The following is a 54,218-nucleotide window of genomic DNA, read 5'->3' as shown; positions in this document are numbered from 1 at the left end:
TATTGCCGTCACCCTTCGTGTACCTAAAGGGTATATCATTTTTTCGATCTCGTTCTAATAATTTCGATTAGCATGCATGCACTTTCGAGAAAATCCAAATGGAACCAAGTCAAGCAAGTTTTGTTTGTTTATATATACATGAATAAGATACAAGGTGTGTGTATATATATATATATATATATAGTCCCTATCCAGAGTGAAGGTTCACTCTGAAGTTTCAGAGTGAAGGTTCACTCTGAAGTTTCAGAGTGAAGTTCCAATTTTGACACACTTTTCGGTCAAATTTTTTCACCATAAGTGATTCAATACTTAGGTATGCTATTCAAGATCATCTCTATAAAGTTTCATCTAATTCGGACATCGTTAAGGTATTGAAATTAGATTAAATCAATGAATGAATTAAAACTGTTCAACGTGAACCGTTCGTGTAAATCTCAATTTTGAAAGCTCAAATCATTGTCAAATTGGATGAAACTTTATAGAGATGATCTTGAATAGCATATCTAAATATTGAATCACTTATAGTGAAAAAATTTGACCGAAAAGTGTGTCAAAATTGGAACTTCACTCTGAAACTTCAGAGTGAACCTTCACTCTGGATATGGACTATATATATATATATATATATATATATATACACGGAGCTTTTCGGGTGCAGAGGTCCGTACCTTAAGTTAAGGTACGGATTTTCATTTGTTATCAATTTTTTGATCGAGTTTTCACATCTCTATCGTCCAATATCTAGATCATCTCCACAAAATTACAGCCGATTTCATGATCGTTAATGTATCAAACTAATCAAAACCAATGGATGTATTGAATTTGCCGAACCTGAACCGTTCATATTTTGAGTAGAAAATCGAAGTTATGAGTACCTTAACGGTGATGGAATCGGGTGAAATTTTGTGGAGATAATCTATACGTTATAGCCTAGATATTGGACGGTGGAGATGTTAAAACTTGATCGAAAAATTGGTTAAAAATGTAAATCCGTACCTTAAGCTAAGATAAGGGCCTCCTTACCTGAAAAGCCCCGTATATATACACACACACACACATATATATATATATATATACGGCTTTTTGGCTAAAAATGTCTGTATTTATTCAATTGGTGCGGATTTCTATTTGTACATCATTTTCAATCGAATTTCCTCATCTTCATTGTCTACTATCTAGATAATATTGTATAGATCATCTTTGCAAAATTGCAGTCAATTTGGTGATTGTTAAGGCCCTCAAAATTGTTTTTTTCTGTTAAAAATATGAACGGTTCATTTTTGACAGAATTCAGTCTGTCAATTTGTTTTTCGATTTTGAGGGTCTTAACGACTACCAAATTGGCTGCAATTTTGCAGAGATAATCTACACAATATTATCTAGATACTAAACGGTGGAGATAAGACAATTCGACCGAAAAACGGTTCGAAAATAGAAATCCACACCAATTGAATATATATGAGTTGTTACTGGTAATTGAGTGGAACTGCTGCTCGAAAATATTATTTTGGAGGGTGTCTTGTCCAGTTAGGAAGAGATTTTTCCACCATGACCCTGGCCTACTTGAAAAGTTTTAAAGCTTCATCGTCGAAAAGTTTCATGTGTAATTCATATTCCGTTAACTGAAAAGTAAATAATTATTCTCAGGTTTTCGAACTTTACCATGGTATTTATTAAAGGCCATCTCGATCTGTGTTAATTTTCTCTAGAGGAAGATGTTATAGATAGTCTCTCTAGTTTATGATGCTCCCATACTCATTCTAACTCAAACTGTTTGACAAAAACTTTGGAAACTTATTATGCTACCGGAAATTTCTGCTCGGCTCATCTTCGTAATTGGTGCAAAAAACCAGAGTAACAAACAGACTCTATTGACATATTTCACGGATCCCTACTTCGTACTTACTCTTGTTCTTTATGCAATGATCTATTAGAAACTAATAAATCTCATGTACATTTTCTTTTGTCACTAAAAAAATATAGGCAAAGGACACATTTGTTTTGTAGTCTTTAGTAGTGTGGTCATTCAAAAAACACTCATACAACTCATGCAAATGTGTTTTCAATTGTCCTAATTTGAAAGGATCAACTTTAATTTAGCATATACATTAGCACAATAATATTATGGGAAGGAAGCTTTGCAGTAGACTTTGTTGTTATAGAAAATTACTTAGCAGTACTAGACAATATTTAAATTAACAAAAAAAAAAACTCGTCTTCTATATTTATTATACAAATTAGGACATAAGCACAAACTTAAAAATAAGTAGACCCAAACCTGATTAATTAATTAATGATAAAATGTCTAAACTACCACTATTTTCGCGAAATTTATAAACCTGCCATTCTCATATCTTTCTCCTCGTTTTTTAGTTTTTTTTCAGGCAATTTTAAGTTTTCTGACCAAACTACTGACAATTTAAAGGTGAGTCAAGATATAAAGTTGTTCTTTACGTCATGGGTTTTCATTTAAGTATCATATTGCATTATTTTTTAGAAACTTTGAAATTTTGAATTTTAGTTATCAAAACCCACAGTAATAGCTAGTTTCCCAATCGACAGTAACAGATAGATTCATAGTCGACAGTAGTAGGTACATTCCCAGCCGACAGTAGCACATTTCAAGTCGGCAGTAGCATATAGTTTCATACTCAACAGTAGCAGGTAGCTTCCAATAGAATAGTATCAGCTAATTTCATAGTCGACAATAGGAGATAGCTTCTTAATCAACAATAGCACATTTTTAGTCGGCAGTAACAGTTAGTTTCTCATTCGGCAGTAGTAGGTATACATGTAGATGTGACATGTGGTAGTGAGAATGAATTTTAAATTCTATTAAGAGGATAAAAAATAAAATATCATATGACATGTGGTACTTTGCCATTATGTTGTCATATGGTAGTGATAATGAATTTTGAATTCTATTTAAGAGGGTAAAAAAGTAAACTACCATATGACATGTGGTAGTTTGTCATTATGTAATCTTTAATTGTAAATTTTAGTCTTCATTTACTCCGCTAAATTAAGAAGTGCATTTTTTGTGAAATAAAATATTATCTGACACTTATTAGTAGTTTGTTATTGTTGTTGCAATTTATTCGTTTTTTTTTTTGTATAGACGCAACAAAACAGCTTTTGGATCAAAATTTTCACGGTGAATCTTTACAAGCATCTACTCTACTTGTATTTCGAGCTTGAGGTGACAAACAAAGGAGTTGTAACCATGCTTCGTCATCGTGGGTTGCAACGACTGTTCTGGCGATCTTCTTCCAAGCTATGATGACAACAACGAAGGAGTAGGGTGTTCAGGATACAGAGTCACATGTCGAGATCAAGGTTGGTGATATCATTCGCCTGAGATGGGATAACCATGAGTGGTTGCCGGCCGATGTCATCAATCCATTGTGGGCGGCGGCCAGTGGGTGTCTTGAAATATAATCGTTAAATATCAACATTATTTAATAAATTAATCTCATAAAAATAATTTTAACAAAATAAAACAAAAAACAAAATCATAACTAATTGTACTTGGGGAGAGTTTTCTAATTAATTAATATTGCACAAGATTCTTTCATAACTTAAAGCATGATTACAGGAATATAAATGGGCAAGATTGGGGCTTTAGGGTTTTTTTTGTGGCTCTTTTTGAATATATAGGGTTTGAAAAAATTGGACTGGACTTGGTCGACTTCATGGCTAAAAAAATGGGTGATCTGGTTTTTAATGGATAGTTGGGATTTCTATATTGTTCTATACTTTTGTAAAATCGGTTCATTTACGTTTTGATGCTGTATAATTAAGACAAGTATTTTTTCTCTTATATTCTATACGGACGTTAAATTGTAGAAGATTATATTCCAACACATGTTTCTTGTATTACTTTTCCTTTTGAGTTTTTGAGCTTTATATCCTGTAGTTGAATCATCCTTAACTTCAGGAATTCATGCCAAAATTTAAGATGAATATCTTACTAGTAATGTCATTTGACCTCTTTAGTAAGATCTACAAATAATTTCATGGTTCATGGCTTTGAAAAAAAAAGTTGTAGTTTTTATAATTGGCTTGAAATTGAAGTTTGGCTGAGAAGTCATGTTATTTTCTTTCCACAGGTGTCTAATCACATGTCATGGACTAAACTTGGAGTTATGACAACTGCCCTTATACTTTCATATCTTTGGGCAATGTGTTGAAAAGTATCCATCTAAAATGATATTGGCTATTGTAGTGTTTACTGTGTGTAGATTGTTGATGTTGAGTATTGATTATTGAAACTTTCATAGGATGAGTTCAAGTATTTACAACTTTACAGTGTTATTTTTATTTATTTTATGTATTAAAAATATATATATAAATATTTTTTATTTTTCGTGTCGGAACCATGTCGAAAGATGAGTTTTTTTTATTTTCCGTGTAGCCGTATCGCGCCGTGTCGTGTCGCCATGTCCATGCAACATAGATCAGCCATCTTCATGGGATGGTCAAGTGGTTTAACTATCTTATACATAAACACGGATGCTGCCAAGTAAGTTAAGAATAATAACAAAACTCTAGCGAGTGCGTCTACAGCCCAAAAATAGAGTCATTACTCGTCCGGCTGGTGCCTGTTTGAAGTGATGGCCATGGCACCAATGGTTGATCGACGAAAACTTGGATTGCGAAAATATGGCAAGATGATGCTAGCAATCCAATCTCTAGGCTTGGGCTTGGAGGTTTTTGGGCCTTGGTATGTACATGGGCTCAACCTTACCATGTTTTTATTTTCACTTTAGTAGTTTTATTTATTTCTTGTTTTCAATAAAAATATGTGAGCATCGTCCCGGTGTAGGCACCTTGCGTGACTTGTTTGTTGTAGGTCAGTTGCGAGCAAAAGGTTGCCGTATATGATTATGTGAGGCAATACAATAGGAAAGTTGCACTAGTATTCATTATGATGCTTGTCCTTCGTAAAATTTGTATTATCAGTACAATTATCTTTTTGTTGTATCACAACAAATAGACTAGTCAATGTCACACTCTTTGCTAATTGGTGCATATTAAAATATACTAAACATTGTTAATGCCATGGTGAGCCGAACTGTAGACTTGTGATATGAAATAGCAACATTCCACTACGTACGGGCAGAATTATGTGCAAGTCCGGCGGGGTCTGGACCGCCTCGAGAATTTAACAAACTATGCTATTTCATGTGTTTTCACATGTACAATTTATATACTATCATTTCATTCTACATAAGAACCCCCCTCAACCAATCCTATTCCACCACCTTATTACTATTTGATAGATGAGAGAGAGAGAGAGAGAGAGAGAGAGAGAGAGAGTAAATTGTTACGACATGAACCTTTTACCCTTCCTTACTGTTTTACTTTTAACTTTTACTCGTAACAAGAGTCGTTCTAAGTGTAGTGACTCATAAAGTTAACTTTTCAATTCATAAGTTTTATTCAAGAAATTTCCTTCACGAAAGTCGTACAGCTCGTCGATACAAGTTCATAGACACGCGGCACACTTAAAACATATTTTATATGAGAGAGTTGTTAACACCCAAAGTTTAGCTTCATAATCAAAAAGTTACTGTTTGAGTAGGGGGATATTTAAAGAGGAAAGTTTCCATTTTTTAGGGAGAAATTTAAAAAAAAAGGGAGAGAGGAGCTGCGCAATTTCTTGAGCCCGACCCCATCACCTTCTTCTCACTTGATATCAGTCGTCTGACCACTCTAGACCGGCTCACCGGTCCCATTTAAAAACTAGCTCTGCCCTTTGCCACTCTGGGTTGGTGGTCAGGCCTGTCTCATCGCCTATAAGCTCCACCTTCTGTAGTGCTTATTCTCGTCAGAACTCCCTCCTTCGGCCGCCATAGCTCGAATTGCGTACAGGGTTTTGCTTGTCTCAAACCAGTTGACAATCCTTCTAAATGAATCAAACCAATTTGAAGTGTAAATACTTGAATTAAGAAATTGAAATTCTAACGTTTGAAATTTGGGGGTTTTCGGATTTGTTGCAATTGGACGATGTAGGCTTAAAATTGATTGTTGTTATTTTTGAGAAAGTTGTTAGGAATGATGTTAAGGTTGTGGTGGTGAAATTTGGTTGTGATCGAAGGGGCGGCTGCTACCGTGATTTAGATGTTTTCGAAGGCATTTTGTGTCGTTCGATGGTTGAGGGGGGTGCTGGAAGTTTTGTAGAATTTTTAGAGTTTTGAGATGGTTTATGTGATTATTCCCCCGTATTAATTGTAAATGAGATGAGATCTCAATCTGTAAATTAGGGAACTCCCGGGATGAACAACCTAGAATATTTTGGAGAGAGTACGGAGATCGTTGGTGAAGTTGGAAATTTTTCGATTGAAGGTAGAATGATTTTGGTTTTTTTGTTTTTTTTACGAATTATAAATATTAATTCTAATTATGTCTTTTACACAGACCGAGAGGACACTCGCCCTGAGGGGAGCTCGGAGCACCAGTAGGCGTAGCCGTACTGTGAATGGACTATTATTCTAAATATATGCATGCATGATTATTTTCATGTTAATCGGCAAATTTCTGTCAATTTCAAAGTGTTCTGGAAATTTGACGATTTTGGCCGCCGTGAACTGGCAATAGAGCTTCGGGAGAGGGGGGAACACGGCTTGCACCATCCGTGCCATTGCTGTGCTTTGCCGGTCACCGGAATCACCGACGTTTGTTCTTGATCAGGCATGTATATAGTCCATATTGAAAGTGAATCTTCACTTTGAAATTACACAGTGAAGTTCGTTATTTGACTCACTTTTTAGTCATATTTCCACATCCCCACCATACAGATCTTAGATTATAATGGATAAATTACTTCTGTAATATTTCATCCGATTTTATAATTTTTAAGGTGTTGAAACATCACTAAATTACTTACTTAACAAACCGAATCTGTCAACTTGAACTATTCGTGTAAATCACAATTACGGAACGTCAAAGAACTATCAAAATGTATGAAACTTTGTAGGAGTAATATATACATTATGTTCTAAGCTATATATGGTGTAGATGTAGAAATGTGACTGAAAAGTGAGTCAAATAACGAATTCACTCTGTAATTTCAAAGTGAAGCTCCACTCTGGATAGGGAATATATATAATGACTAAGGGATTTATAGTTACTTTTTTTAAAAATTAGAACAAGGTATATATCTATAACGCAATTATCCATATTTGAGATTTGTGGACTATTTATTTGAGAATGAGATTCTCGGAAATTGGTATGATATTTTTTTCCTTTGAGTCTTTATTTTAGAAATGGAATTTCCGGAAAATATTGTTTATTATGTTAGTAATCTGGAAATAAGATTTTCGAAAAACTATGATTTAGTAAGAAATTACCGAAAATGGAATTTTCAGGAAAATAGATAAATCTAATTACTTTACTTATTTAATACGGTTGGTTATGGTGGTTTGATATTAAGTCCGGAAATGTTTTAGTTATACATTTTCGATTGAGACTCGAAGTGGTTGTCGGGCTTTGTGTTTGAGACAATATGTGATATATTATGACATTAGAAGATAGCAGATGAACTAGTGGTCTCACAAGAATATGAAGTTAGAAGAGAGGGGATGAAGTAGCAGATTTCTTTTATTTATTTTCGTACGGTTGAGAACCGTACTCGTTTTATGTCATACAATTGGATATCATTGATTATACTAGCATGATATTTACCTTTCCACCTAGAAGGCGATGAGATATAGCCGGCAATATCACGACAGCTTAATACCCTCTCCGTTAATGTTACGTGATAGTGGGAGTATGGGAGTATTTCCTCGCGGAGCACATTGTTATAACTAGAAATGCTAGTCCATTTTCTAGACTAGAAGAGACAGAATGTACCGGCAGTGTTATAGTTGTTGCTGAGTCGCTAGAAGATAGGGAATGTACTAGTGGACCTCAAATATAGATCTAGGGAGAGAGACAATACACTGGCAACATGTAGCGGTGTTGAGGTAGTCTTTATTTTGCTTTTGTGAGTGATGTGATATACATGTGTATGGAGTTTGGTTCGACTATATTTTTTTTTTATCGTTACTATTTTGAGAAACTTTTATTTTAGGGTTTCATTTCCTCTCTTCTCTCTCTCCTCATGCGTGCCTCTTTAGAAACGATTCGTTTGACTTAACTCGAACCATAGCCGACCCAACCCCGACTCTTCCAACCAGCTCCGGCGGTTCCAGGCGACGGGACCAGCACATAAATCTTCCTCTCTTCTTTGTGCGTCTCCCTGTTGTGGTGACTTGAACCAATTCACATCGTGCAACATGAATAGAAGGTCGAAAGACGACCCAATAACCCGGTTCGGATCCGACTTTGTTTTCGGTGATTCCAACTACCATGTTTCAGTCGTTCTCCTCCTTCTAAGTGTTGTAGTGGTGGTCGTTTATGCCACTTTGCTTCATTTTGGCAAACCAAGCTCGATAGTTGGTGACGGCGACTACACGGCAACTCGCCTGCCGGCGCTGTAATCAACCGTAAATGTCCTTCTACTCCTCGCCGACATCTATATCGAGATGGTTGTCCCTGTATTAGCTTGGAAGTCGTAGATTGAGGTAGGTTGTTTTAACTCATGTTGGAAGTTTGAATTTGGTGCAATCAAGATCTGTAATTCATGATGTTTTGACATTCTCTTCCTTCTGGTCATGTCTATAAAATTTTGGAGCTCGGTTTGAAGCTTGGATAATCCAATTATTGAAGTTCCATAAGCAGTGGTGATGTGGGGCATTTATGATCAATTTTGAAGAATTACTCAGGAATAATATTGATTTTCATGCTTAGTTTTCCATGTTTGTGGAGTTAGATTGTTGTGAAGTCGGAAATGGTTAGGGAAGTATGTGAAGGGCAATAGGCAGCCCCTTGTTGTGGCTTGCAATGACGCGTCTGGCCTTATTTGCAGTAATGGGATGCTCTATTATTAAGTTTGGCTTAAGTTAAGTGAGGATTATAGAACCTTAATCGTTCTTGTTTTACTCTAAGTGTTAATGGGTTGTAACTTTGATATGAATTAGGAATGTAATGCTTTGTTTTTGGGTGGTTCCGATGACTTGTGCTTTCCATATTACGAGTAAAAGACGCAGCGGGAGCAAGAGATGAGTAAACCTCACAATGATTATCATGATCGAAGTAGTGTTATAATTCTTGAATTTAGTTGAGTTGTTAACATAATCCTTGCATCACTAGCTTATAAAAGTTGTTTTAAAAATATGTTTTGGTTTAAATTACGTGAACTTGATCATCTACAGTTCATGGTCAAGTAAAATGGTATTTTAATAAAATAATTTAAAAGGTTTTGATGATTATGGACTATGCTGAATGTGAAAATGAAATTAAATTATGCATGAGATATTGTTATGATATAATCAATTTATATATGGATATTAAATGGTAATAATAATATAAGGGAATTTAACAGTGTTATGTTTGTGTTGGTTGTTGAGTTGTTAAATTCCTAAGACATGACTTTTGTCATGTGGTTTCCCTTTTAAGATGGGATATTGTGTTTTAAAAGAAAATAAAGTGAGAGTTATTATCTTGGTTTTCAAGTGAAGGTTCTATATCCGGATGAGTTGATTTTGACCTCACAATTTTGAATAATAATAATAATAATAATAATAATACAAAATATATATATATATATATATATATATATGTGAACAACATCTCATTTGGCCCAAATCTGCAGATTTCTTGAATCATATGATCTTTTTTCTCTCATAATATGCTTAGAATTATGCCTATGACAAATGGACAATCCAATCATGGAAGATAATGAGTAGGTAGATGAAAGTGAATTGCATATGTATAACCAGGAAGATGATAGTGAATTAGGGTTTAGATTTAATCATGGTTTCAGACCTCCTTTATAGAGGATATATGGTGGCCATGATTTACAATGACAACATCAGGTCATCAAGTTTCTTATGGCTTTTGTGAATGGCTAACAGATCGATGGTAGAATTAATACGAATGCAATTGTCTCTGCATATATATAATACACGCTTGTGTAGTTGTGTTGGTTATGGCTATAAATTCTCGTGTTATAGAGCTGCTAATCATTTGACTTGTTCAATTTATTTCATTTTTATTTGGTTGATTTTACTTCTAAGATAATTTTTATATGGGTAATGTGAGAATATTTATAAATGTAGGGTGAAATAAGAAGATGATAGGGTGGCAATAGCCTTACTCTTTACTAATTTGTTAGTACTGTTTTAATGAGACCATCGTTCTTTTATCTAAAAACAATTGTATTGATATTAAGATCCGTCTGTTTCAGGATGAAATAATTGTGTATTATTGAATGATATGGAGGCCTATATATAGGCATTACAAAACCACAATCCCGTAGGATTCGGAGTCCTAATCTATTACGGAGATGCTAATCTATCTCCTAATAGGAAACCTATTAGGCTAAGACACACACAAGGGTAGAATATTAATTCTCCCGGAACACTCCCCCTTGTGTCGCATGCCTAGGTTGCATGGTGCACACATCGTTGCCTCGGTAAAAACCTTGTCAAGCAAAATAAAAACCTCTTGGGTAAAAACAAAAGCTTGATCGAAGGGAAAAAGAGCACAACGCACCGTCTACATTTGATAGCATCATGTGAGCTAGACTTCCCTGAAGTCTACGAAACAACTCCCCCTGATTAGTGCCATAATCATGGAGTACAAAGAACAACGTATACAACGTTCATTACATGCTTCTCAAACGTAGTCTTGGGCTAATGATTAATCATTAATCTAGCCACATATCATTAGATCATACATGCTATACTTAGCCAAACTTAGATCTTAGGAAACAAGATTGCATAACAACTCAAAACAAGAGTTTGCAATGAAAATCAGATTCTCGGATAGAATGACATTCACTCACTTAAACGGCCATAACTTCTTCGTCAAAATAGGTATCAGCGAACCGTAAAATGTTCTGAAAAGTAGACACCCGTGGCTTTTCAGAGACATAAGGTTCACAACCTCATCCGATAGGAGCAGTTCACAATGCTCTGTCGAAGTTGACTGACTTGAAAATTTCCGGACAGAACTGTCCTACTTTTCTAAAACGGCCATAACTCACTCAATATAGCTATGAACGAATGGTTGGTGTCCCTGGAAAGTAGACACATAGACCTTTCCAACGGTACCAATTTCACTATATTTCATCGAGCGAGCTGTCTTGTAGGCCTCGTTGAAGTTGACCTACGAAACTGGACAGATTCTGATTTGTCACATTTAATGTGTCTTTCGCGAAAAGAATGGGGGAATGGACCAATGAATGACTGATTTTGGTCCAAGACGGAACCGTACGCATCCTCTACGCTACCAGTGTCGACTGCTACACCAAGGCGTACGTTGATATTGCTGGAGCTGCTGGCGGCGTTGGTGTGGATAGGATTTGTGTTGGTTCACTAAGTGTAGAACTAAACCCATGTCAAAGAAGCAATGCAAGTCCAATGACAATGCATAGGCACATAGATAATCACGTCATAATGAAAGCAATAGTGTCCCAACAACACTAACATGTATGAATGTATAGCTCATTGAATCTCTTCATCATCTATACTTAGACGGAATAAAGAATCAAGAATTAGCTTCATATGAACACATATGGGTATGAGTTCTTGCAACCGATTGTACTACGTTCTCTCGAACGTCGCAATCTGATTACATAAGCTCTCCGTGGTCTGGAGACATTTAAAGTCCCTCGGGCACTCTCATATCTGCGTCAAGATCCCTTTACAGATATTCTATGATCACTATCATATGCTGCAAATCAGTTTTCATGGACACTACTACTGATCAAGTAGCGGAAAGCAATTATCTCCATAACGAGAGAATATAACGCATCGTAGTCAATACTAGGATAATGAGACAATCTTTGCGCCATAAGTCCTGCATATATCGCATGACTTCATCTTTCTTATTACACTTACGAACAACGACCAACATAACAAGTCTAGTTCAACCTGTATTGATTCTTTCCACTTCGGTCAAGTTGCTCATCGTTGATGTTTTACAACGGAATAAGAGCATAAGCGAATACATCATCAATCATGGGAGATCAATCCATTAAACACATGCGCGCACTGTATACGATCAATTCGTGAGATTTCTATTCTTCTCTAACATCAACAAAAGGAGTCTGTAGCGTCCCACAGAAACTTAGTTGATACACATGTTTAGAGAATATCTCTTGATGATGGGCGAAATACTTGTGCCTACGCACTTCGCTTCTTTCTGGTTTTGATTCCAGAGAATAATGGTCTCCCCCTCATCTAGGCAGGAGCCAAGACCGAAGCTATAGCCCTTAGTAATCCATCTTTGCGTTTGCCGCCCTTGTTTTGTGGTGCAATACCACGGGCGCCGACAACACCACAGCGTACGATGGTGCCATCGCCGGCTTCCTTCCCACTGTCAGGGATGGTGCCAACAGTGCTAGGACCAGGTCATATGAAATTCTCTCATATTCTGAGAGTTCCAACCTTACCGGCGCATCACAGCATTTATGTGCGATCTCGTCACTTTCGCAATATCGGTAAAGTCATTGAGCATCGAATCTTTCACTTTCTGGAGGTAGATAATGCGTTGCACATTTGCTCACTTTGAGTAGTGCGGGATCTTAATGAGACATAGTGCCACAACACGTCAATTCCTGGTGTTAAAACTGGAATGGGAGCATTCCATATCTCCCCCTAACGACGGGAAGTATGTCTCATCAAAGTGACCGTCTGCTAATATCGCAGGATAGAGATCAACGGTTGTAGATTGGAAATAGCGGACAAGTGTTGGTGATTCATAAATGATAACCAACCAGAATACTTAATCGTTTCAAGTAGACCCATTGAGATAACTACAATAGAGGCACATAAACAACTTTAACCAAATAGGCGTTAGTGAAAAGAACGTTGGGACCGTATCCAGTGACCATCTGGTACGCACTAAACGCTTGGCAAGTTGTGGGTCTGAAATGAATAAGTGTCGCTGCATGCAACATCATTACATACCCCCGTGCAAAAATCGGCAGGTTAGTACCCATAACCAAGTCCGAGCTCTGCTAGATCGTGCAGTGAATGAACATGAGGAATAATATGTTCAACGACGATCCCAGTAGACATGTAAAACGAAATCATCAAAGTCGTGGGGGTGAACTCTCTAACGGTATCCATTCAAATAGATTTGAGAGGATAGGAAGGGTGGTGAGCCCTTAGGATGATGATCATAGCTAAAAACTTTAGCGAATGCAGCGTTTCTTATGGAAAGCAAAGCGACGTGTGACCAACGCGTCGATGCTCTTAACCCATACCATAAAATACCGAAAAATGTCCGCATTCGGTTGGATAGGGTCCACTAATGTCACCTTAAATACTTCGTAAGAATGGAATGTTCTCGGTTGGAGCCTTAGCAAATAAGGACTTCCTTGAAATCTAGAAAAAGAACAAGCTTTGCAAAATGAGCGATGGGCATCAGAGATTACCATGGAGGCATTAGAAAACACGGGAGGCATCACAAAGCTCCTGTGAAGGAGGGGATGCCACCACCGATGGCCTTAATGCCATGGAGCCGCCTAAATAGGCAGGCTCGGCCTCACCGTGCATGGCACGGATAGGCTCGGCCTCACCGTGTGGAGCATGGGTGAGGTGGTCCTCCAATCGCTTCGTGAACATGAAAAATAGATGATCATGTGAATTTCAAAGAACTCGAATCATCATATCTTGTTCAAAATGACCAAAAAGAATGATCATGTCAAAACCGAGAAGACAGTAAAACCGAACCCATGATTCAAAGAATCTTGAGTTACATAAAGCTACTGCTGCAGGCAAGCAAAACTATGTCTGCAGGCTAACAAAGCTACTGTCGAAGCTTGCAAAAGATATTGTCAATGAAATCTGACAGTTTTATTCCTCTCCATTCTTAACACAAATATCAAGATGAAAATCCATCATTGGCATGTATGGCCTTTAAAACTTAGCAAGGCACGAAGATATAGAACACAATCTCCGCACGAGATCCGTAAAACAACTACCTGCGCCGTAGGACAGTGTGGATGGTTACGCAATTAGCATGACACTCGATTTCACGGCGAGACATTCTCAAAATGAAGATTAAGAGAGTCAATGAAGCGGTGAACTTCTCTACACAATATGCCGTAGGATATTGTAAGAGAGGGGATTGAAACAAATGGCAATCCCATCGAATGTATCACATGGCAATAGAACTACATTCTTCAACTTAAGAGTTGGAAAAACATGGTATTGGAGAAGTTGAATACCTAACAATTTGGGTGGTAAAGACCATCCAATTGGTGTGGGCGGTCACCAATAATAATAAAATCATTTGAGCTATGGAACGACTTGGAGAAAACCGGAAAATTAACCGGAAAACCATGTCAAAATAACTCAAAACCGGGTGAAATTTGGACTAGGAAAACGTGGCAGTAAAGACTGCTGGAAATAGGCCGGAAAAATGACAAGAAACGACGAAAAAATCGTCAGAAAAACTCGCCGGAAACCGACGGCACTGATTGTTGGAAAACCGGCCGGCGGCGGCCGGAAACTGACCGGTATGGAGGCCGGAACTTCAGGTCCGACAGGGGACGCCGGTAGGAACCGGGTGTCGGTGCCGGAAACGCCGGAGTATGGCCGGAAGGCGGCGAATACGCCGGAAAACGTTCCGAAAACGCCGGATCAGTAACCGGTAAAAACGACGTCAATTTTGACGTTCCGAGGTCCGTTTTCCAAATTTGAAGGTCCAAAATCACAATGTAGTGCTATTGGGGTCCCATGTAACCCAAAAGCGGCCAATTTAAAAACCACGTGAGTTGCAAACGTTGACCATGCATGCTAAGCTAAGGCAAATAAAATTCTCACGAGTCCATCTTGTAAACAAGAAATTTTATTGAATATGCCAATATTTAATACAACACAACTAAACTTCCAATACCAATAGACGACTTAAGCTAAAGTCGAGTAATAATCATGACAATGCCAACGTCATACTTGAAAAATAGTAAGCAGAAGACATAGTCAAAATAGATTGACTAATCGACAGTCTGTAGCAACAAAATCTTGCATATCTGATCGGGCGGAGCCTTAGCCTGAGACTCAAAATGTTTGCTTACTTGAGAATGGAAGAATGTTACTTTTCCATCTCCAAAATTCCCTCAAGAAATAGATAAAGGTGCCAAAAATGGCATGCGTTTCTTGGATGTGCAGTATGCATCAAGGTCAACTCTGATAATACAACGTCATAGACGTTCATTAAATCACTTGAAGTGTGTCCCATATAATTCGTTATTTTTGGGATCTTTTGTCAGCAAATAGTGCTGCTTCAGAGTAATGAATCAACTCAAATAAATGAGTACATAGACCTTGGGATTATCGTTTATAGACATGAGTTTAAGAAAACTCAAACATTCAAATAACAGTCGCGATGGCGACGCATCCATAAGAAACGAGGGTTGTATAGGTTTCGAATAATCGAAACTATTCAAGTATGTAACCGGAATTAGAATGGTTGTGATGTATATGGTCACAAAATAATCGATGCATATCGGCGATTCTCATGATCGCACCCAAAACAACGGTGCACTCAGGCGACCACACAAAATCGATATCTTCTTTTTTAAATAAGAACGTGACTCCCCCAGGACCGTCACACGAAAAACGTCGACCAAAAGGGGAATCATATCCCTCTTTGGTCTCATCGGCGTTATAAGAAAGGCCGGAAAAGAAGACATGAAAAAGGCTAATAGCGCCCAATAATTTATATATATATGTTCAAAAGCAACAACTTTAAGAAAAAAACGAACTTGTTGGTCTGCCAAATAGACCGCATATAAGTAAATTGCTCTACAAATCGATCATCATGCATGAAGTTGCTTGATGAATTCTTTTTCGATCTTCGTCCGATGACATAAAAATCTTGGGAGGATACGATCAAAATCGTATGTAGATGACAAAAGTATCGTCCATCTCGGCATGAATGTCATCACCATAGTACGACGAGTGATCACTTTTCCTATGCAAGCACGTGAAACATAGTTAGAAAACGAAAGCGTGCAAATAAACGATTTAATAAGCAATAGGAAAAGAAAAAGGAAAAAAGAGAAATAGTTTAAAGGCCCAAAAGGCTATCGGGCTCGTCAGGCCATAGGCCCAAAAGGGTAGAGAAGACGGGAGTAGCTTCTCTTGAGCGAAGAGTTTGCTTGTGCAGTTCGCGTTTCTTGCGTAGATATGCAGGAGGAGCAAGTTTGAATCCTCTGATGCGGGGTCTTGTGGGGCAAAAAGATATTTTTGCGGAGCGAATGCGGAAGAGACCCTGCGGGGCTGCAGGGGGGTCGCAGGGGTCGCGAGCGGGGCTGCAAGTGTCGCGAGCGGGGCTACAGGGGTCGCGAGCGGGGCTACAGGGGTCGCGAGCGGGGCTGCAGGTGTCGCGAGCGTGCGTGCAGGACTGCATGAGGCTGCGATGCGGGGGCTGGAGGGGTGCATGCAGGGGTGATGCAGGGGCAGCGTGCAGGGCTGCGTGCGTGCATGCAGGGGCAACGAGCAGGGCCTGCATGGGCTGCGATGCGGGGGCTGTGTGCAGGGCAGCAAGGCAGAAGTTGCAGGGGCAGCAAGGCTGGCTGCGCGCAGGGATGCGAGGCTGCGGGGATAGCAGCGGGGGGGGCTGCAACAACGGCGAACAGGGGCTGCGCCGACGAGGAGATGTCGGGGGCCGGAGACGACGGTGGAGAAGAGAAAAAATTTCTAGGGCTCTAAAAGTTCAGGGTTTTAGGGCAACGTGTTGATAACGTGTTTCAGGATGAAATAATTGTGTATTATTGAATGATATGGGGGCCTATATATAGGCATTACAAAACCACAATCTCGTAGGATTCGGAGTCCTAATCTATTAGGAGATGCTAATCTATCTCCTAACATGAAACCTATTAGGCTAAGACACAGACAATGATAGAATAGTAATTCTCCCGGAACACCATCTTATTTCTAACAAATTTATTGTTAACTTTTATCCAAGTATATTACTTTTGCAAGTTTTCAACTAATAAATTTAAATCTAGTATATTCATATATAATTCGTGACTTGCTATTGAATAAGCTAAACAATTTCGTTCATCCATTAACTTATATCGAAAACACTATTTTCTTCTCGCACTCTCCTTCCACAGACGCCCCACGTCTCTCTGGCAATGACAACATACCCATAATTTTGCGAGGTACGTTGGCTAGAGGCTTTGAGAGATTTTGATTGGAGGATCTTTTGGATCGGCTCAGAGGCATGGAATCTTTACACAGTCATCTAGACTGGTTTTGGTGCTGGGTGTGATTATATCTAATTCCTTATTATTTCCCGACCATGGTGACAGCGTTGAAGCTCCATAGCACTTTGATGGCGGACCTTTTGTTTGTTGTTATCGTGTTGTGGTGTTATTGTGTTGTCATGACAGCAATTTAGGTGGTGTGGTTGCAGGAAAGACTCACGGCAGCGAGTCATGGAAGAAAGTCACAGAGGCCACCTGTGTTCATTCATGCAATAGTGAAGAAACTTGGGCTAGGTCAATTATTTTGGGCCTAGGGTTAGTTTTCCTCTTGGGCTTTGGGTTGTTTTTTATTTTTTAAGTTTTTTCAATAATTCCTTATGGGGATGTATCGGGTTTTTCGCCCTATATCCCTAGCTTGGTTGTGAACGGTTACAATTCTATTAGGATTGATGTACACCATAAGGGTCTTGGGCGGATATTTTGATGGGTTAATAAATTGTAGTTTTCCTAATCAAGGCATAGTCGTTTAGGCTATTATTTTTCTTTAAAGTTGGTAGTGATTTTTTTTTATGGAACTCTCTTGTTTTTTTGTAGTGAAGCCTTGGCTTCTGCTTGACCTAGCATAAGTTGGTCGTATGGCATTATCGTCTCTGGAATACAATCTACAAATTCTAAAAAACAAAAAACTGCGTTCATCCATTGATAGAATTAGTCTATTAATTAGTGCCTGGAATTGTTGACATTATCGAAATTGAGTCCTGCAAACAATACCTTAAACTTGATAGGTGTGTGCATTTTGTGTTTGTAGTTTTGTATTTAAGAGAAAAGCTCCATCTCGTCCCCACAAGTAAGTTAAATAGTTAATAACCAGGTCCGTCCATAATTTTACAATTTCAAAAGAAGAGAAATTTATGCCTTAACATGATGTTCATAGCTTACAACGTTTTACGAAACAAATTATCGATCAGTTGCGATTATAGTTGTTGAGAAAAAAACAACCATAATTGTTGAGCATTTCGAATGACTGAATTATGTTTATTCGGCATGAGAAGGTCCTCCCTTTTGTATCATACCTTGATGGGATCAAAGTACAAAAATTGGTCCAGATCTTTTTTTTCAAACCAAAACGAATCATCGTTAGAGAAAACAAAATATGTTTCTACTATTATGGAGAAAACCCTAGTAGACGCCCCCATTAGGGTTTTGCAAACCCTACCCTTACTTAATCTAGTTCTACTATTGTGCCTCCTTACACATATTCATTCACTTTCATCCTTCACCATGACAAGTCTTGAGGAAGTTACTGCTAGCTTTGCGCAATCCATGGCTCTTGCTAGTGGCGATGTCATTGATGTTTCTTTCATGGATCCTTTGGAGAATCCCCCGATCGTAACCAACACTTTTCTCTTGGCTAAGACCCTGATCACCTATCTGGTGGATGTCAAAGACCTGCATAGCACATTTTGTCGTGTGTGGAAGCTTCGTAGGGGTTTTAGGGTTTAGGAGTGTGGCCCTTCGATATTTGTTTTCAACTTTGATATGGAAAATGATCGCAATACTGTCTTTTGAGGGGGGGGGAGGGGGTCCTTGGTATTATCGGTAGGCTCCTATGCTTGTGGAGGAATATGATGGCCTGAAATCTCCTTCATCTATTCTGATGAACAAGCTATCTTTTTGGGTAAGGTTGTAGGGCTTCCCGCAGGAGCTGGAAAAAGAGAAGCATATCAGGAATGTTGCGTCTGTTGCAAGTTCGTATGTGTGCATGGATGATGACATGTCTACCTATCACCAAAAGGTTAGGGTTAGGGTTTTTCGGAGCTTTAACAAACTTTTATTCAAGAAGAAAACTTTGAAGATTATTCTGGCGGTGATTGAGGAGATTGAGTTTGATTTTGAGCATCCTCATGGTGTTTGTAACCACTGTGATCTCATCTACCATGAAGGCGGTCATTGCTTCAAGTCTAGAAGCCCTAATCCTATCTATGGCTCATATGTGGCGTCGAGTTCAAAAGCAGCGCCTTCCCTACCCAAGCTACCTCAGGTTGGCCTGTCGAACGGCGTGTTTCGCTTTTCAAAGGTGGGAGTATCTCCCCTATGCCTTCAATTGCACTGAATCTTTTTGCTCCTAACCATTCAGCATCGTGTGGAGGGGGAGAATTCCAAGGCTATTGTGCTCGTTGAGCCACAACCTGAGCCTCCTTTGATCTCATTCAAGAGGGCATGACCGGAAGTTGCATCGACATCCCCAAAGAAACCAAAGTTGCTGGTATTGAAAGACAAGGCACACAACTCCCCTAAGCGAGAGAAGGTGCCGAGGATAAAGCTCACGGCTAGAGCGTTCGGTCTTGTGGAAGATGGAAGTGGTTCTTTGGTGCCTCACCAAGTTGGGGAGTCCAGTGATGAAGTCAAGAAGAAGAGGGGCCGGCCGTATGGATCCAAGAATAAACCAAAAGAGAAAAAGGAAGTTGCAACTGGAGAAGGTCCACGTCTCCAAGCTCCATGTCATATTCCAGGCCCTAGTATGAAAGGGCAAAGAGAAGGTTAGATAATTTGTTGCACATTATTATGCTCGTATAAGTTGTAGAATAGACAAGAGTTGGGAATAATTGAGCTCAGTTTTTTAATAATAGTTATATGTCGCATGATTGTTTTGAGTTTTTGCTCATAACCTCTTGCTTGTGTTATATCATAGCGTAGGAGTATATAGTATATTGGTTATTCCGACGACAAAAAATTTATAAAACATTGTTTGCCATAAAATTTAAAAAAAAACTGTTGTGGTTACATTGGTATTTTACATCATTGTTAACTCTCATTGAGTTTATCAACCCCAAAAAATCAGCCTAGTATATTTTCTTGAAGGTGAATGAGCTAAGACGTTACTACTTGATCTGAAATGGAATGGAGATCAAGAAACAGGCATTCTAGAGGTTCGAAGTGGTACTCAGTTTTATGTGCCCCATTTGAAAGTCTACACTGTTGAAATCAGAAACAAATTTATCTCACTTTTACCGCGCTCATTTTATGACCACCTCACAAAGAAATTACAAGTCTTTTATAATTATTATAGTTATAAATTTGTTTAAAAAAATACTTCACATTTTTTTGTAAAAATGTGAAGTGGACATAGGATGGACACGGTAGGAGTAAGCAACAAAATTATTTCCCTTAAAATCATTCATCCAAACAGCAATATGTGGTTTAAATTTAAAGAGTCGTCAACTGGACCTCACTGCCCCATGATTTAGGGAATCAGACAAACGTGTAGTCTTACATTGACACTCGTCTATTTTAGTCTGCAGAACTCAGAAGTAACTGATTAGCAGTAACCACGTTTATATTCAGTTACTGAGATCAAGTTACAAGAGCACTGGGCCGACATTTGAAGTTACAAAAACAACATGATATTCAATAATATCCCCAACGTAATTTGCATATCTTCTCATCACAAAGGCATTTGAAATGTTCATTCATCTAACTCCTACCAATGTGCTACCATTATCCGAATTCAAACCTCACTGCCAAGCTGATGCTAGTGTTGGCATTTCTACTCTTCACGGTAGTCCGGATTCTCTTTTAAAATGACGAACCCTTCCAGGATTGGGGAAAGGGGAATATACCTGTATAAAAGCAATTGTTAGTATTGAGTGGCTCAAGGAAACGAAACATCAAATACGAGTATTTCAAATAAACAAAAGTTACGTACTTTTCAGTCGCCAGCTCCGCCCTATCACCAGCTGCCAAAAGAACTGGTGTCGAATGGGTCTGGAAGCCAGTAATTGTTTTGGGACGACCAGCCTGGCCAACAACATCCACGGCTTGGCCCACCCGAACAGGGACAGACAGCGGCTTTAGGTTCTCGTCCACAGTCAGCAACATTCTCGGCTACAACAAAAAACAGTTTGATAAGGAGAAATTATGAGGTAGAGATCGAGGAAAATACCGTGTAAAACAAAACTTATCAAACACCAACCTGCATTGCCAATATCAGAAAGTAGAGAACATAATGATATTTCCCTAAAATGATGGCTTTCATATCCAGACATGCATGCAGCATAATTATGATTCCACCAAGTGCTGCCCTGTAAGCAGAAAGATAACATACAAAAATTAGACTGAAACAAGCAGACTAGCACCTATGCAACGAACCAACAGTAATTAGAGATCAAAGGATGATGATGTAACTTTAACAAGTTTTATAGCATTTTGGTTACTTACGGTGATAATAAGAAGCGGTCAGAATGATATGGATTTAGAGTCAATAAACCCTTTCCCAAATGAACTAGACCTTGGGCAATTCGGACCTGAAATAATGCCAAAAAAAAATGAATTAATCTCTGAGCACAATTGCAAATGAAAAACACAAGCTAGAAAGCATGAGATGTATTACACAGAAGAGAAGGCTGGCATCCTTGTAGTAATAACTAGAAAGATTACGAAGCATGGCAGCTATTCTGGCGTTGTTGGTCCCTGCCCCTATCACACCTAACGAAATTACTGCCGCCTGGAGCATTCAAATAAAGATATTAGACATAAGGTTCATGTGTGAAGACATAGGATATGAGAGCTTTCTATTTTTTCTTACCATCGCTACTTCTGAATCAGTATCATGGCTCAGCCTGCTTAGTGTGTCCATCACAGTGACCTGTCAAAACACCCAATTAACAAAACCTTCTTGAAAGAGATACCAACAATCATTCCCCTCTTTCATTGTCCGGATATTACCAGAAGCCTAGTTAAAATACAACTCAATGAACCAATATAAACTGAGGGGAAGTCAAGATGCAATTTTTTTCATTTTTTTAAAGCTTCCTGCTTTCTCCAGAATAAGTGGAGAATCACAAACTTGATACATAATAGATGAAATTCTTGAATCAACTTCTACAAACAACCTTAATCACATACATTATAAATGGTGAGCTTGGCCAAACAGATTAATACCTTTGGATTTGAAATGCAGAGCAGACCGAGAGCCAAAGGAACTGCCCGACGGATGTTCTGTTCCCCATACTGTAAAAGGTGTTCTAACGAGCGGATAGCCATCTCAAGTCCCAGCTCTTCAGCCATTGCTATCATTGCAATACCAAGCACAGCAGGGCCCTGATGTGTTTCACCCTTCTCAAGATGTTGTGAACAATGGCCGAGAAGGTTTTGAACCTGCACAGAGTAAAAAATTTGCTACTTCATACTCGTCACGAGGGACCTTAAATGAGCAGTAGGTCTTCAAATATTACCTTAAGAACATTTCCAGTTCCCGCATAAGCACAAGAAAGCAGAGTCATATCACAATGTTTTCTGATTTTTTCATGAAATGTCTTTGAAACTTCAAGAGTAGCCTCAGCACTTTCCTGTGAAGCACAGGTGACAATCATTAGGTTGTTCTCAAGTTGTATACGTTTGAAGGGCTTTCTTTTCGCAGCAACAAATGTTTAATATGAAACCTCTGACTAAATACTCAATGAATTTAATGTTTCATGAAAAGAAAAAGGATAATATTGTAAAAATATATATTGATTGATCCACAGGAAGGGAAGAAAAGGCCCTTCAGAGAAAGTGTACCTGTTTCCCAAGGAAGAGAAGACCTAAGCTGAGGGGTATTAGGCGAGCAAGGGGCTCCCCCAACTCGGCATCACTTCGGTCCATCAGTGCAAAAATGATTGCCTGAGCAACTTCTTCATTGCAAGAACCAACATATATCAACCCCAAGGAGATTGCAGCGAATGTGATAACATCAAGGGGAGCTTTTGCGTCATTGAGTATAGGAGTCAGCTTACTACGTATCTGGCACAATATAAAATTGGCATTAGGAGATGAGCATACTGTACAAATTTAAGAAACTCTAACTAAAGTAGCAAATTTAATAACAAAAACGATCATGATGCCAGGAACAACAATATTAGAAAACAGTGAAGGATCAACTGTAACTGGCTCATGTGATTCTTTTGAAAACTAGGAAAATTGAAACTCAAAAGGCAAGAAGCAAAACACTTTACCAGCTCATTCTCAGCACCAGCATATGCAATCCCTAAACCCATTATTGCACCAATTCGAATAGATGGATCTTCTTTATCAATGTATTCGCCCAAAAGTGCAAGTGCCTGGGAATGAAATTCAGATTAATAATCAGGAAAAAACAATTAAACTTTAGTGATACATATATGAAACAATTCTACATTCAAAACAAGAATCAAAAGGTGAGGTAAGGCACTCACTGGATCACAATCGTTTTTAATACTGCAGTTGACAATTCCAACCCCCAGCAACGCACCGGCAATAACATGGTTGTCATTGCTGTGAAAGTACTTGTCAATTTGAGCAAGCCCGGAATCAACATCCCACAGTAAAATTGTACCCTATCATGAAAAATATCATAAGATAATATAAATAATACTGTACAAAATAAATGGAAAATATCAACGATAAGAAAAAACTGCACACCAGACTTGCTGCAGCACTGGTCTTCCCATGCTCCTTATTCTTGAAAAGCCAGTTTCCAGATGCACCACCACTGGAAGCATCTGATGGGACTGTCATCAACTTATCCTGCAGGAAAATTAACATTACATGTCATAACATCCAAAAGTCATGGACATTTCACTAGAAAATCAATTCTAATGAATTTACCTGACCAAAGCCGGCATTGACAAATGCATTGACAAAAGTAGCGGCTAAGTTCTGTCTGGCTGAATCAACACTAGCACCAGCACTTGCCCGACCATCAAGTAAGTGTGCCTGTAAGAAAAAACCAACAAAAATCATGACGATCAGAGAAGGTATATAGCGAGGGTCTGCACATTTTGATTACTAAATACACAGTACAGACAAAGTTATGCTGAAAGTTAGAAAAGATTCACGAGTACTGTGATGTTCAGCTTAGGGAAAAGGTTAGAAAGTACTCTGAAGTTCAGTTTCAGGATCTATAGCTTAATTAAAAAAACAGTGCCAGCATTTAACAAATTACACACCTAAAATAAAATGATAAACACTTTGGTAAATATATGATGCCAAACATTAATTTGAACCTGACAGAGAGACAGAATATCAGGGAACGTGGATGAATATGAGTGAAAGTTGAATATAGGTCCCTAATCCATGGATTTTGAGTTACTAAAATTAGGGTAGTAAAAGTACACTATATTAGTGTACTCTTTTATATTGATGGAACAAGAACGTGAATTTCTACTCGCTATTTTACTATATATTTTTTATATTGTAAGTACTATAGTAGAGGGGTGTTGTTTGTAAGATCAATAGTGGATTCCTACTCCCTTACTCAATCAAGTCACCTATCAATACAAAAATGACAAGGACATAATTAAAACCAAGACAAAACATTGTGAACAGCTAAGCAAAATGGCTTCACTCAACTTTTAGCACATTAAATGCGGTAAAATCCATCAAGTCTTATAATAGTATAATATACAATGACCACAGTATATATTTGGATATGTAACAATTGTCAGATATGACATGAAATGAAAAGTTCCAAACCTTGTATATATCCTCTGGAGTTTTCGCCTCCATGACCTCAATATCACGAGCAAGGGTAAGATAACCTTCACTGAGTTTAGCATTGTTGATAATGTCCTGCAGTGCTTCTCTTTCTTCATCTTCTGCAACCATCTCATCATTAAGCTCAAAATTACAACCCTGTAAAGGTCAACAAGCAGAGAAGCATCAGAAACAACCTATAAGATATTCATGTACTAATGTGACATTCACACCTTTCAGGCAGGATAATTAATGTGATTCAATGCCTCACACTTCATGAGAGAGATAGAGAGAGAGGAATGAGAAGAAACACTTAAACATAAAATTTAAGACTTACATGCCGGGCAAGGATGTAACAGAATTGTTTTTTACGCAACAGATCGTCACAAGATGTAAACACTTGCTTTACATACTGCAAACACACTTTTAAATTATTAATACAGATTATATCTCTCAATGTTCTTATCTACATAACACAAGATTAAAGGCACAAACCTCCTTATTATCAAGGAAAAGGGCAATCTGCAGCGCATTTGGATATTCTTCAAATTTTAGATATATCATGAAAGCAATATCCAAAACTAACATATCATCTGGTCCAGGAAGGTATCTGCAGTACGATAAGATACAAAGTAAATGTCAGCAGAGGGACTCTTTCACAGTTGACACCCTACAGTTTTAGCAGGTGGTCATATATCAAACAAGTAATAAGCTCGTGAAAAAAATGATACAGAAAATTGTCAGACTAAAATTAAAAAAAAAAAAAAAAAAACTTGGCTCATTATTTCCAGAGAACATGCTAGATTGAGTAAAATATGAATCAAGACCACAGCCTGCTTACCTTGCTGAACTGGTGAGGTAGAGACAAGTCCTCTTAAAATTTGTCTTATCAACATGCTCGACTAACAGATCAAGGTCTTCAACCTGGCATTGGACAAACTATCAGTCTCCAAATAAAGGGCTCGATTGGCAAACAATGAATTTTGGCAATTAAGTTTTACCTCCATTAAAAGGTCGACAGCTTCCGGTTCTGCATTGTGCTGCATTGCATAAACAACAAAAATTTATATTTGCAAACATTTTCCTATGGGAACTAAATTTCAGATTTGGCTTTTCTATTTCCATCTTCCAAATAGGAGATGTACCTTAATTACATCAATTTGAACTTATAAATTGTCTTGAAATGCCTATGGCAGAGTTGAATTTAACTTTAACATATGGACTATTTTGGTATACATTGAAGCAGTGTGACTGATACTGCCCCAATAAGTTTCATCTTAGGAACATCTCAAGTTGAAATGAATTGGCTAAAACAAGTTAAAACACTATTGAACACACAACCAAACCCTAATTTTGTAATCACATCATAATTGCAGAAGCATTTTACTGAAAAAATAGGAGAAATATTTCAAACTTGCTAATGATCTTACCCTCATGTGAAAAGCAACTATTTGTTGTACTAGATCCATTAGATCATCAAAGGGGGTCTCATCACTCTGCAACTGAAACAACAACTTAGCACCAATCTTCAATAATTAAAGTGTTACAGACAAAGGCATGAATTTTAAGTGATACATAATACAAATTGAATTAAGGCAGGATCATATCTCCGAATGTTGTAGGAATCTCATAATTATGTACACAAAAGAATCGAGATTAACTTTATCTTGAAACCTTGCTGAAGGTTTCCAACAAAATAAAGCAAACACAACGGGACCAAAGGATAGAGTTCACACCTGTCGCTTGGCATACTCTTGAGCAATCTCACCTGCCAAGTTCCTGATTACAAGAAAGTCAACAGTAGTGAGGATATATAGTCACATACCCAACTGAAGGCACCTTTAAAACTACACAAGAACTTACAACTAAAATGATGGTGACTCTTATACCAAAACTACATATCAATGATATCATTATGTTAGAAACAGAAGATCCTAACCTGACATATTCGTGCCCCCAAGATCCGATGTCACCATCCGAACCTAGCAGCCTAAATTTCAGGCTTTCCTGAAAGAGATGGACATATAAAGACAAAATTAGACAGCTTTCTAAAACGAGAAGATAGATTGGCTTTGCAATGAACGATAGTATAATGCAGCGACATCAAACGAAAAATAATAGACATACCCGTTCTCCTTCGGCCGACATGGTCAGGGCAAGAACTGATAATATATCTGCAAGATATTTCTGCATGCAATATGGGGTGGATTATTTAAACACGAGCAATTACAACAAAATACTAAAGTGGGGACAAGGCACGAACAGATAAAACACACCTTCAAATCCGAATCAGCCATTGTTTCATAATATGCTTTTAAAGTTCCATAATGAGGCCGTAGATACTTCAATGGCTTTGGGACTGAGGTCATGGAGCTCGTTGATGTACGAATCTCCTGCCTGCAAGTTGAAATTTCATAAATTGTCAAGACACACAACAGTGTCTTATCCATATAAGCAAAGATTAGCAGAGACAAGCTTATTTTCAGTCCAGGTAGCAACAAACAACAGACCAAGCCAGGTGCGGCTGTACAGGTGAAAACTAGGAACAACCAATACTCAAAGCTTCCTTTTTCGAGTGTATCAAGTAGATTATTCTTCTCTAACTCCAATAAATTGGTTCACCAAGTCAAATAAATTGCGAAACCAAAGAGAAATTTAGTACATAAGACGCAACGAACAGGAAGGGAAGCTTATATGCTAGCAAACCCGCTCGAAGGTACAAGTTGTGGACTGTAAATTACTAAGAAAAAGAGAGGTCATAGCAGTATACCTCATACTTTCAAGCGCAACTTTCTGCAATCCAGGATCAGCATCCTGAACTCTCTCAACGTACAGTTCCAGTTGCTGTTTCAGGGCTAAATCCTCGTCCGACTGCAAATATCACAGACAGAGATCAGCTCACATTAACAAACACAACGACAGTAACAATCACTGGTATTCAATTCAAAAATGCTGCTCGATTCCTCAGATACATATATATGAACAAACCGAAAAATTGAAAAGAATACAAATTTCGATAAGGCGAAAACCGAGCATGAACAAACCCATGGTTCAAGGGCGAAACGAAATTCTCAAAACCCTAAAGAGGTGGAACTGCTCACCAAATCTTCGTCCTTCTTGTCGTCTTTCTTTTTGGAACCCTTAGAGGGCGGCGGCTTGGTGGGCTCGGCCTGCTTGCCGCTGCCGCTGGCGGTGTTAGTCGGATCTTGCGCAGCCATGGTCGACGAAGCTCTACTCTCTCTGCTTTCCTCTTGAACAAGAAAAGTGGACTCTCGCTAAATGTTCAGTCCTTGGATACTGCTTTGCAGGCTATATATGGTGAGTTGGGCCGGAAAAAGGACTACTGTGGGCCGACGCCGGCAATACACGTCTTACCCATCCGGCCCAGGTAGTTTTATATCCTCTTTTTTTTCTCTCTCTCTCTCTTTTTTAATGGGGTCTTCTCTTTTACCAGAATATCTTATAAATACACGATATGTCTTGTTTATAAATGATTTTTAATAGTTAATATTTCATCGTGTAATATACATGTCATGTATATAAGGTTTTTTACTCTGTTATTTTATTTTGTTTTATTTTTAAATAGTTCTTTGGGCCCTAATTCTTTTATCTTCTTGTTCCTCTTTTTATTTTAAAGTATTTTCTTTACTTTTCATTAAAAAATAATCTTTACTCTTGCCCAGTAGATTACATAATTAAGTCCCTCCGTCTATGAGATATTTTAGGGTTTGTGTGTAAGCTAAGTTTATGGTATTCCGGACAAGTCTTTATGAAGTCTTTCAACAAGCGGTGCATGATTGCAAGGTGGTTGTAGACTCTTGTGTGTGATGTGGTTATTGGTAGCATTTTAACAAGAATCCTAGTAATTTATATTAGTCTCGAGTAGAAATTGAAAAAAAAAATTAATCATAGTTTGGGTTATGACCCTAGAGTAGTAATACGACATCTCGAATCTCGTATGGTTGCTAATTAAGTATGCTATAATTGCTGCTTTCTTCACTTATTAGTGGATGATGGAACCAAATTGGCCATGTCCAATTCATTATATCTTTTGACTTGGTGTGTGATACTCTTTCCTTGTTATGTTTTAATAAGCACATAGTTTGCTCCTCTAAATAAGTTTTTTTACTAGTTTAAGTACCTATCTGAAGATGAAATCTATCTTTGATCTAAAAAAATCATTTATCGAGGTTTAACTAAAGGTAGTAATATGTATCATACCTTCACATTACTTTCTTGCATAAAATGCTTATGAGTGAGAAATACTACTGCAACCCTAATGTTAATGTACAGTTACGTTCACACGGTCACTAGCTGACCATGAAATTCATGATCAACCACTATTTGATGTAAATTAAAGGGTTGAAAACAAAATAACTCTATTTTAAAAAGATTCTCCGTACATTTGGATTTACATCAAATGGTAGTTGAGCATGAATTTCATAATCAGCTACTGACCGTGTGAACGGGACTATGTGAATCTATACTATAATAAAACAAACTCACTTTAACAACTAAAATGGATGTGAAAAGTCAAAAACTTTATATATCATATATTATTCAAAAATGAGATTATATAATTCAGAGACAAGAACGTAAAAGGTAAAATCAAAAGAAAAAATTATAGAAAAAACTTCTCTACATATAACTTCTCATGTATAAGTGCACACGTTTTATGCATACACATAGTGGGTGGTGATTGCTAGTTTTAATAATTTGATGGAAAAACTGACACAACGGTTTATCCCAAATAGTTTTTTACTCGTGCATTCGCACAGTCGCACATGACTTGTATTTATGTGATTAATCTTGGTTAAAACTTAATTTAACGTGATGACTCGCATTTATGCGATTAATCTTGGTTAAAACTTAATTCAATGTGAACATTTGTCGCAATGCAATTTTAATTTCTTAACACAATTATCCCTATATATATTTTTTCATCTATTTATTTTGCTTATTACCATGATAACCATTGTTTTTATAGGCTGAATTAACTTAGTAGGGTACTATTTTACATTGCTGGTTTTGTAGTAGTAAGGATCTAAATCATGAGAATTTAGCAATGTAAATATTAAAATCATGGAAATAACTGTTAGGTAATACTATAAGCAGCAAAAAGAAATTACAAAGCTACCAGATGACTGTTTAGTTGCTATCACCCTTGCATTTGCATCTAATTGGTAAAGTGAAAAAAAACGAGCAATTGAGGCTGTGGGAGATATCTTGAACAAAATCCAAGAGGAGCAAATAATATGTGTATGTTAACGATACGCCCCGTAGAGGGCTAAACATCGGAATTACTCGCCTTACACAGTCACCGTAGCCCTAAATCGCCACTTTGGGGTCCAATTGACCTAAAAGCCCACTATATGCATTATCAAGCCCACAATGGCAGTTCGGTAATTTCAGTAGTCACATATTATTTGTCTATATAAATATGTATTTCCTCTCTACAATAAGGTAAGTCTCAACCCTCACCTCTTCTCCTACCTACTCTACATGTTCACCCTTGAGCTGACTTAAGCATCGGAGCGTTGAAGACTGGTCGTGTGTTCATGGTTTTAGGTGACAAAGTGCTTTCTCGATTCGTCAAATTTATTCCACCGAAATCTCGTCATAATATTTAGTGCTAGAAGGATGATCCTCAGTGGCACCACCCTCATAGCTCGTCGTGAGAAACTCCACCATTCGGTTGAAATTTCTTTTCTCCCACTGTCAAATCTTTCTCTCTCCTCTCCAGCTTTCCTCTGCTCACACGTGACGAGCTCGAGCCCTCACATATTTTCCCGGACATGAATGTTAAGCTTATAACATCCTGGAACTCCGAGATGCAGCTTCTGGTTTTCTAATTTGCAGAGTTTGAGGAGAGATAAAGTAGATCTAACATCTTTTGTCTCCTCCAAGGCTGATCTATGGCAGCATGAGGCAACTCATGTCCATAGCCAACGTGCTCACCACGCTCCAACAAGCCAACGGCGGCCTCAACGATGTTCGGCGACTGTCAAAAATCTGCTCACTCGTCACTGCACCTTAGCCTAGATTTACTTTGTGCACCAACCCACCCACGTAACATTTCTTCTCTCTGCTCATATTACAGATTTGGCTTTATAAATCGCATTGGGATTAATCTAGCTTGGAAAAATCAATGAGATCTTTGTGCAGTGCCGGCCTAGCATCACAACAACTAGGCTTCTAGGTTCCTCGAAGGAAAAAAAGAATAATTTTCAAAGACAGAGAAAACAAATCTTATCCAGCGGCCCTGCCCCATAAATCTCCTACTCGAAGGCTCACTCAACCGAACAGGCCGTGCCTCAAACCCAACCGCGCCTTAGACCCGGCCGTGCCTCAAATCTGACCGCTCATTGCCTCGGCCATGCCTTCCTGGCCGCACCTTGCCTCGGCACCCTCGCCTAGCCAGCTCCCCTCCTGATCCAGAACTCTCTCATCTGGCCCGTCGCCTCCTAATCCGAAGCTCCTCACCCGGCTCAACGATCCTCCATCACGTGTTGCAGCTCCTCACCCGACTGGCCGCCCCTTCATCCCAAACTCTCTCCTTCGGGTTCTTCTGAATTCTCTCTCTCTCTCTCTCTCTGCCCTTGACACTTAAGAATGTTTGAGCACAGTAACATGAACAAAAAGAAAATAGGCATAAAGCTAGAAAGAGCTTGGTCAACCAAGTCAATGTTGCATATAGCAATCATACATGGGACTCTTACTTTGTAAGCGCACATACACTACTTATATGTGAATTATGCAATTATACGTGGTCTCTTTGATGTGTCTTTACACATATATTACTTGTGTGCGATATCAACTATACATACTCACCAGTTGGCTTAGTGCACGCGCACTTGGCTCCATAATTGTTATTACCTCCATCCTGGTCATTTGATGCTACATCCTCCAGCTCGTAACAAACTAAGTTACTCTCTAGTCAATTATGTATCCCTCCTCGAGGCACTTATATATTTCCTTGGTGAGGTACAACTGCCATCAGGACGCTTTCTCATATGCCCATGTCTACATATATTGATTCATACTTCACCACCCTAGTGCCACCACTTCCATTATTTGGTTCTCTACTATTTCTTGGGCTTATGACTTCTCAGGCACCTAACTATAATCTCGGACACTTATAATTTCCACGGTGAGGTACAACTACCACCAGACACTTTTATATGGACAAATTCATGAGCTTTGTCGGGGCTCAATGGTTGACATGAAGTCTCATACATTAACTCCATTCTTTACATATTATCTACGGCATCATCAAGGGTCTCTGGTACACTTCCCTTTACACTCTTGATTTTTGATTACATTATCGCCATATACGTTTTCCCTTACGTTGTATATGCTACCTCATTCTAGGACATACTTACTATATGTACATGTACTTTGGTAACTCTAAGCGGTAACCCTTCACGGTCACACCACACGGTAACGCCTCCGGGCTAATATCTAAATGGCTACACATAAAAGACTACACCTCATAGCTACCCCCTATGCTTATTTCCTGCAACATATCTCCATGCATACTCTTTATGTCTACTTTCTATCCATAACGGTTTTCGTTTTATTACTTGTGTCGGTCTCCTTAAATGATTATTGATTGCCCTTATTGGTTATTATGCGCTAAACGGTAAAACCTTACGATTACGCCTCATGGCTAACACCTAAATGGCTACACCAACAAGACTATACCATATGGCTGCACACCGTAACATGTGCTACGATATTTTTTTAGCATACTAGCTTGTTATACTTGCATATATTCACATCGGTCACACTAAACGGTAACACCTCAAGGTTACGCCACACGGTAACACCTCATGGCTAACACCTAAAACGGCTACACCTAAAAGGCAACACCATTCAGTTATACACCCATGTGGGTCACTTGCGACTTGTCTCTATGTGTACTCCTCATTACTACATTTTGTACAAAATTATATAATTGTCTTTATTCATATTTTTACATATACTTGTTTGACTCACTCTCTTTTGATGATCACTCTCTCCACGGGTTCTAACACCCACGGTTTATTCTCCATGGGTTCTCGCAACCACATTTTACGCCAGATCCATGGATGCTCTGACTGCTAGTTGACTTTCGGGCCTAGCACTGAGATCCTAGGTCACTCGCCAGATCCATGAATGCTTCGACCGCTAGTTGACCTCTTTGCTTAGCACTGAGATCCTTGATCAGTCGCTAGATTCATGGATGCTCCAACTGCTAGTTGACCTCCGAGCCTAGCACAAAGATCCTATATCACTTGCCAATTTGCACATGCCCCAACTGCTCTAGCAAGCCTCCAAGCCTAGGCACTGGGATCTTGGATACATTACCAATTCTCCACGGGTTCTAACACCCACGTATTCACCAAGGGTTTTGACACCCATGGTTTTCGCCAAACCGGTCTCATTGATGCCCCGACTGCTAGCCAGCCTCCGGGCCTAGCACTGGGACCCTAGGCTAGTCGCCAACAGGCCTCCGGGCCTAGACTTGAGATCCTGGTGACTCACTAGTTTACTCCGGGTCCACACATCATCGCGACCCGGGAGGAAACTTGTTGGCATTTTTAATTCTTAAAATTCCTAGGCCCATCTATTCTTCTCTCCGGGTGAGTACGTACACCCCCGACCCAGTTCGAGCGAGTACTTCCAAACTCCCCGACCCAGCTATTCTCCTACACTCTAGGTGAGTGCGTCCATTCCCGACTCCGCTTCTCCACCCGGGTGAGTACACATGCTCCACGGATCGGCTCCCACTCCTTTGTTTGGGCGAGTACTTACACCCCCAGCTCGGTTTTCACCTTACCACGGGCGGGTGTATTGCACACCATGACCCGGATACCGGGGGACTTATGCATCTCACTTGCCACATGTACCCCTCATGCGTTACATGCATATCCCGCCACTCTAACCGAGGTGAGTCCCTAGCACTTCCCGGCACGACCCAATTTAGCTCCAAGGAACTACGTTTGGTTTGATCCCATGCATGGGTACGTATGCCCTCTCGCACTCACCTAGGGGCAACCACGTGTCACACATCGCCATATGATCTCACGGATCACATCACAACATGATTCCCCGGATCTCGTTGCCACATGATCCCTCGTATCATGATCGCACACATCATATATGCATCCACATGTTCCCTCTGATCATGACATTCGCCTCTAGAGACTTTGATTCTCCCGGGACCATATATATCTCGTCATACGGTCTCTTCGGGACCACACATCATTGGGCACATTTATTTCCACTCGGCTAATCCCTCTCTTGCATGGGGACTTAGAGGACTGGTAGTGTCGCCGTAAGTGCTCCGGCACTTGTTCAGGTCGCACTCCCGATGTTTCCTTATTTGATAAAATCCTCACCCAAGAGAGTCTCTTGACCGAGGAATTTGGAGATTTGTTAACGATATTCCCCGTAAAAGGCCAAACATCGGAATTACTCACCTTACACACAATCACCGTAGTCCTAAAAACCGCCACTTTAGGGTCCAATTAGCCTAAAAGCCCACTACATGCATTATTACGCCCACGAGGGCAGTTCGGTGATTTCAGTAGTCACACTTTTTGTCTCTATAAATAGGTCTCTCCTCTCCATAACAAGGTAAGCCGTCACCCTCACCTCTTCTCCTACATACTCTACATGTTCACCCTTGAGTTGACTTAGGCATCTGAGCGTTGAGGACCGGGCTCGCCGGTCTTCACCCCGTGACGCCATGTGTTCATGGTTTGCAGGTGACGAAGTGCTTTCTTGGTTCGTTGGAATTCCCCCGTCGGAATCTCATCGTAACAGTGTACATATAATTTAAACAAGTTTCTCATTCTAGAAAAAAAAAATCAATGCAATAAAGCCACTTTTTTGGTCCTTGCCCATCAAAACTCACTAATCAAAGCAGAAATTCTTCTCAGTTCTGAAAAATTTGAACTTCTTTTCTACATTGTAAATTTGATCATTTATGGCCATTACTAATAGACTACAAGAAGCTGCATCATCTATTATCCTGAGCCCTGACAGAACTATCAGTTGATATGGTAAGAAACTAATCTCCTCTAGCCTTTGTTACATTTGGACCACTATTATGTTCCCACAGGGTGACCTCGAAAATGTGCATGTTGCAACTGTAATAAAATAACAAAAGTATTAGCTTATTTTATAGCAAATCTACTTCTTCACGTTCTAGTGACGGGGTCAGACTTCCCATGCAACAAGAATTCTCCAAACTCACAAAGGGGCTGGGAAATTTTAGGGGTGGGCACGGGACGGGATGAGGGTCATTCCACGTCCCGTCCCACTCTTTTGAATCGGGACGGGATCGGGACGGGACGAGGGTTTTTAAGAATATATCTCACTCGGGATTAGTCCCGGTTGGGACGGGACGGGATCGGAATGGGACAAATCCCACATTCCTATAAAATTAAATAAAAACCTATATTTTTATAGGAATCATTAACAAAATAACATTTAATAATGAAATTTTAACAAAAAAAAATGCATATTATGTTCAAAATATTATAATTTACCATTATTATTTGAGTTGATATAATTTTGGAGTTATTAAGAACAAAAATTAGTTTCATTTTGATACAAAATATATAAGAATTTTTAAGTTTTCATTAAAGGTGGGACGGGACGGGACGAAGCGGGATAGAAATTATTCGTCCCACGTCCCATCCCACTATTATGAAACGGGACGGGATCGGGACGGGACGAATGTTTTTAGACCTCCGTCCTGTCCCGTTCCTATGAATTTCGGGACGAGATCGGGATTTCCGTTTTTTATGCCCACCCCTAGGAAATTTAGTTTGTTGTAGCCTTTTAGAAGTAACCAATTCCATACCTGATAAAAATCTATACAGCCTCTCTCACAAGACAGGAGAAAGTGCACCACAAGTTGTCAAGACATCAAGAGAGCGATTACTCCTTTCCTGACAGGTACACGAAGAGATGAAGACACGCCTCTAACAATGCTACCTCTGAGTTCCACATCATAACTTTCCACAAGAAGGAACAAAAACTTAAGAAGTGTGTGAGTCACATCAATGTATTTGGGGATAGAGTACACTATCATTAGCATTGCAGGTTGAATATTCATTATTTGTACTATTTAATTGAAGAACAACCAATCATAAAGTAGAGCTAGTTTCACACTGGCTTGTACATAACTCTTTTTGCGATATTTTAGTAGCCAACCTACACCAGCTTATCTGGGAATGATATTTGTTTGAATGATTTCGTTTGGTGGGTGGTCTGCATAACATATAAAACGGACAATGTCAACTATCAAAGTCTCTCTGTTTGGTTCAAATAAAAACTTCTTAGCAAACCATTCCTGGTATCGCTTTTGACTCCCAAACTTTACGCATGTAGAAAACTAAAAACCGCAATTGTGTCTCCAGTTCTGGTGAATCTGAAGTATACCGACTTGAAGTCCTTGTGTTATAGAGCAACGAAATAACAAAATACCCAAGAGTCTTAAAGCTGCCTTGATTCAATGCCAAATCTTTCCAAATAGATCTAATGTTTGGTATATGAACCAAATCTTGTAGGAGCCATACAACATCCCGCCCAATCTTCAAACATACAGAAAATTACTCCCTTAACACTTCAATACATAAATCAACTTCCATTTGCTTTAACACTTCCAATGTTCGATTACTAAGAAATCTATAGTGATCATCTACTAGCCGAAGATATGTATACAGTCTACTGGTCAAAGTCATAGGATCCACTTCCACAAGGGAATCCCATTTGGCTAGAAACATGATGACGATCTCAAAACACAACCATGAATTTCCATCACTATAATCCCCACCAACAATTTTCTTTAAGAAAACAAACCAACAAACCATGGATGCTTATAGCCTAAACATCAATCATCTCCTTAGTAACCCAAAGCAACTGACACTTCACCGGTTCAACAAGTTTCGTATACAATTCATTCACAATCTCATAAATCAAATTAGCAAATAAGCCATACCCATTAATGACCATGGCATGTAAATGCTTAATATGTGTTTTGGCACAATGGGTTTCACATAGAATTCCATACAAAATAACCTTGTTGAGTAGCAAATGTTCATGTGGTGTTAGAATTGTTACTGCCCATGGGGGTCTTAGATTTGGTTCAAGTAGCTCAAAGGTCTTCTTTAGTGAGCAGTCTACTGGGTTCTTAGCTTCATGGGAAACAATCCGAATCAGGTTTGAAGTCATTTAAGATTAATAGGATTCATCATAAGCCACATGAAATTTGAGTGTGAAGTTTGAAGCGTATAGAGTGAAACTAAGAGAGTAGAGATTTTAACTTCAAATATATATCTTTATGATGACTTACAAATAGGGCGGAGAAGCACCTTTTACGGAGTATCTGAGCATTTTCAAAAACCACAATATGTGCATTGGCTAGAAAATTCTATGGCTGATTATTATCTAGTTTAACCACCTGCAAGAGGTCAAAGAAGTAAACATTAAGTCTGCCACAAACTACAACACGATATGATTAGTCAAGTAACGAAGAGGAGCCATGATAACAATAGAGCATGGTGTCATTTAGCATACTAGTATATATGCAGACTATAGATCCATCATAAAATTATGTCAGAACATAAGCAGTTCAAAAGCAATTTAGACCATCAAACAAGTGGTAGATAACACATAACATGTGGTAGTGGGAATAAGAGGTGAGTAAACCTCACTTGTTGCAATTTAATTTGAAATATTAACATAGTTCATGTGGCATCAACTTTTATAAAATTGTTCTAAAAATACTTTTCATTTAAAATTATATGAATTTGATCGTCTATGGTTTATGGGTAAGTAAAATGAATTTTTATTAAAAATGATTTCAAAGGTTGGTGCTTGTGAACTATGATTAATGTAAGTGTGAAATAAAATTATACTTGTTGATATTGATATACTATAGTCTATTTGTACATGTATATTTAATGGTAATCATAATATACATATACATGTAGCTATATTATATTCTTTATTGTTATTGTTGCATATTTATTTGATGTTGGCGGATGAGACCGGAAGAGAAGAAAATGTACATTATGGTAATTTGGATGAATTGTGGTTAATTTTGGTTGTTGTTGGCAGATGGGACCGGAAGGAAAAAATGTACTTTCTGGTAAATTGATTTAATTGTATGACTTGTTCATTTTGTGATGCTGTGAGAGTCACTTGATTTTGTACAATATTAGCATGAGTGGTTTGATTATATCGTATATGTTATTTTAATATTTGAGTCTTGTTAAAATGTTTTCTGGTATTTGGACATGGGTCACAGTTGTGATAAGAGACAAATAAATCGGGAACCAAACTTTGGCAAGGTGATTAGTTACGATCAGTTAGAGCTCTAGTCTATCTGCCGTTGCACGGCGTGAGGGGTAACCTAGTAGGATTATCTAAGTCTCATGAGTGCATGTTTTGAAATAAAACCTCGTTGTTAGTCTTTCTGGTTAGATGTTGTGTTGAAGTTAATTCATCGCATTTGTGATTCTTTAATACATGTGATAACTTATTAAATTGTGTATATTTGCATGGTATGTAATTTGAGTACATGTTTTTATGGTTTACTCATACGGACACCTAGAGCTTACCAGGTTATTTTTTTATAACCCGGTACACCAATTCAATAGTGTAGGGGTTAGACCTGCATGTGAGGACTAACAGGTTGAGAGGACGTGTGTTGGAGTAGTTTTGGTGGCGACGGAGCTTTGTTCTATTCGTAGTTTTTGGTAAGCTCCAAGTGAGCATTACATTTACCATGTAATCACTTGTTGTGTATCTAATGGTAATGTAATTTTCGGTTAGGTTAATTTGTATGTTTCAAACTCAATTTATATTATTCAGGATAATTGTAAGATAAATTCTATTTATCAAGAATTATTTTGGGTTTATCACATCTTGAATTTAAAATTTTATCATTTCAAATTTGGGGTTGTAACATTTTAGTTGCTTGTTGCCAACGAGGACACATAGAATCTTCAACCACATTTTGAGTAAATAAAGCACTAAGGCATGGAAGAGTACCTGAAGAACAACTCCATAAAAAGTGTAGCATCTTAGGAAGCAATTTCAACTTCCATAAATGCCGCCAAATAATCCACTAGAATTGGAGCCGGCCTTAGCAGATGATATACAATGTTAAAAGTAAAATTCATCTTTGCTTGCGCCCCAAGAATCTAATTTTGTAAAAAAGAAAAAGACTTCAGTAAATCATAATCTTGTAAGGATTTTGAGAGATAAAAAAGTTGCATCATCAAAATTTTGTAGTAGTTAATAAGACTGTAACTATTGGACTTGGTTATGATTTCATTTAAGAATAAAGCGAAAGTCTGCTAGAAATTACACAACTTGAGTCTCTTTTTCAGCTTCAACTTCAAAACCAAGTAATAAACTGGAAAGAAAACCTTCAAAACTTCTACTATGTCTATCCAAATAAATACTCAATGCTCACTAGATAACAACACCCTAATCACATTTCAAGTCAAAGTAAGAACGTGACAAGTTACAGTTCTTTTCACAATTCACAGTTACACTTCTTCCTTAGCCATCAATTTTCACCTTAACTAATCACCTCAACCATTTTCGGTCTGGTGATCAGAAGATTAAACACATATACATGAGGGTCATCAGTGTAGTCACATGTACCACAAAACCACCTTAAAGAATCCTCAAGCGGTCCAAGACTATACATTTCAAAATTGGAGCAGTAACTTTTACTCTAATCATTGAAGAAGCTAATTTTGCTCCAGATATTATGGTCACAACTTGCCAAGTAAAAAGAAGTTTAGCTCATTGTACTTGTAAGTCTTATTTGGATAATGTTTGATTATAGGAGACTTCTGCTATCATTCATGATGTTCTCTACGAGGATATGAGTGGTGAATAAAACCGGGCGTGAAAATAAGCTTCCCAATTAGGTCGGGTTCCAAACCATTTTTCAAAAAATAATAAATATGGCTCAACAATAGAGATTATATACTTTAGAGTTTTATTATTTAACATTGTAAAAACTATGGATGCTTTGGTAAAGAGAGTTTTTCAATAAGAAAAAGCGGAAAACTTATGTTATTGCTAGTTCAATCTCCATATATTAAAATTTTCAAAACTGAAAAAGAAAAAAAAAAAGAGTGAAAGAATTTGTGAAAAATAGATTGAAAAAGAGGGTTCTTTTCACAGTTTTGAATGTGGGCCGAACTGGAAAACGAAAGGAGAGAGAGAGGCCCGGTTAGCAATAGCCGACCTCCTCAAATACTCCCAAATTGGAGCTTTAGGGTTAGGGTTTCTCAAATCTCTCTCTCGCAAAGCCAAAGCGCAGGAAAGCTCACTCCCAATGGCAACGGCGACCGCGAACGCTTCCGGGACGGCGACGGTGACGGCAAAGAGGAAGCCGGTGTTCATAAAGGTTGCGGACATTCAGCCAGGCACTAGCGGCCACACTCTGACCGTCAAGGTCGTCAGCTCCAATCCAGTCAAGGTCACCTCCAAGAACGGCGGCGCCCGATCCGCTCTCTCCTCTCGCCCTCTTCAGCCTCCTCGCATCGCTGAGTGCCTCGTCGGCGATGAGACCGGGACCATTGTCTTCACTGCTCGCAATGACCAAGGTACATCTCTATGGTCCTCCTCTGCTCTAGGTTTTTGCAGGGCTTTTAGGTTTCAGCAGCTTCGAATCGGAAATTTGTATCTGGTTGAATTCAATATTTGTTATCTCTGAGGTGATTCAGATCTGTGTTGCTGATATTGGAATAGTCCCTGTGTTTGTGTTTATGGATTTATGATATTAATGCTGTTTTCCGTTCGAGTCGATTAACTGTGCATATGATTGCTGTATGTGTTTATACATCATTGCGATTGTGGGGCATTGGATTGTTATGTTATGGAGTAGTGGTTATTGTTGATGATAGGATAGGATCGTGGAGCATTTAAATATGGAGTTATCGCAGTGTGTGATTATAATGGTGCTATGTGTGGAGTATTTTGGAGTGTATGATATAGATGTGAAGTGAGTGTTGAGCATGACTTTGGTTTGTATATGCAGTTGATATTATGAAGCCTGGCACCACGGTGATCCTGCGCAATGCAAAGATTGACATGTTCAAGGGGACTATGAGGCTTGGGGTTGATAAATGGGGCCGTGTTGAAGTCACAGAACCAGCCAGCTTTGAAGTGAAGGAGGCCAACAATCTTTCTCTCGTCGAGTATGAGTTAGTTAATGTTGCATCGGACCAGAAAAGCTAATTGGATAAAAGACTGAATGATGGGTATATTGTGAGAGTGGATATTAGTGAATTAGTAGCAATCAAAGGTTAGATTGGTGTTCCTAACCGTTACTGTTACTGGGGTACTGCAACTGATATGTGGTTCTTCTCCTGTTTTCCTGAAGATATTTTCACTATTGTTATTTGCTAGTGAGTTTTCGGATGCTAATATTATGACTTGGAAAAAATATTGTGGTCAAGTATATGCCAGAATAATTGTATCTTGTACATTATACCCGCTTAGGTTGCGTCACTTATGCATGAACACAGGCTGCTGCAAAATTTAAATGAATTGCGTCCATGTAACTTGTTTAGTTTTGACAAGCCTCCCTACTTTTACGAAAATGAACTCCATATGATCAGTTACAGGCATCAAGTCCCATCTTATGATCAACTACAGGCATTAACTCGCTGATAGTATCTTGTGAAAACATTTTACTTAATGATATGGTATGCACACATTTCGATCCGAGCAACGAACACCGAAATTGCGCCCACGGGTTTTGTTCTGTAGTTGTGTTCTTCATTTTGTTCATTAAAAAAAAACAGAACAACGTAAAAACGAACATCCTAATTAACTTCAGATCAGTCTAAAAGGACCGAGGACTAACGTCCCCCAAAACTTTCAAGTATAGGCTCTAAACTCCAATCACATTAGATATTCTAGTACCCCTACATAAATTAGCACATAGGAAAGCCCGGAATCATTATTCAAAGAATTCCTAGCACAAAAAACATTAGAATAAAGACTCAGTTTCGGAAAAAAAGAAAAGAAAATAGACTCCAAGCACTAAGAACTACGACTATATGACATTTTGCCAATAAATAACCACTGTTACATGCAGCAGTAGACTGCCATAAACCCGACTATGCTTTGTTAATATGCTCAAACAGAGAAATGCAAGCATTGACAGAACCCCGAATTCGAGAGGAATGCAAGAGATAACTACACAGGAGGGAAACACAATGTATGTGTGATGTGTAGAATGTCTTTGCTGCTCTATTACAAAAGGCGGCCAAAGGAAATGGATGATGTTTGAAGTGAACTCACTATTGGAAGGGTTGGATCTGCGTTCCTCAAGAATCTGCGCATAGATTGAAAAGGAAGAATTAAATGTCAGCTACTGGGGAAATAGGGTTTTGGAAAAACCATAAAGGAAGAGGCAAAATGGGACAGCTTACTCAAAGTATGTCAGCTCATAATCCCTATCAACCTACACACCCTATAACGAACCAAAATCCTGTAAACTGAAACTCTGCTAGGTCATAATACGCACTAAAATGTGAAATGGCTGAAATTTCAGATGAATTTGGCTGGAAGAGCTTTGGCTTGAAGTACAACATGTTACACGTAGGAACCTTTTCTAAATCAAACCCATATCAGAAGCTATGAAATCTCATTGCTACAAATGTAATCACGTTTACTTTGAGAAACATAAGCTGCATACACCAAGATTACAAAATGGCAACATTGCAGGGAAGATAATATATGCGTGGTTACTGTAGTGATCCAAATATCACATCTCAATCCTCATGGTGCTTAGAGTAAATCCAAAAGAAAAAAAGGAGAATAATAAACTAGATACAACAGCAATGCATTGGCTTATTTTCAATCTAGAGTCCTGTATGTATCTCATAAGGCTTCCGAGTCTCTTTCTCTTCATGTGCATGAACTTTGAAGAAAACTTCTACTGGACTCATTGGAAATTGGTCATGCATCATTATTGCAAGCTGATTGAATAAAATTAGCATTAATCTTTGGTCATAGACATCATTGCAAAGATAATTTCATAATGTGATTTACAATGATGACTTATTAAGTCTATAATACATATTGCGCATCTCAAAACAGGATGAAAAAGAAGAAATTTTGTTCATGCCTAGAGAATAGTAACCAAGTCTACTAGTTGATCTAGGTTTGAAAGCTCAGGAAATGCAACTTGTCTCTTCTGCAGCTCACTGAAAACTCCTAAATTACCAGCAGTGTCACTGCCTTAGACTGAAGATAAAGTACATAAAACTTCCTTGAGTCCTTGAAATATTCATCACACATCATCATTGCAAGCTGATTAAATAAAAGTGATCAGTACACTAACTTTATGACCCAGGAGTGAAACAACATTTTCAAATTCGATGTAAACAGATGATAGAGAACATCTTCAATATCAACCTTGATTTGGCATTTTCAAGTCAAATAGACAAAAGAGAGGCTACAGAAGAACAGTAGAGGAGGCAGAAGAACAGTAAAGATGGAAAAAAAGACACCTCTAACGAAGATAATTCTTGATAATCTTAAGATTAAGCACGTTTCTTTAACAGTATTTCATGATTCAATCGCATCCAATACAACCATTAGAAGCTTCAACCATAAAAAACTTGCCACTTGTTTTATTGAAGAACTGAACACATCTGATGAACTACTTAAGCTGTTTTCAAGAAGAAGAATTGCAGATGTAGCAGTAAAAGACTGAAATGTTCTCAAATAACTTAGGATGATAGCACCCCTACAAATTTAAAAGCTTGGACTTTAAAGACCAATGTGACTCCAACTTCACTTCTCGATCCTCATCTAGTCTTGTCCAGGCCTACAACAATAAAAGAGTTCTTTTTGTACCATTTTCTCTTAAGAAAGAGTGGGGAAGTAAGATTCACTTTCTTATTGAGAGAGAAAGTAAACCAGTATTTTCTGGAAAGAAAGGGAATAAATTTCAGCATTCAGCTACCAGTGCCTAACAAATTCATATGGAAGACTACGTACTGGTATGAGCGAAAAAAATGTATTTCAAATGAATAAGTGGCAGTGTTCACAATTCTAAACCCAATAATATCCAATAACTGAATACACACTATCTTACCAGAAAATTAGAAGGAAGAGAACGATATCAAGGGGCCCTACAAATGTTCGCTAGATACCTAATTCAAGAATGAAAATCCATTGGTTAGGTAGCCGACAAACACAACTAAGGTCTTTGATGTACATGATGAAACAAGACTGCTTGACACAAAAATTATGTAAATCTAAGAACATCCTAGCAGGAGGAATTTCAAGGAGAAGATTCAGCATTTGATACAAAGCGGCAATCGCCTAGTCAGATAAGAAGGAGACCTATGTATCTAGTTCTTGGTCATTGTATTAGTTTTATTAAAAAAAAACAATTTAAGTGTTTTCTAAACTATATACATAGTCGAATTTCAAAATTTGGTTCAAGCCCTTGCAAACAAAAACACATATTGGACATGACTCCTCATTCATAACATTGTCTTCACAAAACAAAAGTAAGGAACACTTAGTTTACTTAATTCCAGTGCCAACAAAAAGTCTACTTTGACACTAGAATTGCAACTCATAACAATGCAGCAGCCGCCGGGGAACAACATAAACATAACAATTCACCACACCACAATAACCACGCATTCTAAAATAAATATAAAAGCCACATAAATATAGTAAATGAAATTACCTTCAGGAAGCCAACCGTAGCTGCGGCGAGTGATGGAAAGCATGGAAGTCATCAAAGCCGAGGCAGTGGCAGTGTGGTAGGGCAGCATCGACTCCACACAGAAGCTCAATTCAACAGGACACCTACACAAATCACGTCCATTTTCACAATAGTTTAAATCCCAACACATTACATACTCTAATTTACTTGGTTGCAGCCAATGTCTTAATTCAGCAAATAACTTATAACTCAAAACCCAACCATATACATTAAAGATTGAAACTTTGCAGCCAACCGGATTCAATAATCACAGTTCAACAATTGATAAGCCCAAAACTAATTCTATATCTAGTCTTTGCATACTTCTCATATAGAGCACAATTTCATTGATTAACAACTCAATTCAAAGCAAACCCTTACATTAGATAGATTCAAGCAATGTTCTCACCCCAAAAAAAAATGCAATAAAAAACTGTGTGTACCTGAGAGAAGGAGATGATGATGTGGGCTGCTTGGGTCCTATGCGGAACGGTGAGCGAGCAGCTTTCGATTCAGTGGCGAACCGAGCGGCCGAGGCGCAGCTCCGGCCGGCGCAGGACCGGAAAATGGATCTGGCGGCGGTTGAGGCGGCCATTTTAAGACCTTTTAAGGTTCGAAGTAACCCAAAACAGAAGTAGAGAGAGTTGAAGTGGGTAGACACCCTAAACCTTTGGGATTTAAGAGAGAGCATGTTCGGGTGTGACTGGACCCTGCAATTTATAGTTGGAAGTGACTGGGATCTGGACCGTTGAAAGGTAATCCGAAGGCTAAGCAAGTGCCACATCGTTAATTCGGGTTAATCATTTTTTTTCTCTTACCAAACAAACATAACTTAGACAGAGCCAATTTTGTTGCTGATGTTGTCACCGTTATAGGCTACTCGCTTCATTCTTCTTCAGTTCTGAGTGATTGTGTTCTGCCTCAAGTTAATCTTACCTTAGTTTCTGATTACTTAGTTATTGGGTACCCTAGACGTGCTTCCCTGTAATTTCTCTTTTTTTTTCCTACAAAAAAAATTTCTACCAAAAATGTAGATTATGTTAACCAATACAATTTGTGATAGGATTTAAATCGTGCAATATTGTGCTTTGCCACTGTTTTGATATAAAAGCTCACCCCCTAAATTCAATCAAATAAGTATTTCAATATGATTTATTGATTGATTTTTTTATTAAACTAAAAATTCAAATATTATGGCAAGTCGAATTCGTGAACTCTTACGTATAAATGGAAAATTACTAAGCTCTTCATTAAATAAAACTAAAAATAAAAAATAAATAAATAAAAAGAGTAAAAGCGGGCATCTGTTTCGGGCCTAGAAACGAAGCGGGTATTACCGTATCAGTCAGAGTCGGACCAAAATTGAAACCCCAACCCCTTTTTCATCAGACACTCCTCCACTTCTCCCCTCCGCGTTCCTCTCCCAGGGCCAAACCCTTCCCCTTCACTCCTGGTACTCTTCTCTCCCTCCCTTTCTCTCTTTCTCCGTCTCTCCTCCTCCCTCAACTTCTAGGGTTTATATGCTCCTGCTCCACTGCTTTAGGGTCTAAACCAAGGCGATTTTGTTTCTGCATTTTAGCTAATCTCTCATCTCCCCATTCATAATTTCTTATAGCGAGCTTCAAGTAACACTGTGTCCTGTAATATTGCTTTCATTTTCACGCTGTTAATATTCGTGGGTTTCCTGTTTCTGCTTCAGATTCGTTGAGTTCTGGAGCTTTTTCTTCGAGCTTTGGGTCCAGTGGTTTCTGTAGGAGTCACACTCCGTGATGGCTTCATTGTTCAAGGTGAGATTAATGTTTTCATTGGTGGATTGAACATTCTTGCCACTTGTTGAAGTACTCCAGCTGGTCAAATTATGATTTGAATTTTCTTGCTTACTTTTCAATTATTGTTATGTGAGGAGTAGAGATGATGTTAGAGAGAATTGAATTAGAGATTAGTCGATGGTTTTACAATTTATATGAGAACCAGACTGAAAGTGAATGTCCGTAGTTTAACCGTGCAAACAAGCTGGGTTAAAGTTGTTTTATGATCTAGTGAACAACTTTAACATGGTTTCCATACAAGCTGCAGCTGCACAATTGGTATCTGTTCTTCTGCTTCTCTATTATATCCCCAAACATTTAGTTGCTTGCTTATCATGAGTTAGTAATCGATGTGAAAAGTGAATGATATTATCTCGCAGATGTTAAAAAATTGTATATATTATAAGCATAGGACAAATTATATATATTGTTCTTACGTACCGCATGCTGTTCATGTACCTGAAATCTTGGAGTAGGATTTCTAGTTTTCTACAGAATGTGATGGATTAGAATTCTATATATTTTACTAGAGGAGTGAAATGCAAACAAACAAGATAACTGCTAAGAACTGCCAGATCATTATGTACTTCATCAACTCCTTTATTAGAACCTGAAAGGCTATAGATCTGAACTGCTTATCCTTTTGTATCCCCGCATTTATAATTTTTATAATTACATCACTCTTTTTTTGTTCATTCTTTTGTTTAGGATCAAGCGAAGCTTTCACAATATCGGGATAGAAGATTTCCTGGATCACAAGAGGAATTTGAGCAAGCACTTCTGGCATCAACCACTGTTTATATTGGGAACATGTCTTTCTATACAACAGAAGAGCAAGTGTATGAGCTCTTTGCTCGTGCTGGAGAAATCAAGAAGATTATTATGGGCTTGGATAAGAATACAAAAACCCCTTGTGGGTTTTGTTTTGTCCTGTAAGTTCACATTCTCATTCATATTCTTAATATAGCAAAAGAAACAGTCCAGAGGTTTGTGAGAGTCAAATTTTCACAGAGCAACTTGTGCCTTCATCTCTATGTTAGAGATGTGTCCCTCTATTTATGTTTTATTTGTACTGGCCCAAATTCCTACATGCTGTTTACTGAGAAATTAATGCTAATAAACCACGGTGATCAAAATAAAATAGCAAGATGTTCGGTTAGATGAACCCTTGAATTTTATCTCACCGTGCTTAAAACATTAATATCATGCCTGTTGGTGAGTAGCGGACTGCGTATCTTTGCCTAACTGTTTACACTGCTGTTATTTTTTGGGCCAAAACTTCAGTATGTATTGACTGTAGAAACATTCTATCTAGGTGATCAAAGGTTTCTAGGGGAACTTGTAATCAAGAATTATAAAAGAACTTGATGCATTTATAGAGAGTGACTTTTGTACTAGACAAGGGAAAGATTTACAAGACAAGAATCGTCTGTAAAGTGCCTCTTTAATTGATTATGAATGACGTGCTTATACACATGATTGATTGCCTTAATTAGAAGGTAAATTTAACTATAGGTTTTCTATCATCCAATTGAACTGGTGTAGAAACCCTTTTACTTTCAACCATAAGCTTTGTATGGTTGAAAACTAATTAATTAGTTTAAGGATAATCAGTCTAGATGCTCATGGATCACGAGGTGCTATGCAGATAAGAATATAATTCAAATTTTCAAAAAGCTACTAGGAGTTATTTCCTTTTCTTATGTGGATTTTTGTTTGAGTCCCCATACCCCCATTGTTACTGATTTGGTGTAGCTTAGAAATTTGGATGGTGACTGACTGACTGTTGTATCCTTTTGAAGTAAACACCTGAATTGTTTTTTTTTCTTTCTTTCATGTTTCGTAAATCATAGTTGGTTGATTGTAATTGGTTTCTTTGTTTATCTGTGGTTAGAGTATACATTCACTTTTCCTTCTGAGAATTAGACTTTTTTTTTTTCCATTTTAACAGATTCTATTCTCGAGAAGACACTGAGGATGCTGTAAAATATATAAGCGGGACTATTCTTGATGATCGTCCTATTCGTGTGGATTTTGATTGGGGTTTCCAAGAAGGAAGGCAATGGGGTCGAGGGCGAAGTGGTGGACAGGTGGATGATTTTGTTTAACTAGCCAAAATTATCTTCCAAATTGTTTTAGTGTTAATATTTTCTCTGCTTTACAGGTTCGTGATGAATACCGTACTGATTATGATCCAGATATCCTTTTTTACCGGTTTGAAACGACAGCAATGTTTCTCTACATCATTCTTTAAATTTTATCTATTATTTCCCTGTAATGTGATTTTTTTTCCTTGGATATGAAATTAGTGATGAACATTTTTGGCCTTTAGTTTCCTTAACACGTTACACGTAGAGGTGGATATGGTAAATTAGTTCAAAAGGAGTTGGAAGCTCCGAGAACCCTTGTTGACTATGGTACTGGATCATTGGGTTCTTTCCCTCCAGTCATGCCTCCTCCTCACTGTAAGTCAGTTTAATATTATCATCTCTTTCCCAATTGTTTGTCTGGCTCAAGAAATTGGGCTTATTTGCAGGATTGTTTATGTCGGCATGTATGATTGCTTTACGGTTTTTAGAGTAGGTTGGTTGGTTGCAGTTGTACTGTGTATCGGATTTTGCATCATTTAGCAAAAACAGAACTAGGCAAGGTGCAGTCATCTGACGGAAATTAGTACTAATATGAGTAGGTTCATAAGCTGACATAACATGTATGGCGACGTTTTACCTTGAGGATGGTGTAGGATCTTGGTATGTTATTATGTTGTGACCTCATGGACACAAATAGGATTTTCAAGTTATCTTTCCAACAAGTACTACCTAGCCTGGGCATGTTCACCTTTTGTACAGAATTAGAGCGTAGTTTTTGAGATTATATTTTGTGGTTCTTGTTCGACCTTTTATTCACCTGCTAGTTCTCTTTTACTTCTTTTTGTGTCGTTCAGTGGTAGTTTACAGTAAGAGTCAGTATTGGAAAACACCTCTCATCAAACCTGTCGAGATTCTGCAATGTGACTGTTTTTCATTTAGTCTATTACATACTTAATAGTTCCTTTCACTAACCTTTTGACATTTCATTTGTACAGATGGTAGACAGGGGGGAGGCAATAATCATGGTGGTTCTCATCGGCATGGTAGAGGTATGAGTACCATATCAGACATCTGTATGATATATGGTGCAAATAAATTTCTGCTGCTGTATTAGCAAGTTTTGTTGTTTACCTGTTTCACCAATGTTTGAACTTGATTTGTGACAGGGGATTTTCATCGGAAACGACAGCGTGATGATGACCGCCCGTCATATGAGAATTCAAAGAGAAGCTCAAATTATGAATCACTGAAGAACTCTGATCATGACTCTAGACCGGTAATTTATATTGATTCATATCCTAATTTGCCTTGAATCATAAGAGTTCCATAAGCTGTTTCCATGGGCCAAGTGCGAACAGGTTGCTAATAATATCCTATGTTGAGCAATAATAGCTGTTTAAAGTGTGAGGCCCTTTGATCATTGACTTTTGTCATTGTATTTACTTTCAATGCCATACCAACTCATCTCACTTCTAATTTGTCCCGCAGTAATGTAGGATAATCTTAACCCTTGAAATAAGCTTCTATTTTCTTGATTTGTTAATTTAACATGCATGTTTTTTTTTTCCTCCTTTTTGCTGCAACAGGAGAAAAATCCACGGTTTCGTGAGAGTGGTGACTCTGATGATGAGGAAGAGGATGGCAAAAAGCGGCGACCTTAATCAGTACTGCCAGGGATCAATCAGTGGACCTTTAGAGGCAATTTTGCCTGCTATTGGGATGTCTGAACAAACTTGAAGACATTTTTCCTTTGTTCGTTTTATTTACTGTAAGGCTTAGATTCGAGAAGTGATCAGCTGTGTCTGTTCAAACTGAAGTACCTTTACAAGTCAGTATTAGTTGTATGTAAACCCAGGAGCAGATTTCACACCACCCCCTTTCAAGAAAAGAGGAACCATTGAATGGCGCCTACTAACTCAAGTTACTGGCTGACTTATTGATATCTATTGTTGAAGTTCCTGTCATATCATGTCTTACAAATCATCTCTTCTGAGCTATGGTGTTACTTGTCGAGCTTGTAGTAATGAACATCCATCATCCATACCTCGCATACGAATATGCAAGGGACCCAAATTATGAAGGAAAATATCCGTGGACGATGCCCATTAATAACACGAACGACCTGAATCTGAAAGACAACACTGCAACCTTGGAAGGTCCTAGTTTGCTTGAGTTTCAGAAAAAGGTAAGAGGTGGAGATTTCGAAAGAGGTTCCTTACTAAACCCTAAACACTAAGCATTGCCATGTGATTTTACGGTAGCACTAAAAAAATTCTCTAAGATCTGTCCTCACACAGTTCCAGTCTTACCAAGTCTGTTTCTGGAGCTCCTCAACTGATGGCAGATGCAGAAGCCAAAGATTTTCATCACCCTAGTGCATCAATTTTAGAATGATTAGCACCACTTGCTCATAACACGAATAAATGGCACTCCAGAAGGCACCGTCAAACTAAGGCATGTGTTTCCAAGTGGCTTCTGGTACAAACTCTATACTTTGCAAATCAACACAAAGACAGAAGCTACGATTGTGGAACTTATTGTTGGTTTCACTATCTGTCAATATGAAATAGTCAGATAGACACTGCATCTTCATGGTCTCCATTCCAGGCCTAACTAAGAAAGCTCTATCTAGAGTTCAATCATTTTTCTTTATATATTGAGAAAGTAATTTATAATCCTGTGCAGAGATCTACACATTTGAATATGACTTCTGGCAGAAATCTGGAAATCATTTTTATTTATGATATTTTCACAAAGAGAAGTTTGGAAGGCAGTTTGATTTGTACATATTTTATACACTTTCAGAGACAAAAACATTAGTGTGAGATGTGGTGACTATTGGACTATATATCATTGCTTGCCCACTTCGGCCACTACTAATGCCTGCTCCTGCTGCTCCTCACCTTCTGCTTCTGCCATCACTATGTCCTGCTGCTTCTCCTCCTGTTTTGCTTCTTCATCTTCTTCCCTAACTTGCACCATGTGTTGTCGGCAGTAACGAAGAATTACAATGGATATGAATGCTGCAAAGGAAATAGGTAGAAATCTCACATAAGATCAATAATAGTCACAGTATAAGTGTATAACAGTATCAGTCTTTAAACATAGGCAATGCCTGTTTCTTCTGGAGATACAATAGAAGCCTAACATTAAGTCTTATACCAGATGATTTAAACAAGGGATTGACTTATTGCAATCATTACGAATTAGCAAGCCATTAAAAAGATTTTGAAGCGTCACAAAAACTGAAAATTTTAAATAGTAGCAACTTTCTTTTTTAAACCTACAATTTCCACATTTGTTGTTCCACAGACGAAACTATTCAGCAATATATGAACCTACCAGTGAATATACGGGTTTTAACCGTAGACAGATTCCAGAATGCTGTGATTGCTGATGCTGCTACAATCTTTTTGTGAGAGCATGCTCCCCATGCTTCCAACACCCACCATTTCAAGCATTCAGCTACACATTCAATTTACACTTTAGTCAATGTCACATAAACATAAAGAGAGTCCACAAAAACTCAAGTACATATAGATGTAGTTGGTTACCTCTTTGGTTCATTTGAATGGAGTAGCATGAGTACAGCCTTGGGATTGTGAAGCTGATAAAAAAGGCTACGTAGAATATGATATCAATAGTTAGAACAAAATTATATACACTCGTATAAAAACCCTTCACAATGGACTAAATTAACAAATAATCACATTCACACCAAGCATAGAGAGCCTCCACAATGTTATATGATGCCCATATTCTGCTCCTAGAAGAAAGAATGGAGCTACCTGTATGCAGAAAATTGAATTGCAAATGTCAAACACTCCCTTAAACTCTTAATTGTATGAACAATCAAATATTCAAATTTTGATTTGTGTTTACCTTGAGAGTCATTGATGGCTCTCCTGAGAATAGCTTCCTTGTACTTGCTATTGCAAGATTTACAGCAGGTAGTATCATTTTGGCCACACCAACGATATCATTTTCCTTAAGCAAGTAATTACGCTTCTTTTCATTACTATTTCTGTGCATATAAACAAGAATATCAGTGAACATTACTTCAACACAAATATATTAGCAGCCAAAGTGATACATGACTACATAAGTGAGGTGGAAGTCATTGTACCTTTGGGAGATTGAATTCGAGACAAACGAAGCACCCAAGAACAGAAGTGCTAGTTGGGAAATCGCTGAGAAAACGCTGCAAACAACCATGAATGAAGTTACAGGTTTGGAATTCCAAACAAGAAAACAGTGAGGTAAATGTGGAGGAGTAATTACCTAACGTTGACTCCTTTGGTAAAGCAAGAAGACAAGAAGAAGAGAGAGCCTAAACCAAACCAAAGGGTTGATCTTGCTACATCTCTCCACATAATCAAATCATTCAACAGCAGCCCAATTCGCTCCAGACTACTTCCATCCTCATCATCCACTATCAACACAAAACACATATCATAAAAAAAAAACACACCAAGAAATCGAAAAAGACTTAAAAGACTCAAGAAAAGAAAAACTAACTTGTAGACAAAGTTGGAGAAGGAACACTAAGAACCAAGCTGAGCTTGTCTTTCTTGGACCTTCTCTTCCTCACAGGCTTCACAACCTCTTCACCCAAACCCAAATCCTTATCTTCTCGAATCTCAACCTCCGACCTCCTCCTTGACCTTCTGGTGATCCTGGGCGATGCACAGCCCAGAGAGCCCATCTGGGAGGCTCTGCTCTTGCACCTCCGTCGTGGGCCGGCAGGTTCCGCCGCGGGCTCGTCCGGCATGTCAAACCGGTCGGCGAGACGGGTCTTGGACCTTCTTGGGTTCGGGGAAGGGGAGAGAAGCAGAAGCTCATGAAGAGGGAGAGAAGAAGATTTGCGAGAGGGGGGTGAGGGTGATTGGATTAGACCCAGAGAGAGATGAGGGACCTTCTCGGCTTGGGCCAGCCTTGACGCCGATTTGGTCCGGGAAGGTGGCTCCGAGCGGGAGTGGTGGCGATAGGGAGGAGATGAAGCTGCCGAGTCCATGAGAGAGTTGAGGGTGTTGTGTTGAGTTTCGGTTTTGGGTTAGAGATGGAGAGAGAGGTTGGGTTTTTGGGAAGGTGTGTGTTGTGTTGTGTTGTGTGTCTAAGTAGCCGTTGGGGGAAAGCAAGAAAGGAAATTTGTATTTGAAATATTACGGCGGGGTTAGTGCGGGACCGGAAAAGCCAAGAGCCGCACTAAACTATTTTTCGGACAAAGCAACGGTAACAATTGAGGTGTCACCTGCTCCGGCCGACCGATAATTGTCTACAAAGTGTTGTAAGAGAGCGCACATTCTTCATAGTTTGGAGCTTATTTATATAAAAAAATCACATAATATATTATGGTAAGTAGAAAAGTGACGAGCCTCTTCCTATGAGGATTGGAAACAAGGCACACAAAGGCATACATAGTACTTTCTTATAACAAAAGGCTTAAAGTTAAGGTTGTGGTTGAAATCATTTCTAATTATTAGGGATGGTGCTGCTGTCCTCAAGTTAAGGTCCATGCACGTAACCCAAATGTCTTTCCCCTCCCTAGGTGGTTTCGACCAGATCCGGCAACATAGATTTCTTGTGCCACCTCAATCCGGTGGCCTGAATGCCTAGCCTTGAGGCCATAGTGAAACTAGAAGTGGGACTCGGCACTGCCACTGCCACTACTAGGGAGCTTGAGTTACCGCCGCTGAGGGACATAAGAGTGCGGTTTAGTTTCGAGATGTTGTCTGCTCACCCGCATGCCAACTCGGTCATTGACAGATATAAGATTTAGGATTAAGAGTAGA

At 38.5% G+C, this 54,218-nt stretch overlaps 6 protein-coding genes across 10 annotated transcripts; 2 read left to right on the top strand and 4 right to left on the bottom strand.

The window, feature by feature from the left end:
- Positions 1-20,475: 20,475 nt before the first annotated feature.
- On the bottom strand, positions 20,476-28,107 carry LOC126798458 (26S proteasome non-ATPase regulatory subunit 2 homolog A). Of its 2 annotated transcripts, none has more exons than XM_050525437.1 (25): positions 27,868-28,107; positions 27,537-27,637; positions 27,043-27,163; positions 26,894-26,953; positions 26,706-26,773; positions 26,503-26,545; positions 26,197-26,262; positions 25,768-25,806; positions 25,608-25,690; positions 25,262-25,376; positions 25,104-25,178; positions 24,767-24,925; positions 23,900-24,007; positions 23,714-23,818; positions 23,488-23,628; positions 23,269-23,373; positions 22,835-23,056; positions 22,510-22,623; positions 22,217-22,432; positions 21,861-21,920; positions 21,666-21,779; positions 21,494-21,579; positions 21,249-21,357; positions 20,982-21,160; positions 20,476-20,895 (listed from the first exon to the last, which is right to left on the bottom strand). In XM_050525437.1, exons 1-25 carry the CDS (start codon positions 27,982-27,984, stop codon positions 20,823-20,825), a joined length of 2,679 nt encoding a protein of 892 aa, XP_050381394.1. In that variant the 5' UTR covers positions 27,985-28,107; the 3' UTR covers positions 20,476-20,822. The 2 variants fall into 2 exon arrangements, with proteins under 2 accessions (XP_050381394.1, XP_050381393.1); XM_050525436.1 differs by having other exon boundaries at positions 26,197-26,268; positions 27,868-28,106.
- A 7,571-nt stretch (positions 28,108-35,678) lies between these two features.
- Positions 35,679-36,994, bottom strand: LOC126797003 (uncharacterized). The gene is made up of 5 exons (XM_050523700.1): positions 36,695-36,994; positions 36,466-36,606; positions 36,109-36,354; positions 35,979-36,031; positions 35,679-35,775 (listed from the first exon to the last, which is right to left on the bottom strand). The coding sequence occupies exons 1-5, from the start codon at positions 36,992-36,994 to the stop codon at positions 35,679-35,681; spliced, it is 837 nt and encodes a 278-aa protein (XP_050379657.1).
- Positions 36,995-40,019: 3,025 nt separating this feature from the next.
- On the top strand, positions 40,020-41,314 carry LOC126798687 (uncharacterized protein At4g28440-like). The gene is made up of 2 exons (XM_050525720.1): positions 40,020-40,395; positions 40,830-41,314. The coding sequence occupies exons 1-2, from the start codon at positions 40,125-40,127 to the stop codon at positions 41,027-41,029; spliced, it is 471 nt and encodes a 156-aa protein (XP_050381677.1). The 5' UTR covers positions 40,020-40,124; the 3' UTR covers positions 41,030-41,314.
- A 331-nt stretch (positions 41,315-41,645) lies between these two features.
- Positions 41,646-45,170, bottom strand: LOC126798155 (protein NUCLEAR FUSION DEFECTIVE 6, mitochondrial). Of its 4 annotated transcripts, none has more exons than XM_050525016.1 (3): positions 44,972-45,170; positions 44,511-44,632; positions 41,646-42,134 (listed from the first exon to the last, which is right to left on the bottom strand). In XM_050525016.1, exons 1-3 carry the CDS (start codon positions 45,121-45,123, stop codon positions 42,127-42,129), a joined length of 282 nt encoding a protein of 93 aa, XP_050380973.1. In that variant the 5' UTR covers positions 45,124-45,170; the 3' UTR covers positions 41,646-42,126. The 4 variants fall into 4 exon arrangements, with proteins under 4 accessions (XP_050380973.1, XP_050380969.1, XP_050380971.1 ...); XM_050525012.1 differs by lacking the exon at positions 41,646-42,134 and adding an exon at positions 42,199-42,780; XM_050525014.1 differs by lacking the exon at positions 41,646-42,134 and adding an exon at positions 42,790-43,114.
- Positions 45,171-45,884: 714 nt separating this feature from the next.
- LOC126798824 (nuclear cap-binding protein subunit 2) lies at positions 45,885-50,390 on the top strand. The gene is made up of 9 exons (XM_050525888.1): positions 45,885-45,981; positions 46,228-46,315; positions 47,045-47,268; positions 48,288-48,426; positions 48,501-48,534; positions 48,688-48,801; positions 49,422-49,475; positions 49,593-49,702; positions 50,013-50,390. Exons 2-9 carry the CDS (start codon positions 46,298-46,300, stop codon positions 50,085-50,087), a joined length of 768 nt encoding a protein of 255 aa, XP_050381845.1. The 5' UTR covers positions 45,885-45,981; positions 46,228-46,297; the 3' UTR covers positions 50,088-50,390.
- A 665-nt stretch (positions 50,391-51,055) lies between these two features.
- On the bottom strand, positions 51,056-53,513 carry LOC126799404 (reticulon-like protein B17). The gene is made up of 8 exons (XM_050526604.1): positions 52,945-53,513; positions 52,708-52,858; positions 52,553-52,627; positions 52,309-52,450; positions 52,145-52,214; positions 51,981-52,046; positions 51,769-51,891; positions 51,056-51,449 (listed from the first exon to the last, which is right to left on the bottom strand). The coding sequence occupies exons 1-8, from the start codon at positions 53,438-53,440 to the stop codon at positions 51,277-51,279; spliced, it is 1,296 nt and encodes a 431-aa protein (XP_050382561.1). The 5' UTR covers positions 53,441-53,513; the 3' UTR covers positions 51,056-51,276.
- Positions 53,514-54,218: the final 705 nt, after the last annotated feature.

Source organism: Argentina anserina, chromosome 6 (genome assembly GCF_933775445.1).
Source record: "Argentina anserina chromosome 6, drPotAnse1.1, whole genome shotgun sequence".
Classification (NCBI taxonomy): domain Eukaryota; kingdom Viridiplantae; phylum Streptophyta; class Magnoliopsida; order Rosales; family Rosaceae; genus Argentina; species Argentina anserina.
Note: the sequence above shows the minus strand (reverse complement) of the source record. Positions and strands in the feature narration are given on the sequence as shown.

What these genes read in the sequence shown, in the direction of transcription:
- LOC126799404 (XM_050526604.1), bottom strand. Translation starts at nt 53,440, where the DNA reads ATGGACTCGGCAGCTTCATCTCCTCCCTATCGCCACCACTCCCGCTCG. An exon ending in TCGAATTCAATCTCCCAAAG is followed by an intron (nt 52,451 to 52,552) that starts GTACAATGACTT and finishes TTATATGCACAG; the next exon opens with AAATAGTAATGAAAAGAAGC. An exon ending in CATTCAAATGAACCAAAGAG is followed by an intron (nt 51,892 to 51,980) that starts GTAACCAACTAC and finishes TTGAATGTGTAG; the next exon opens with CTGAATGCTTGAAATGGTGG.
- LOC126797003 (XM_050523700.1), bottom strand. Translation starts at nt 36,994, where the DNA reads ATGACTTCAAACCTGATTCGGATTGTTTCCCATGAAGCTAAGAACCCA. An exon ending in CAAAAGCGATACCAGGAATG is followed by an intron (nt 36,032 to 36,108) that starts GTTTGCTAAGAA and finishes TATGTTATGCAG; the next exon opens with ACCACCCACCAAACGAAATC. An exon ending in TCATTCCCAGATAAGCTGGT is followed by an intron (nt 35,776 to 35,978) that starts GTAGGTTGGCTA and finishes TCTTGTGGAAAG; the next exon opens with TTATGATGTGGAACTCAGAG.
- LOC126798155 (XM_050525012.1), bottom strand. Translation starts at nt 45,123, where the DNA reads ATGGCCGCCTCAACCGCCGCCAGATCCATTTTCCGGTCCTGCGCCGGC. An exon ending in TCATCATCTCCTTCTCTCAG is followed by an intron (nt 44,633 to 44,971) that starts GTACACACAGTT and finishes TGATTTGTGTAG; the next exon opens with GTGTCCTGTTGAATTGAGCT. An exon ending in CTACGGTTGGCTTCCTGAAG is followed by an intron (nt 42,781 to 44,510) that starts GTAATTTCATTT and finishes TTATTCAATCAG; the next exon opens with CTTGCAATAATGATGCATGA.
- LOC126798458 (XM_050525436.1), bottom strand. Translation starts at nt 27,984, where the DNA reads ATGGCTGCGCAAGATCCGACTAACACCGCCAGCGGCAGCGGCAAGCAG. An exon ending in GAACTGGAAATGTTCTTAAG is followed by an intron (nt 22,433 to 22,509) that starts GTAATATTTGAA and finishes TACTCTGTGCAG; the next exon opens with GTTCAAAACCTTCTCGGCCA. An exon ending in ATGCCAGCCTTCTCTTCTGT is followed by an intron (nt 21,580 to 21,665) that starts GTAATACATCTC and finishes GCATTATTTCAG; the next exon opens with GTCCGAATTGCCCAAGGTCT.
- LOC126798687 (XM_050525720.1), top strand. Translation starts at nt 40,125, where the DNA reads ATGGCAACGGCGACCGCGAACGCTTCCGGGACGGCGACGGTGACGGCA. An exon ending in CACTGCTCGCAATGACCAAG is followed by an intron (nt 40,396 to 40,829) that starts GTACATCTCTAT and finishes TTGTATATGCAG; the next exon opens with TTGATATTATGAAGCCTGGC.
- LOC126798824 (XM_050525888.1), top strand. An exon ending in AGTCATGCCTCCTCCTCACT is followed by an intron (nt 48,802 to 49,421) that starts GTAAGTCAGTTT and finishes TCATTTGTACAG; the next exon opens with ATGGTAGACAGGGGGGAGGC. An exon ending in TTCTCATCGGCATGGTAGAG is followed by an intron (nt 49,476 to 49,592) that starts GTATGAGTACCA and finishes GATTTGTGACAG; the next exon opens with GGGATTTTCATCGGAAACGA.